This window comes from Schistocerca nitens, chromosome 10, assembly GCF_023898315.1.
Source record: "Schistocerca nitens isolate TAMUIC-IGC-003100 chromosome 10, iqSchNite1.1, whole genome shotgun sequence".
Taxonomy (NCBI): Eukaryota; Metazoa; Arthropoda; class Insecta; order Orthoptera; family Acrididae; genus Schistocerca; species Schistocerca nitens.
Window position 1 is genome coordinate 152014492 of NC_064623.1, and position 72089 is coordinate 152086580.

Genomic DNA, 72089 nt, shown 5'->3' on the forward strand with positions numbered 1-72089 from the left:
TAAGTTTATCAGCTGTATCGGCTGCTACGGGCCTACTCGGCCCCGCTGGCGTCTCGCTGCAGAATCTCCAAACTGCCCGCACTGGCTCTGAATCTGCATCTGAATCTCTGACTCTAGCTATTCCGCTGCCTGGCCTTTTATTTCGTTTCTCATGTACTTGGGTGCACACGAGTTAATTTGTTTCACACGACCCTTTCATTTCTAAGTGATCGGATTGTACAAGCATGCCTACGTTTCCACACGATACTCTCGTTTCTAATTGGTCGGCTTGGGCAAGAATGCCTTTGGTTCCACACGACACTTTCGTTTCTAGCTGCACACAGCTTAATTTGGTTCCACACGTGTCTTTTCCGCACGTGACTGACACTCTCTCTTGCTGTATTATCGCCCTGGTGTTTGCGTCTTCCATTGCGCAAGCTTGATTCATGCTGCTTCCTCTGGCAGGAAGTCAAACACTATTTGATCAACAAGTACTTGGCAGCGTCCGCCGATTATCCTGTCCCTATGTCCTGGTGGACTATTTCTTAATGTCGGCAGGCTGTTTGCCTATGGAGCCTGGGCTCTTATTATGGTCACAAAAGCAATAATAAAAATTAAAATTTTCTGCAGTCACAACAAGGTAACATAATATTATACGACAAATTACGGTCGTAAAACACATATGGCCATTCTTTCTTGAACAGCCCTCGCATTCGTGTCTCATCAAACATAATTGTATGTCCCTTGGTTGTACAGGGCTCCGTCACGGCAGATTTCTCAGGCTACATTAATCGTATGTACCGGTGGTGCTCAGTACAACCACCAGGAATGGTGCGAATTGTTTGGACAATATACGACTTCCCACTTTGTCAAGACATTTTGTAAACGCTGGAGTTCCTCAATCCCATATCATCTTTTACCAATCCAATGAGTGCTCCAATCTCTGCCGCGGACGAAATACACTTTCGGTATTACAAGTTTGCAAATTCCTTACTTTCTATGAATATCTCCTCCAGCATGTGATAGGAAAGCAATCGATCTACGAGCATGTTCTGCCCGTTCCGACAAAGGTTCAGACACGAAGACAGAACTGACAGAGATTCAGATCTTCCAGTATCCGAGATGGTGTGAACCCTCCTCAACAACGTCCGCTGGACCCTGCGCCTTGTTTTGGTAGCACTCACTCGTAAATACCGATCCATGTGCGTTGATTTTCTATAAATACTTTTCCCAGAGTCTCATCGTCCTTTCTGTACATCAGTACAAACAGAAACGGAAGCTTTCCACCTCTACTGTGAACTCCATACTGCTATGAAGGCAATCAAAACGATTTAGGGAGCGGTTGAGAGCGTCTATTCCATGTGGCCACACCGTAAAGAAACCACCGACGTAGTTGCAAAAACAAGTGGGTTTTTAATTCGATTCATGACAAAGCTTCATCATTTCCATGTCCAGTTTTTCACTAATTAACATCGAGGGGTGTTCAAGAGCGACACCAGTCAAAAGAGCTCACAAGTAAATCTGATGGAGCAAGACACAAAAACTTCAAACGTAGTATAAATACCATAGAATTGCATATATAGTGTGCTCGTTTCCCGACGTGATGGCTAAGAGCAGACGCTAAATACATACGTAAGTTGTAATTGGAAGCATCCATATTGTTTACAGACAGTCATAGTCGAACCTTCCGTTACGCAATTTTTTTTTTCGCAACCGACCTGATCTCGCGGAAACGGTGGCATCAGGACGAAGTAAAGCAAAACGTCTTTTTCAGAAACGAAAGCGTCTTCCATTTTATTCGTCCAGCAGGGTCTTCCTTCAGTCTTCAGTCCTTAAGTAAAAGATCTATTTTCTTTGCATAATAGTCCCATGCAAGAAGGATTAATAAATTCGAATGTTCACTAATGGATCTGATTGCTGCTTTTTCGACAGACGAGATATATCCCACGTGATAGGACTCGGACGCAATTTACGCGAAACTTCTTGCCTGGTTCCTTCCGCTCGGTTCCACGGAAAAACTGAACATCACTTGCTCCAACGATCGAATGACTTCTATGATGGTAAAGCTGCGCAGCGTTGGAGAAAGTTTTGCGTCTTTTTCCAGTGGACGGTGTCCTCCACTCCTTTACTCCCGGGGTTAGTCACGATTCGGCGACCAGCCTCGTCATCCGACGTCATGAGTCGAGAACGAAGCATCCTAAGGAGCTGCAACATCGCAAAATATTAGTTTACACACCAGGAAGCAGACCGTAGTGATTTTTACTTGAAGAATTGCCCTGTATGGCTCTGAGACACTGACAGCAGGAGAGCCAGAATCGAAAAGATTACAAGCTTTTAAGTCATACTGCTTGAAAATGATCAGTGACAGGCAGAATGACAAATGAAGAAGTCTTGATCCACGTAGGGGAGAGAACATATTTGTGCAGGGCTATCAAGGAAGGGAGCGTCAGTAGGTCACCAGTAGAGACGTTCCAGGCTGATTGTGAAATTAATAGAAGCAGAAGTGCCTGGAAATGTAGGACGAGGAAGACCAAGACTTCAGTAAATCAGGCAGAAAAATAAAGGTTTGAAATGACGGTGTACTCTGAACTGAGGAGACTTACTGAAAATACGGTGAAATGGAGAATGATAATTTGGCTACTGCCCACCAATCTATCTATTGTAAAGGGAAGAAGCAAAAGATTAAAGTCGATACCATCCTCTACATGTGCAGTGTCGCCACACATGTTCCAGTGCTGTGTTGTGTTATTGTGTACACGTTGAAGAGCCAAAGAAACTGGTACAGGGACATGTATTCAAAAACAGATATATGTAAACTGGCAGAATATGGCGCCGCGGTCGAGAACGCCTAAATACGACAATAAGTGTCTGGTGGCGTTGTTGGATCGGTTACTGCTGCTAAAATCGCAGGTTATCAAGATTTAAGTGAGTTTGAACACAGTGTTATAGGCGGCGCTCGAGCGATGAGACAAAACATGTCCGAAGTAGCAATGAAGTGGGGATTTTCCCGTAGGACCATTTCACCGGCGTACCGTGGATATCAGGAATCCGGTAAAACGTCAGATCCCCAACATTGCTTCAGCCGAAAAAGGTCCTGCAAGAGCGGGACTAACGACGACTGAAGAGAATCGTTCAACGTGACGGAAGTGCAACCCTTCCGCAAACTGCTGCAGATTTCGGTGCTGGGCCATCAGTCAGTGTCAGCGTACGAACCATTCAACGAAACATCATCGATATGGCCTTTTGGAGCCGAAGGCCCACTGGTGTACCCTTGATGGCTGCGGGACACAAAAGTCTGAAGCCTCGCCTGGGCCAGTCAACACCGACATTGGACTGTTGATGACTGGAAACATGTTGCCCGGTTGGACGAGTCTCGTTTCAAATTGTATCGAGCCGATGGACGTGTACGGGTAGGAAGACAACCTCATGACTCCATGGAGCGTGCATGTCAGCAGGGGACTGTTCAAGGTGTTGGAGGCTCTGTAATGGTGTGGGTTTTATGCAGTCGGAGTTATATGGGACCCCTTATACGTCTAGATACGACTCTAACAGTTGACACATACGTAAGCATCCTGTCTGATCACCAGAATCCGTTCATGTCCGTTGTGCATTTCGATGGACTTGTTTAATTCCAGCAGGGCAATGCGACACACTACACGTCCAGAATTGCTACAAAGTGGCTCCAGGAACACACTTCAGAGATTAAACACTTTCACTGGCCATCAGACTCCCCAGACATGAAAGTTATTGAGCATATCTTGGATGCCTTGGAACGTGCTGTTCAGAAGAATCTCCGCCCCCTCGTACTCTCACGGATTTATGGACAGCACTGCAGGAATCATGGTGTCAATCCCTTCCAGCACTACTTCAGACATTAGTCGAGTCCATGCCACGTCGTGTTGCGGCGCTTTTGCGTACTCGCATGGGCGCTACGCGATATTAGAGAGGTGTACCAGTTTCTTTGGGTCTTTAGTGTCACTCGCGTGCTTTGTATTGCCAACAACGAGAACACGTTCCCTGCACAGCGGGTAGGTTTAAATTTGGTTTATTCAGGAGTGTATACAGTAAAGACCAATACACAATACACACACTTCCCCGGCAATACTGTTGCATTAAAATTGAGCGGCAACAGTCTTGGTGTTGGCCCGAGCGGTGCATAATGCATAGAGTGAAGCAGAACCGCAGTTTGCTGCCGACACACTGCGCTTTTGAGGACTTCCCGCGCACGACCGCAACACGGCGCGCCAACGCGGGTGCGGCCGGGCCGCCGACACAAAGGGAATTCAGCGCCACCGGCCCTTTGTTTTCTTTCCTTCGCAGGGCAAGCGCACGCACGCACACAGGATTAAAATATTTTTCCTTGTTCCGCGGCGCGCAGTTTCTGACAAATACACCGCCACCCACACCCCACAACGCTCGCTTGTTGAATCTGCGTGTCCTCTGTGGATGGGGCAAAACAAAGCCATGTCGGAGCCAAGTGCTCGTAATGCGAGGCACTGTCCAAATGTGTGCTACTGCAGGCTGAATAGCAGCGAGTGTGCCACAGTGCCACAGGGATGCGTTCTGGGGCCATTTCCTTTTTTTTTTTTTTTTTTTCTTTTGCGATCCATTTCTCCTCGTCTTCCACATGGAAATTAACCTCATTCCATATCTCGTGCCGTTTAGACAACTGGCTGGTATAAGTTTTCCTCTCCTACCAAAGGGATGAGACAAAAAATCAATCCCGCTCTTCAGTTACAGTGTAGAATACAGATGAGGTAACATCATGGAAAGTGGTTAACTGAATGGGACAGTGTTACGACAGGTAGAAACACAGCTTTCTTCTGGGTGTTGGAGGTTGTAATCCATATGCTGACAGCTCATGAACTGCACCACCCTTTTCGAATTTGTGTGTTTTCATTGGGTGGGAGAAACAAAACCATGTGGAGCCAAGTCCTCATAATGCGGTGACTGTCCAAATGTGTGGCACTCCACGCTGATTGATGGCGCATGTACCACGGGGATGCTTTCTGGGGCCTATTTCTTTTCTTTCATAATCTATCACGTCTTCCACACGGAGATTAACCCTCCGTCGGTCGCACTTGTGCGAAAAAAGCGCAGCTACAGTTTTTTGGTTCGCTCTCCTGCTTAAAGGCGAACAATGGCTCCCCTTCCCCAGTACCCATCCGGCTCGGGAGGTCTTACCAACCTCCCATTATTGTTGTTGTTACTTCGACACTGGAGCCGGAGCCAGAGAAAGTGGCCAAAAAAGCACATTGCGGCCGAAGACGTCACACTTTCCGAGGTTCGTATTTTGAATTTTTGTCTTGCATTCATCTTTATTCGTTATATATCATTAGTTTATAAGGTTATTTTGTCGTATTTCTAGATAACAATTGTGTTCCATGAGGTGTGCGAAATTTGCACATTGCGGCTGAACTCGTTGTGGTGAAACTAATTTATTTCGTTTGTCCTCTGTTCCAGATTTTTAGACACTATGGCGAAGAGAACGTTCAATCTGACAAGGGAACCTCCCCATCGCACCCCCCTCAGATTTAGTTATAAGTTGGCACAGTGGATAGGCCTTGAAAAACTGAACACAGATCAATCGAGAAAACAGGAAGAAGTTGTGTGGAACTATGAAAAAATATGCAAAATATACAACCTGAGTAGACCATGCGCAAGATAGGCAAAACATGGAAAGAGCAAGAGCAGGAGTGCCGTGGTCCCGTGGTTAGCGTGAGCAGCTTCGGATCAAGAGGTCCTTCGTTCAAGCCTTCCCTCAGTTAAAAAGTTTAACTTTTTATTTTCAGTTTATGTGACAAACGCTTGTTTGGGAGTGATTATCACATCCACAAGAAAACCTAAATCGGGCAAGGTAGAAGAATTTTTTTACCCATTCGCCAAGTGTACAAGTTAGGTGGGTCAACAACATATTCCTGTCATGTGACACACATGCCGTCACCAGTGTCGTATAGAATATATCAGACGTGTTTTCCTGTGGAGGAATCGGTTGACCTATGACCTTGCGATCAAATGTTTTCGGTTCCCATTGGAGAGGCACGTCCTTTCTTCTACTAATCGCACGGACAATTATCAAAGTTCAGACACTCTCACATAACCAACTTCGCTTTCCAAAATTCCAGGTCATGTTCAGATTTGCTTGGACATATGCAGGATTTGACGGTCTACACAAGGAAAAGTTTGAAAACGTTAAAAACATATGTACATATGTTTTGACAGAGCACAGGGGTAACTGTGCGATTGTGAAACTGTTGCATTCATTTGTTGCAGTTTATGTGACAAATTCTTATGTTTTCATCACTTTTTTGGGAGTGATTATCACATCCACAAGAAAACCTAAATCGGGCAAGGTAGAAGAATCTTTTTACCTATTCGCCAAGTTTACAAGTTAGGTGGATCGACAACATATTCCTGTCATGTGACGCACATGCCGTCACCAGCGTCGTATAGAATATATCAGACGTGTTTTCCTGTGGAGGAATCGGTTGACCTATGACCTTGCGATCAAATGTTTTCGGTTCCCATTGGAGAGGCACGTCCTTTCTTCTAATCATCGCACGGTTTTGCGGTGCGGTCACAAAACACAGACACTAAACTTATTACAGTGAACAGAGACGTCAATGAACGAACGGACAGATCATAACTTTGCGAAAATAAAGAAAGTAAACTTCTCACTCGAGGGAAGACTTGAACCAAGGACCTCTCGTTCCACAGCTGCTCACGCTAACCGCGGGACCATGGTGCTCTTGAGTTCACACTCTCCTTGATGTTGCCTATTTGCGCATGGACTACTCAGTTTGTATATTTTGCTTATTTTTTCATAGTTCCACACAACTTCTTCCTGTTTTCTCGATTGATCTGTGCTTAGTTTTTCACGGCCTATCCACTGTGCCAACTTATAACTAAATCTGAGGGGGGTGCGATGGGGAGGTTCCCTTGTGAGTAACGAGAGCCGGCCAGAGTGGTCGAGCGGTTCTAGGTGCTCCAGTCTGGAACCGAGCGACCGTTACGGTCGCAGGTTCGAATCCTGCCTCGGGCATGGATGTGTGTGTTGTCCTTGGGTTAGGTTTAAGTAGTTCTAAGTTCTAGGGGACTGATGACCTCAGAAGTTAAGTCCTATACTGCTCAAAGCCATTTTTTGAGTAACGAGAAAGATGTCGAGAAGGTAATAAGACTTTTGTCAGCTGATAATGACGAAGATACAATGCTAACAGAAGATTTAGCTGAAGAAAGCGATATTGCGTCAGAAGATGGGGTTGAAGAAAGAAAAGATGATACGGCTTCTGAGCAAGAGTTTACTGACAATCCTGGCGATGAAGAGGCTTGTGATACTGAAGAAGGAGAGGCACTATTAGAGAAAGATAAGAAGACCTAATGGACCAAGAAGCCACCGAATCGGGGAAGGCGCAGACGACCACAAATTATTATCACTCGCCTTTCAGGAGTCGTAGGAGCAGCCAGAATGGTGAAAACCAGCTTAGTGTTGGAATCACTTTTTCATTGATGCCTTGCTTGAAATGATGGTGAAATACACCAATCAGTATATCGAGAGCATCAAGGGGAATTTTGCTCGAGCGAGAGACATTACGTCAACAGATACGACTGAAGTTCGGCCGTTTATTGGTTTACTGTACCTTGCAGGAGCCTATAAGGCCAGTCGTCATAGTTCAGAAGAGCTTTGGGGTCGTGAAAACGATGGAACTGAAAAATTTGGCCTGGTTATGAGCCTAAGACGCTTTAAAACCTTGATCAGGTGCCTTCGCTTGGATGATGGCAATTCTCGAGAGCAAAGATTGACAGGCATTCATGAAATATGTGGAGAATTGTCAAAACTCTGTTGGAGAGAATGTCACCATAGACGAACTGCTTCGAGGTTTCAGAGGAAAATGCGCCTTTCGTCAGTACGTTCCTTCGAAACCCAACAAGTGTGGGATCAAACTGTTCGCCCTCGTGGATGCAAAGATGACCTACTCGTGCAACTTGGAAATGTACACTGGTACGCAGCCTGAAGGTCCTTTCAGGGTGAGCAACAAACCACCTGACGTCGTCAAACGAATGGTTCAGCGCTGACTGGGAAGTGGACGAAATATCACGTCAGACAACTGGCTTACCGACTTTGCGCTTGTTGATGAGCTCAAAAGCCATAAGCTCACCTATGTTGGTACGGTAAGGAAAGACAAGAGAGAGTTGCCTCCAGCCTTTGTGAATGTGAAAGGAAAGAAAGGGTATGACAGTATGTTCGGGTTCAACGATGGGAAAACTCTGGTCTCGTACATTCCAAGAGAGAAAAAAAAATGTTCTCCTCGTTTCTTCCGTTCATAACGACGATGGTATTGATCCTTCATCTGGGCAGGTCAAGAAGCCAGAGATCATAACATTTTACAACTCCACAAAAGGTGGAAAGGATACTGCAGACCAGATGTGTTCAACTTATGATGTATGTAGAAACAACAAGCGTTGGCCAATGGTAATATTTTATTTAGTGATGAATTTGGCTGGGATCAACTCTCTACTCGTGTATTTTGGCAACGATCTTGAACCATTGCGCAGGTGTGTGTTTCTCGAAAAGTTGGCCCACGAGCTTACTCTCCCAGAGCTGTAGAGAAGGAGCCAGAAGAGGCATGGAACCCCCTTTAGACTCCAAATCCGCCTGAGGAAGTTCAACCCCAAAATGAATTTTGATAATGATGACCGTAAAGACGAAGCACCCTTCGAGAGGCGTAGATGTGTGCCTCGCACGACTGAAACTGGTCTGAGGAGGCTTACAGTGTCTAGGTATCTGTGTTGCGCCAAACCGATATGCAATAAAGATGTAAAGACGTCTGCGATGAGTGCAAAGTTGCCATTCTTCCAACTTTTTCTGACGAGCCTAAAGCCAGCGAATCTGAGGAGGACTGAGCTCACTGGGAACAGACTGAGGTGCCTATGTGGTTTTTTGTGTTTTCTTTTAATGTTTATGTCGCCATTCAATCAAAATTGTGACTGAAGTACAGTGGAGGGCTAAAAAAATGGTTTTTTAGGTAATAAAAATCTTCATTCCTTCAATTCTTTTTTTGATCTCTTAATCTAGATCCTAAAGAAGGTTAATACAAAGGCATATTCACCTAATCCAAAACGAGATGGGAATTATGGCAATTTAAAATGTGTACTTTTTTGGTGCATTGCGACTGAACGAAGTTACGAAAAGGTTGCGACTGACGGAGGGTTACACTTGCATCAGATGACGTGCTTTTTAGACTTCTCAGATTTTCAGTTTACCTTTCCTACTTACAGCATGGCACACAAATTAACCCTTCCTACTCAGTTACAGTGTAGAAAGCTGACTCCATAATAACTTGGAAGTAAAAAGGTGAGTTCATACCGAGTGGTAAACTGAACGGGGTAGTGTTGCGACAGGCAGAAGTGGTTACAACTTTCTTCTGAGCGTTGGAGAGTGGTGTAAAAGAAATCACATACAGACATCATGACCATATGCTGATTGTTCACGGACCACGACTCCATTGTTGAACTTGTGTGTCCCCTGTGGATGGGGGAGTGCGGGGGGGGGGGGAGCCATTGCTAGTAATGCAGGTCACTGTCCAAATGGGTGCAACTACATATTTATACCAGCGTATGTGCCGCAAGGATGAGTTAGACAATAACTAATTCCCGCTTTCCACCTTGCTGTGATCGCTCTCTGCAGGGAAAACGATATACACTCCTGGAAATTGAAATAAGAACACCGTGAATTCATTGTCCCAGGAAGGGGAAACTTTATTGACACATTCCTGGGGTCAGATACATCACATGATCACACTGACAGAACCACAGGCACATAGACACAGGCAACAGAGCATGCACAATGTCGGCACTAGTACAGTGTATATCCACCTTTCGCAGCAATGCAGGCTGCTATTCTCCCATGGAGACGATCGTAGAGATGATGGATGTAGTCCTGTGGAACGGCTTGCCATGCCATTTCCACCTGGCGCCTCAGTTGGACCAGCGTTCGTGCTGGACGTGCAGACCGCGTGAGACGACGCTTCATCCAGTCCCAAACATGCTCAGTGGGGGACAGATCCGGAGATCTTGCTGGCCAGGGTAGTTGACTTACACCTTCTAGAGCACGTTGGGTGGCACGGGATACATGCGGACGTGCATTGTCCTGTTGGAACAGCAAGTTCCCTTGCCGGTCTAGGAATGGTAGAACGATGGGTTCGATGACGGTTTGGATGTACCGTGCACTATTCAGTGTCCCCTCGACGATCACCAGTGGTGTACGGCCAGTGTAGGAGATCGCTCCCCACACCATGATGCCAGGTGTTGGCCCTGTGTGCCTCGGTCGTATGCAGTCCTGATTGTGGCGCTCACCTGCACGGCGCCAAACACGCATACGACCATCATTGGCACCAAGGCAGAAGCGACTCTCATCGCTGAAGACGACACGTCTCCATTCGTCCCTCCATTCACGCCTGTCGCGACACCACTGGAGGCGGGCTGCACGATGTTGGGGCGTGAGCGGAAGACGGCCTAACGGTGTGCGGGACCGTAGCCCAGCTTCATGGAGACGGTTGCGAATGGTCCTCGCCGATACCCCAGGAGCAACAGTGTCCCTAATTTGCTGGGAAGTGGCGGTGCGGTCCCCTACGGCACTGCGTAGGATCCTACGGTCTTGGCGTGCATCCGTGCGTCGCTGCGGTCCGGTCCCAGGTCGACGGGCACGTGCACCTTCCGCCGACCACTGGCGACAACATCGGTGTACTGTGGAGACCTCACGCCCCACGTGTTGAGCAATTCGGCGGTACGTCCACCCGGCCTCCCGCATGCCCACTATACGCCCTCGCTCAAAGTCCGTCAACTGCACATACGGTTCACGTCCACGCTGTCGCGGCATGCTACCAGTGTTAAAGACTGCGATGGAGCTCCGTATGCCACGGCAAACTGGCTGACACTGACGGCGGCGGTGCACAAATGCTGCGCAGCTAGCGCCATTCGACGGCCAACACCGCGGTTCCTGGTGTGTCCGCTGTGCCGTGCGTGTGATCATTGCTTGTACAGCCCTCTCGCAGTGTCCGGAGCAAGTATGGTGGGTCTGACACACGGGTGTGTATAAAGGAAGATTAGGTTTTAACAATACATCGATGGTAAGTTCATTGGCCACAGAGCACTAGCATTGATAGGTAAAATAACAGGAAACCTCAATTTTAATGGGGACTGCATTCGGAAACCTCCCCAAAGAGAGAGCCCAGTGTCTTACCACTATGCTACCTGCCTCCGTGGGTCGCAGTGCAGGAGATGACTCGGCAGTTGAGTTTGAAACCTGGTTGGTAGGTACTCAGAGAGCGCACAGGATAAGGTTACGATTGTGGGAGTGTGGATGGGGCCGTAAACAGTTACTGTCAGTTGCACAATCAAACACACAACTTTATTTTTCTAAGAACCACTTATTTACACATTGCTTTAAAAGATCACAGTTAGACAATATGACTGAAGCCCTGGTTAAAGAAAACTTGAGATGCTTTCTGGGCTTAAGGCCCAAAACCACACCAAAAACAAGAATGTCTGAAGACCTGACACAAAAATCAAAAGAAATCAAAACAGAAGGTAATTTTTTTAAAAAAATGACATGCAATTGAAAGCAAATTGCGGCTGAAGGCCTACACTACACGGCTGAAGGACAACTATAATTAAAACCCATCATTAAAACATTTTTTTCTAACCAAAAAATTTCGTTTTAAACTTACAACAGAAATCCTAATTAAAGAAATATTAACTTACTGCATGGCTGAAGGCCACAAACAAATTTGAAACAACGGCTGAACGCCTGAACAACAAGTCAGACAAACAATTAAAATAAACGCCATCCTTCTTATAAAAAAAAATCCTTTAAAGAATACACACGGCTGAAAGCCTTATTAAAAGGGGTTCACGTAAATCCTCAGCTGAAGGCCATACATAACACATCAAACAACTAACGGCTGCCTGGATTACAAGCAATTTCAGAAAGAACAAATTCTAAGGAAAAAAAAATTTAGTAAAATCAATCTTCAAAATTTTAATTTAACATGGCTGAAGGAACTGAATTAATACATGGCCGAAGGCCTCGCACAATATTTCAAACTAAAAAGAAAATCACAAACAAATAGAACAAGTGACGCTCAGAAGTGTTCCGAGGGTCGGCCTGAGAAGGTAGCTCAAACGTAACGTTCCAAGATGCTACTCCAGGCGAGTGTAAAATGAATGTGCCCAACGGAGTATAATAAAGGCTAATATGAAGATTTGGCCCTGTCTGACAACCCCCTGAAGCAGATCTTAGGATCTCTTAATTCTATAAATTACAATCTAAACGTAAATGAATGATGAAGGCAACTAATTCTACTAAATGATAAATGTTGTTCCTGCTTAAATATTTATTGTAGATTTAAAAAAAAACTTATATTGCAAAGTTTATATTCCCTAAGTAAAATTACTAATCAATTGCCCAACGTTTCCCCATATTATGACTGCGCGATCTAACACCAATAACGCGAAATGACTGACATCACCTACGTACCAAACACTAGAAGACACCACTTTCAAAGGTGATCTACGGTAGCCGGCCGAAGTGGCCGTGCGGTTAAAGGCGCTGCAGTCCGGAACCGCAAGACCGCTACGGTTGCAGGTTCGAATCCTGCCTCGGGCATGGATGTTTGTGATGTCCTTAGGTTAGTTAGGTTTAACTAGTTCTAAGTTCTAGGGGACTAATGACCTCAGCAGTTGAGTCCCATAGTGCTCAGAGCCATTTGAACCATTTTGATCTACGGTGGCGTGGAACCTCAGTGGAAAAAAATGGTTCAAATGGCTCTGAGCACTATGGGACTTAACTTCTGAGGTCATTAGTCCCCTAGAACTTAGAACTACTTAAACCTAACTAACCTAAGGACATCACAAATATCCATGCCCGAGGCAGGATTCGAACCTGCGACCGTAGCGGTCGCGCGGTTCCAGACTGTAGCGCCTAGAACCGCTCGGCTACTGCGGCCGGCCAAACCTCAGTGGAAATAAACTAACGTGACCACAGCTGTTTAGCTTTATAGCCCTAATAAGCCGAAGCAATTTGCGATATCACCGTATGTACTGCGTCCGGTGTGTTGAAGTGATGGTTCTCGTACTCGTCTGCGACGATGGAAGAACCCCAGCCGCAAATAAACTCTTTCAAACACTAGGACTGCAGAAGGCGTTCCTCTGACTAATATAATACTGTCTTCTCCTCTCTGTGTGCTACAGACGAGAAACGTGAAATCCCGACCACAAGGGCGGAGTTAAGATAACGTCTCGACATAAGTACAGGCAGCGGAAGTGCTCCCAATTACTGAACGCTGCGTACTCAACGACGACTTCCAACCCGGAGGTGAAGTCCAGAATCGTATAGCTTCGCAACAGTACAGTGCCTAACTGTTCTAACTCTACTGAGAGCAAAGACAGCAAGTCCGTCTGGACCAACAAAAGCTGATGACGAGCGACTGTCACACACGGGCGCTCACAAAGGAAGACCGCGTCTCTCCAGTGCTGGCTTCCCAGCAAGGCTTGGCTCCCCACCTTCGTAATTCCGAAAGCGAATCATAGTCCGGAAACCACGGAATGTATTTTCCCTCTCTATAGATTCTTCCGAACGCCGACCAACCATATTTTAGTCTTTTATCGTCCAGCGCGAAAAGTTTTCAAGGAAAAACCTATACTCGCGCAATGGTACGCTTTTGAGTAAAAATCCTTGGAAATAACCCAGCCTGCGTGGTTTTTGAGCTGCCCTTCTTCGTTCCTCTCACCTGCGTCCAAGATTTTCAGCGTTTCCGAAGTATAATACTTCCGGTTCGGCTCCAAACAGGCCCGCAGTGACTCTATTGTGCTCCAGCGCTTAGGTGCTACGACGTCCGTATTGCTATTTCCTGTGTTTAAGCAGGACCAAAACACCTGTGTGGGCCTTCCACTCAGGGCTTCAGTTCCGCCATCCTGTTCCAACCTCTACTAGTATAGGCAATCATTCATTACGCCATTTTTATAATGAAGACACTCCGTCACCTTGCATGTAATAAGCGCTAACAATTATTTACAAGACGTACGTGACAATGTCATTCTCCTTTATATATTCATATATACGATGTACAACCTACCTCATGATACCTAATTGTGTTGGAGATCACGGTAAAGTATGTGGAGAGTGCTTGTAAGGTGCGAAATTATAGCCACCTTACAAGGTGAGGTGAGACAGGCAGCCAAGAGTTGAAGTTAAATAATTGGATGGCAACCCAAACTAGGGAAGGCCCAAGGACCGACCAACAATTTAACCAATTCTCTTCCGTCCGACCAACTGCACAACGATGGAAAATATAGGCCAAGGATGAGGATACGAAACAGCACTACGTCTTCAGAAATTGGCATCTAAAAACAGCCAAGGGAACAATAACCACTCTAAGTAATATACACTCCTGGAAATGGAAAAAAGAACACATTGACACCGGTGTGTCAGACCCACCATACTTGCTCCGGACACTGCGAGAGGGCTGTACAAGCAATGATCACACGCACGGCACAGCGGACACACCAGGAACCGCGGTGTTGGCCGTCGAATGGCGCTAGCTGCGCAGCATTTGTGCACCGCCGCCGTCAGTGTCAGCCAGTTTGCCGTGGCATACGGAGCTCCATCGCAGTCTTTAACACTGGTAGCATGCCGCGACAGCGTGGACGTGAACCGTATGTGCAGCTGACGGACTTTGAGCGAGGGCGTATAGTGGGCATGCGGGAGGCCGGGTGGACGTACCGCCGAATTGCTCAACACGTGGGGCGTGAGGTCTCCACTGTACATCGATGTTGTCGCCAGTGGTCGGCGGAAGGTGCACGTGCCCGTCGACCTGGGACCGGACCGCAGCGACGCACGGATGCACGCCAAGACCGTAGGATCCTACGCAGTGCCGTAGGGGACCGCACCGCCACTTCCCAGCAAATTAGGGACACTGTTGCTCCTGGGGTATCGGCGAGGACCATTCGCAACCGTCTCCATGAAGCTGGGCTACGGTCCCGCACACCGTTAGGCCGTCTTCCGCTCACGCCCCAACATCGTGCAGCCCGCCTCCAGTGGTGTCGCGACAGGCGTGAATGGAGGGACGAATGGAGACGTGTCGTCTTCAGCGATGAGAGTCGCTTCTGCCTTGGTGCCAATGATGGTCGTATGCGTGTTTGGCGCCGTGCAGGTGAAGGCCACAATCAGGACTGCGTACGACCGAGGCACACAGGGCCAACACCCGGCATCATGGTGCGGGGAGCGATCTCCTACACTGGCCGTATACCACTGGTGATCGTCGAGGGGACACTGAATAGTGCACGGTACATCCAAACCGTCATCGAACCCATCGTTCTACCATTCCTAGACCGGCAAGGGAACTTGCTGTTGCAACAGGACAATGCACGTCCGCATGTATCCCGTGCCACCCAACGTGCTCTAGAAGGTGTAAGTCAACTACCCTGGCCAGCAAGATCTCCGGATCTGTCCCCCATTGAGCATGTTTGGGACTGGATGAAGCGTCGTCTCACGCGGTCTGCACGTCCAGCACGAACGCTGGTCCAACTGAGGCGCCAGGTGGAAATGGCATGGCAAGCCGTTCCACAGGACTACATCCAGCATCTCTACGATCGTCTCCATGGGAGAATAGCAGCCTGCATTGCTGCGAAAGGTGGATATACACTGTACTAGTGCCGACATTGTGCATGCTCTGTTGCCTGTGTCTATGTGCCTGTGGTTCTGTCAGTGTGATCATGTGATGTATCTGACCCCAGGAATGTGTCAATAAAGTTTCCCCTTCCTGGGACAATGAATTCACGGTGTTCTTATTTCAATTTCCAGGAGTATATGAACTAAACAACTTAAAAGGCTGTCGAACTACACACCGTGCCGGACAGCATCAGCACATCGAGGTAAGGCACACTGCCAGAAAACTACACTGAGGACCAGGGCAGGTAACTGGGGAGTGTTAATGGACACAGGGCAGAAAATACCGCTGGTGCACTTCACTGGCAAGTAACAGTCAGTTTAATAATTAATCATAATATAGGAAGATGGCTGCAAGATTTCGCTGACTCCAACACATCATAAGTTGCTGCTGGCCCAAACGGCCCAGGGAGCAACAACCCACTTCAGAGTCCAGGTTCGGTGGGCAACGAACTTGGTCGTTCTCACAGCTAGCGCCTCACGATCCGACAGCGCGTGCAAGCCGCCAGCAGTCCCGGCCTGGCCTCACTCCGCGGAGACTTCCTCACTGCTCCGTCCCAACCGACTGACCACATGCAGCACGCAGACAGCATTAAAACACCTGCTCAGTCAAAATCCCACAAGCTACACACGGTTCCACGAAAACACCTCCACCAGCAACTCGAACAATACTAAAATCAATGACTGTGGAACAACAAGGACAAATCACAAGTCGACACACACAGAGAACCCAGAAGGGGTCGGCGACCAAATACACGTTGTCCGATGAGACTACCGATCTACGGTCGCAGGTTCGAATCCTGCCTCTTGCATGGATGTGTGTGATGTCCTTAGGTTAGTTAGGTTTAAGTAGTTCTAAGTTCTAGGGGACTGATGACCTCAGACGTTAAGCCATTTGAACCATTTTAGACTACCGACCAAACCACCAACCAAGGTCGTGCCCACTCAAGAGAAAGAGGTTCACAGACTGAGCAAGCCACTAGGGCGTTGGTCAACCTTTGCTCCTTAAGCTTTTCAGCTTGAGCTGTTACATGTCCTCCTGAGGGTTGATGCTAAATTCTGGCGCGTTAGATCGTCAGAATCCCAAACCAGCTGCAAGGCCCTACCCATAATGCTTCAAACGTTGTCAATTGGGGAGAGATCCGACGAACCTTGCTAGTCAAGGTAGAGTTTTGGATACATGAAGACAAGCAGCACAAATTCTCACGGTATGCGGGCGGGTATTATCTTGCTGAAGTGTAAGCGCAGGACGGCTTGTCACGAGTGGCAACAAAACGGAGGGCAGAATATCGTCGACGTAGCGCTGTGCTGTGAGGGTGCTGCAGATGATAACTAAAAGGATCCTGCTATGGAAAGAAATGTTACCCCACACCAACTCCTGGTTGTCGGGCCGTATGACAGGCGACAGTCAGGTTGGTACCCCACCGCAGTTCAGAGCGTTTCCAGACACATCTTCACTGGTCACTGGTGCTCAGTTCGATGTATGATTCATCAGTGAAGACAATTCTAATACGGTCAATGACATTCCATGCCGAAGACGCGCCTGGAGAGGGTAGGAAACAAGGAATTGCTCCACCACTACCTACCAATCTGACATGGTGTCCACTATTTACAATCCTACGAATATTAAAACTGGGAGAAGTTCCATCGTTCATGACATACATGTTATGTGGCTCTCGTGAAGTCACGTATTCTAGCAGAACAGATGTTCTCTAAGAAAACATTGTAAGTTTCTCTGTTGAGCCTGCGTCGAAGAACATGATGCCTAATCGAACAGTCACTAACAATGCAGGCCCAGACCCTGACAGAAAATCTTTGTTCATAACGTCAATGGCAAACTTTCGTAAAGATTCTCGACAGTCCATAATGATGATCATTTTCATCCATTGTCAGCGAAGTTTTTCTCCATCCAACTTTGTTTAAATTCTTCAGTACAACTTATTGCATACTGTTTATTCAGTATTATTCAATCCAGCTGTGTTTCTCATGATTAATGTGATCATGAATAGGATTAGAATATGAGCTCTAACATGGAAATAAAGTTTTTCGCGACACGCGTCGCAATCCTGCAAATAGTGGTATAGGAAGGTCTGGAGAGTCTGATAAAGAAAAGAAAAAAATGTTTGTCTCGTAAACAACTCGCCTTACTTCTCGACATACTTAGTCTCCTTCGAGGGATGTACACTTCGTCCAGTGGTCTTGAGCTACCATCGGTAAAATACGTTCTGTAAGACTATGCAAAATACTCATTAACTGCAACTATCTTTTCCTCATTTGATGAAAATTTCTTGCTAGCAAGCCAATGTTTCAAGTTAGGGAACAGGTAGAAGTCACTTGGGGCTAATTCTGGTGAACAGGATGGATGAGGAACCAGTTCAAAGCCTAATTCCTACACGTTTACCATTGTTATCCCTGATGTGTGGGATGGGGCATTATCCTGGTGAAGGAGGATTCTTTGCGTGTCAACCCTACTCTTTCTTCACGCAACGCAAGTTTTAAACTATCCAACAATGAATCATAATAGGGTCCAGTTATGGTTCTGTCTTTTTCCAAGTAAGATATGAGTAATATTCCTTGAGAACCGCAAAAAAGGAGTGGTCATCACTTTACCAGCTGACAAAATAGTCTTTGCATTATCCGGTTAATTGTCACCAGTCTTTGTCCATTATCTTGACCGTCGTTATGACTCTGGTGCGTGGTGATAGACGCAAGTTTCATCTGCAGTCACAAATTGATGCAAAACCACATGTGGGTTGAGATTAAAGATCGCTAGGCATTGTGCTGAAATGTTGTGCCGAGTGCCCTTTTGGTCGACTGTGAGCAATCGCGCCACCCCACCCACCCCGCACACAGCTTCTTCATAGCCGATCCTCCACGCAGGACACTAAACACTCGCTCAGTTGTGAGGCGTACAATCTCAGCAATCTCATGAAATTTTATTCGGCTGTCTTACATTCGGCCTGGGCGCGTTCGTCTTTGGCGACTCTCCGACGACGTTTCATTAATTAAAAAGCAAATAATCTTCAGTGATGATGCACAGGCCGCGTGAATTTAATTCAATTCTTTCTTGATTTGTGAGGCAGTCCAGTCCTTCAAACGAAAATGGAAATATTTAACATCAGTAAGAAACTCTATTTTCTCCATTTTCATGCGCGGTCGACACACAGACAAATTCAGAGTGCTGTCAACAATGAACTGTACCGTACACTGTTGAAATTCTTTGTACGAACCTTGGAATAATCAAGCTTACCAACCATGAAGGGAAAACAAAAATATTTCATTCTTTCGTGGAAATTTACCAAACTTATCAAACCAGCCTCATACGAACTAAAACACGAAATATTTCCATAAACTTAGACTAGTACGTATCTTAAGCTCAGGGATCTATAATGGTGGTAATGCTCATGCACCCATTGGTGTAATTTAGGAAACCAGATTCCTTATTTGTACAACTTGCAGAGGATTAGAAAAAATAAAGTGCAGTGCTTTTTTTTTCAACAAAGATAAAAAGTCAGTCGTGAACTGCACAAGAAAATATTTACTTGACTCACTTTACCAGTTTCGACAGCTTATACTGGCATCTTCAGTAGAAATAGGCTCAAATCACTGGAGAGCCAAAGTCCAAATAAGAATTGGACGGTAGTGTCCTTTGCTATATAATCAATAAAACAGAGTGACATTGCTACACTCCTGGAAATTGAAATAAGAACACCGTGAATTCATTGTCCCAGGAAGGGAAAACTTTATTGACACATTCCTGGGGTCAGATACATCACATGATCACACTGACAGAACCACAGGCACATAGACACAGGCAACAGAGCATGCACAATGTCGGCACTAGTACAGCGTATATCCACCTTTCGCAGCAATGCAGGCTGCTATTCTCCCATGGAGACGATCGTAGAGATGCTGGATGTAGTCCTGTGGAACGGCTTGCCATGCCATTTCCACCTGGCGCCTCAGTTGGACCAGCGTTCGTGCTGGACGTGCAGACCGCGTGAGACGACGCTTCATCCAGTCCCAAACATGCTCAATGGGGGACAGATCCGGAGATCTTGCTGGCCAGGGTAGTTGACTTACACCTTCTAGAGCACGTTGGGTGGCACGGGATACATGCGGACGTGCATTGTCCTGTTGGAACAGCAAGTTCCCTTGCCGGTCTAGGAATGGTAGAACGATGGGTTCGATGACGGTTTGGATGTACCGTGCACTATTCAGTGTCCCCTCGACGATCACCAGTGGTGTACGGCCAGTGTAGGAGATCGCTCCCCACACCATGATGCCGGGTGTTGGCCCTGTGTGCCTCGGTCGTATGCAGTCCTGATTGTGGCGCTCACCTGCACGGCGCCAAACACGCATACGACCATCATTGGCACCAAGGCAGAAGCGACTCTCATCGCTGAAGACGACACGTCTCCATTCGTCCCTCCATTCACGCCTGTCGCGACACCACTGGAGGCGGGCTGCACGATGTTGGGGCGTGAGCGGAAGACGGCCTAACGGTGTGCGGGACCGTAGCCCAGCTTCATGGAGACGGTTGCGAATGGTCCTCGCCGATACCCCAGGAGCAAAAGTGTCCCTAATTTGCTGGGAAGTGGCGGTGCGGTCCCCTACGGCACTGTGTAGGATCCTACGGTCTTGGCGTGCATCCGTGCGTCGCTGCGGTCCGGTCCCAGGTCGACGGGCACGTGCACCTTCCGCCGACCACTGGCGACAACATGGATGTACTGTGGAGACCCCACGCCCCACGTGTTGAGCAATTCGGCGGTACGTCCACCCGGCCTCCCGCATGCCCACTATACGCCCTCGCTCAAAGTCCGTCAACTGCACATACGGTTCACGTCCACGCTGTCGCGGCATGCTACCAGTGTTAAAGACTGCGATGGAGCTCCGTATGCCACGGCAAACTGGCTGACACTGACGGCGGCGGTGCACAAATGCTGCGCAGCTAGCGCCATTCGACGGCCAACACCGCGGTTCCTGGTGTGTCCGCTGTGCCGTGCGTGTGATCATTGCTTGTACAGCCCTCTCGCAGTGTCCGGAGCAAGTATGGTGGGTCTGACACCCCGGTGTCAATGTGTTCTTTTTTCCATTTCCAGGAGTGTATAAATATATCATATGGACGATGAGTAGCGAACAGTTAACTGTCAAATCGTAAATCATATATCGTACGAAAGCCAGCCAACACGCTAGTTACCAGTAGAAAACAGTTAACTGTCAGACCGCTAATCGTACAAAGGTCAAGCTGGTAGCCAGTGTGCTGGTTAACTTCGGTACGATTTGCGATTTGACAATCAACCCTTTCCTATTCCTAACACATTTTTACCAATTTCACTCTATTTTATTGATTCTGTACTAACTGATTCACCCGTGGTTAAGGGTAGCGTCTTTGATTATTAATCAGAACGTTATTCGTCTCGGGTTCGAACCCTGCCACCGCTTAAACTTTGAATAAAAAATTATCAGCAGTGCCTGCCCGAAGTTTCCGGCATAAGAAGTAACCCTCATTGTGCCAACGGCCTTCTCAAGAGAGCGGAGGAGCGGACCTACCTTCAGAGCCCTCTCTTGCCCTTGGGATGGAAAACTGCCGCTAAAGGCGGAGGAATCTGCAATGATCAACTGCTTGAGGATCCTGAAGGCAATAGGAACCACTGCATTAAAGACACACAGTGTGTATCCACAGCACATGCGGCCTGGAATTGAGAGTCTCATGATGATCCCTCCTTTGGGAAAAGATTCCGGGAATAGTCCCCTCTTCAGATCTCCAGAAGGGGACTGCAGAGAGAGATTCAGTAACCAACGAAAGGATAACTTTCTACGAGTCGGGACGTGGAATGCCGGAAAACTGAACGTCGTCGGGAAGCTAGAAAATCTGAAAAGGGAAAAGCTAAGACTCAATCTAAATATAGTGGGGGTCAGTGAAATGAACATAAGGATTTCTGTTCGGGCGAGTACAGCGTAGTATCAAGAGCGGCAGAAAATGGTATAACAGGAGCAGGATTCGTAATGATTAGGAAGGTAGGGCAGAGATTGTGTTACTGTGAACAGTTCAGTGATAGTGTGGCTCTTATCAGAATCGACAACAAATCAACACCGACTACAATAGTTCAGATATACAAGGCGACATCGCAAGCTCAAGATGAAGAGACAGAGAAAGTATATGAAGAGATTGAAATGATACAGTACGTGAAGGGAGATGAAAATCCAATAGTAATGGGGGATTGGAACGCAGTTGTACGAGTGGTAATGGAAGGAAAGGTTACACAATAATATGGGTTTGGTGGCAGGCATGGGAAAGATTAATTGAGTTCTGCATTAAATTTCAGCTAGTAATAGCGAATACTCTATTCAAAAATCACAAGAGGAGCAGCTATACTTGGAAAAGGGCCGGTTGATACGGGAAGATTTCAGTTAGAAGAAAGCATAGTCAGACAGAGATACGAAATCAGATACTGGATTATAAGGCGTACCCAGGAGCAGATATACACTCAGATCACAATTTAGTAATGATGAGGAATAGACTAATGTTTAAGAGACTAGTCAGGAAGAACCACTGCGCAAAAAAGTAAGAAACGGATGTACTAAGTAATGAAGAGGTACGCGTGAAGTTCTCTGAGGCTATAAATACTGCGCCAGAGAATAGCTCAGTACGCAGTACAGTTGAAGAGAAACGGATATCACTAAAAAGTGTAATAACAGAAGAAGGTAACTGCGAAGAAACCGTGGGTAACAGAAGAAATTCTTCACTTGATCCATAAACGAAGGAAGTATAAAAATGTTCAGCGAAATTCAGGAATACAGAAATACAAGTCACTTTGGAATGTAATGAATAAAAGTGCTTAGGCGAAATAGCTGCATGGTAAATGTGAAGAAATCGAAAAAGAAATTATGGTTGGAAGGGCTGACTCAGATTATAGGAAAGTCAAAACAACCTTCGATGAAATTAAAAGCAAGGGAGGTAACATTAAGACTGCAATGGGAATTCAATTGCTAAATGCAAACTAGGGAGCAGATTGGTCGAAAGAATACATTGAAAGCATCTATTCGGCGAGGACTTGTCTTGTGACAGAAGAACAAACAGAAGTCGATACAAAAGAGTAGGGGATATAGTATTAGAGTCAGAATTTAAAAGAGCTCTGGAAGACAAAGTCAAATAAGGCAGAAGGAATACGTAACAAACAAATCCTAAAATCACTGGCGTAAGTGGAAACTGGAATAAGGGGCAACAAAATGACTGTTCACGTCGGTGTGTAGCATGTATGAGTCTGGCGATATACCATATGACTTTTGGAGAAACTTCATCTACACAATTCCGAAAACTGCAAGAGCCGACAAGCTTAACAGCTAATGCATCCAAGTTGCTGACAAGAATAATATACAAAAGAATGGAAAAGAGAACAGAGGATGTGTTAGATGATGTTTGGCTTTAGGAAAGGTAAAGCCACCAGAGAGGCAATTCTGACGTACGTTGCAGTTGATAATGGAAGCAAGATTAAAGAAAAATCAAGACACGTTCATGCGATTTGTCGACCTAGGAAAAGCGATCTACGAAATCAAATGATGCAAGTTGTTCGAAATTCTGAGAAAAATAGGGGTGAGCTATAGGGAGAGAAGGGTAAAGCGCAATATGCACAAGAACCAAGATGCTGGAAGGCAAGGGCGAAGTGTTCGGATTAAAAACGGTGTAAGGCAGGGAAGTTGTCTTTCGACCTTATTGTTGAATCTACACGTCGAAGAAGCAATGCTGGAAATAAAGGAAAGATTCACGAGTGGAATTAACATTCAAGGTGAAAGAATATTAATCATAAGATTCGCTGATGACAATTCAAAATGGCTCTCAGCACTATGCGACTTAACTTCTGAGGTCATCAGTCGCCTAGAACTTAGAACTAATTAAAGCTAACTAACCTAAGGACATCACACACATCCATGCCCGAGGCAGGATTCGAACCTGCGACCGTAGCGGTCGCGCGGTTCCAGACTGAAGCGCCTAGAAGCGCTCGGCCCCTGCCACCGGCGCTGATGACAATTGCTGTCCTCAATGAAAGTGTAGAAGAATTACAGTATCCGCTGAATGGAATGAACAGTCAAATGAGAGCAAAATGTGGATTGGGAGTAAATAGAAGAAAGACGAAAGTGACGAGCAGTAGCAGAAACGGGAATAGAGAGAAACTAAACATCAGGATTGTTGATCACGAAGTAGAAGTTAAGGAATTCCTCTACCCAGGTAGCAAAACAACCCACGACGAAATTAGTCAGGAGGACATAAAAAGCAGACTAACTCTAACAAAAAGGGCATTCCTGGATAAGAGAAGTCTACTATTATTAAACATGGCCTTCATCTGAGGAATAAATTTATGAGAATTTGCACAGCATTGTATGGTTAGGAAACATAGACAGTGGGAAAAGAAGGATTTGAGATCTGTTGTTACAGAAGAACATTGAAAGTTAAGTGGACTGATAAGGTAAGGAATATCATTAACTGCACGCTAGATGGATGCCAACACCGTTTTACGTTTTGACATTATGATTAACTTTTGTTCTTCCATAACATGATAAATATTTTTTTAATTTTTTTAACTTTTTTAAAAAAATTTTCTATGGTGTGCTTCTCATCTATGTTTGTTCCTTTTTACTACTTTGTACAATCGCTTTTTGGCGTATATAACTGTACTAGGTGGTTGGCAAAATCTTTGTCAATATATCCATTTTATGTAAATATTTTAGTATTATATCATTATATTTTACCTCACTTTGTATGTCATTTCTTCTTCTCATTTTCTTATTTTAGCTGTATCTTTTCGGATAGAGGGCGGGTTTGCTTTGCAGCGCCCCCTTATGGTTTCTCGTTGTCATAGTCAATTACCGATGTATCACTTTATGTTTGACCTATGCTTAATACAATATTACTACTCAGGGCACATATTCGTTGAAAGATAAATTTGTATGTGCATTTTAAATGGTTTAATGCGACTATATATATATATATATATATATATATATATATATATATATATATATATATATATATATATATAATTGGTTCTACATTTCTTTATGTACATTTATTCATTTGGTCACTGTTATTAATTATTTTTATTTTTATTCTTGTATTTGTAGCACCGATGATGGCTGTTAATCAGTTGAAATCGATTTGCAAAAGTGAATAAATAAAACATGATTTTGCGACTGGTTGCTGCTTATTTGATAATTTTAAGGAATGAAGAGGTTCTCCGCAGAATTGGCATGAAAAGAATATGTGGAGAACACTGACTAGAAGAAGACACAGGGTCGTAGAACATGTGTTAAGACATCACGTGATAACTTCAATGGTACTCGAGAGGTCTTTAGAAGACATATTGGAATACATTCAACAAATAACCGAGGACGTAGGTTGCAAGTGTTACTCCGAGATTGGCACAGGAGAGGAATTTGTGCTGGGCCGCATCAAACCAGTCAGAAGAAGAAGAAGAAGACTGATGACTCAAAAAAAAGGGAAAAAAAAGAAACAAAGGGCGCTACCGTCCGATTCTTATTTTGACGTTGGCTTACCATGATCTGAGTCCATTTCACTTATGAAGATGACAGTTTAAACTGTCGAAACAAGTAAAGTGAACCAAATAATGATTTTCTTGTGCTGCTGCCGACTGACTTTTGATCTTTGTTGAAATATTCTGGAGCTGCTGAACTACGCCTATGAACAACATCGTATGTCTCTTTATAAAGATTTGCATCCTTTAAATCAGACACTTAGAACAACATCCTACAGTTAAAGGGGGTATGGTTTAAATAATGTAATAAATAAAACTCAAAAGTGGCACAATTTAGGCAATTGTCCTTTAAATCCTCCGTAGTCGCGATACACTGACAGAACAGGCAGTCCCCAGTCCTGTGACAACGCGTTCCACGGGGTTATCTCATAAACGGTGGCTGTCGATTCTCCGGATCGCTTCTCGCTCCCACACCGCAATAATCTCGCCGTCGGCTAGGCGATGGAACCGTGAGGGCGGAAGCGGCCGACTGTCGCCGGGCGTAATACAATAAAAAGCAGCGGTACGGAGTCGGTCCGCGGTAGGGACCTTTTATTGGGGGAAAGTTGGCCGGCCTGGCGGCTAATAACGCGCAGCTGTCGGACCGGTTGGCGGCCCTGCGCCGCTGGTCTATGGCGGACAGACGGCGGCCGCACGTCAGCGCCACCTGATGGCGGACACGCCTCCTCCAGTGCTGGCGAGTCACTGCCAGCGGCGTACGAAGCGTGCAGTCTGGGGTGGCGTGCAAGTAATCGCAAAACGTGTCATGGAGAACGCTTCGAAACGGAACACCTGGAGCCGTCGTTTTGATGTTATACTGCAACCAGTTTCGGTGACACAATACACCATCTTCAGGCCTATTTGCATAATCAGTAATGATAACGTCATCAACTTACCAATCACGCAAACACAAAGATTAAGGATAACACTACATACGTGAATTCACAGTAGTCATTTGGTAAAAAGCAACGCTTAACCACTGCCACTGACCTAAAATAGAATGATATATAGTACACCACAACGAATTTCCACTCTGTAATGTTGTAAAATGTACTACATATTAACATAATCATTAATTACATATTCTATGATTAAAAATTTTTTAGTTAAATGACACAATAAACTGCAAAATCGTGAAGTGACGTACTAATCTACAAAAATAACTGTAGGAAATGATTGATGTACAAAAGAAACTACAACAACATCGGAACTAAGTAGACCAAAGGAATCTGTGTGCGTCCTCGCAAAAGGACAGCATCAGCAACGTGTGTCAATGTAGGCATAGCTATCATAATGACGGTATAAATATATCTAGATATCAGGTCAAAGCTATAGGATGTTGAAATGAAAACTGTATATGGGCATATTTATGTCGTATGCATAAAATTAATGTCCAAGAACATGTCAAAAGACAAAATATACAGCTTAAGTGGTTTTCTATATTTGATCTTTTGACACATTGTTGAACATTCATTTTATGCATATGACATAAATATGCCAGTGTACGGTTTTCACCTCAATGTTTTTCAACTTCCACCTGAGATCTAAATTTATTTATACTGTCATTTGATAGCTTTACCTATACTGACAGTTTGCTGATGCTGTCCTTTTGCAATGACTACTAGCACATAGGTGCATATTTCTTTGGTATACTTATTTCTGATGTTATTTATATTTATAACAGGGTTTTGCAGTTTAGTGTATCACCTAAGTGACCAGATTTTAATCATGGAATTTTTAATTAATGGTTTTATTAATAAACAGTACATTTGTACATGGTATAGAGTGGAAATTCGTTATGGTCTATTATATATAATTCTATTTTAGGTGTGTGACAATGTATGTATCTGTTGGTTGTTTCAGTAAATGATTATGTAAATTCACTTATATAGGTATGTTGTTGGTTCTTATTCTGCTTTCAATCTGTCTTTGTATTTGGATGCTTTGTAATGATGTTATCATTACTGTTTATGCATACACACCTGAAGATTGTGCATTGAGCCACCGAAACTTGTTTCAATATAATAAAATAATATCAAAAAGATAGCTGCAGGTTTTTCAGTTAATTACGTAAGTGAACGCCTGAAGTCACGCAGACCATCAGTCACAAGGATGGGTATAAAAAAACTTATTTTATTGTGCTCTTTAGTCCAAATACTAGTTTGATACAACTCACCATTTTATTCTATCAAGTGCAAGACTCCTCATATTAACATAACTGCGACATATATCTATTTGAACCTGCTTACTGTACTTAGCCCTTAGACTCCTTCCACATTTTCCCCCTTCACCCACTCACACAAACAAACACACACACACATACACTTCCCACCATTACCAAACATATGACACCTTGATACAAAAAATGTGTGCTGTTAACCGATTTCTTCCATTAACTACCTCATATCACAGATTTCTTTTCTCACCAATCCAATTCACTACCTCCTCATTAGTTATCTGATCTACCCATCTAAACTTTAGTAGTCTTCCCTTTTCCTCAAATATTTGCTTCTAGCACCTGCTAACAGCATCAGTATATTTGGAAAATGCATAATGTACATCATTGATTACCTTCATAGTGCTGTACACAGATACAAAAAGAAAATAGTGTACTTCGAAATAGTCTAATAAAAATCTATTTATATAAAACAAAGTCGGGTTTGTTACAACACTTATAACTCGAGATCTGCTGGACCAATTTTCATGGTTTTTGATTTGTTGGATTTGTCTCCGCCCCGAATAGCAGAATACATCTTAAAAATAATGAAAAATTGACGAATAAAAATTTTCATGGTTTTTGATTTGTTGGATTTGTCTCCGCCCCGAATAGCAGAATACATCTTAAAAATAATGAAAAATTGACGAATACTTGAAAAATGCGTTATTTTCCCTAAAAGTTCTTTAGTTTCGGAGTTGTCAAATTTTTTTGTCAAAATCTGTAAGTAATGATTGACATTTATGCATGCGTTCATAAACTATTTAAAATGGATGAATAAACTATTATGTGTATTTTTTTTAAAAAAAGATTGAAAAATATTATGCGTGCGTTCAGAAATGTGTAATGAATACTTAATCATTTCAATAAATGCTCATTTGTTTATTACGTGTCAAACATTTGTTGTCCAATCCTGTCAAATACTGTAACAACTATTTACGTGTGCGTTCAGAAATTTATTTTGTGTAAAATGTCTCGAAAGTTCAGGTAGGTACTGTTATATTTGTTTGTTTTAGACATTAATTTGTGTAAATTATTTATTAAATTAATTAAAGATTTATTCTACAGGTTAACAAAAGTGTAAATGTCTTTTCATAGGTTGTCTATGATTTTTCTTGAGCTATTGTCTATGTCTCGATTGTTTTATGTGGTTTTGTGCGAGTGCATATTCAGTATTACTATTAATAAAAATGCCGCGTCCTAGAAGATCTAATCTTTCCCAGCGGAGCCGTAATGCAATTAGGCAACGGAATATCGCGAGTCAATTATCTGACTAAGAACGAGAAATTGCCCGAGAAGAGCGCCGCGTTAGGATGGAGCAAAGAAGGGCCTTAATTCGTGCTTCTCAAACACAAGAGCAAAGAGAGGCAGCCCGTGAAACGGCTAGATTAGAAACGAGAAATCGTCGAGCTTATCGTACAGATGAACAGAGGAATAATTTTCGAAGTGCAAGAAGAAATGGTTCAAGTATTGATTTGAATCGAGCAGCGTTTCGATATGATTGCACCATCGACTACAGCTTGCATCGTTTAGTTTGCATTGGTCCAATGGACGTTGTTTGCCAGCATTGTGGCGCATTGAAGTTTGCTGGTGAAACGCCTGGTTTGTGCTGCCTTAGTGGTAAAGTGACATTGCCATTAGTGGTCCCGCCACCAGAGCCATTGCGTTCCCTGCTTTATGGCGAAACACTAGAATCACGACATTTTCTAGCGAACACTCAAAAATACAATGTCTGTTTCCAAATGACTTCATTTGGGGCGGAAATTATCGAAGAACACGGATATAATCCGACATTTAAGGTAATTTACGTTAAAAACTTTATTTTCTATGATTGTAAAAAAAATTGGAATGTAGTTTGTTAGATTTCTGTATTTGTCTCTAAAATAAAAATGGTATGTTATTATTTGAAAAAAAAGTGTTTGTAAATCTAACTATAACTATGGCTTTGAATTTACAGATTCAAGGCCACATTTGCCATCGCATTGGATCATTGCAACCTATTGAAGGTGCACAGCACAAATTCTTGCAAATATACTTCATGGGCAATATGGAAGAACAACTTGACCGGCGTCAAGGGATCAACACAGCTACGAAAAGAGCAATTCTCCAAGATTTGCAGCAAATGCTTCATGAACTTCATGCATTGGTCAGGCTGTTCAAGACTGCTTAAGAGCGCTTGCCAAGTGATGACTACAAAGTTGTAATCAGACCAGCTGGAACACATGAACGCACATTTAATGCTCCAACAATCGATGAAGTGGCAATCCTGGTTGGTGAAAACTTGGAAACACGTGATATTGTGCTTACACGACGCAATACTGGGCAACTACAAAGAATATATGAAACACACCGTTCATATGACGCGTTACAATACCCGCTGATGTTTTGGCAAGGAGACGATGGATATCACTTTAATATCAAAATGATTAATTCATTGAATGGTAAGATCAATATCATTGTTTTCATTTTAACTTGATATACATTTTATTCTGTTTGCTTTTGGTACACAAAAAAAGTTGTCACTCCTAATTTAGTAGAGAGTAGCTGTAAGAGTCGTTAACCTATTAGGGGTTCTGAAATACAATTTTTACTGTATTTGTTTCAGGTGAGGAAACTACCAAGAAGGTTAGTTCGATGAATTATTACGCATATCGTTTGATGATTCGTGAAAATTCTGACAATTATTTGTTGCGATTTCGTCGACTGCTTCAACAATACTGCGTTGACATGTACGTTAAAATCGAAACGGAGCGCCTGACTTTCATCCGGTTGAATCAAGCTAAATTGCGTTCGGAAGAGTATATTCATTTACGCGATGCAATAAGCACGGAAGGAGATTCAGAAAATGTTGGTCGATTGACTATTTTACCAGCGACATACACAGGTAGCCCGCGTCATATGCATGAATATGCGCAAGATGCAATGACATATGTTCGTCATTATGGTCGGCCAGATCTATTCATTACATTTACATGTAATCCGAAATGGAAATTATTCAATTGCTGCTTCCCGGACAAACATCAAGTGATCGACACGACATCACCGCACGGGTATTCAAGCAAAAAATTCGGTCACTAATAAATTACATTGTTAAGCAACACGTCTTTGGGATTACTCGATGCTGGATGTATTCAGTCGAATGGCAAAAACGAGGCCTACCGCATGCTCACATTCTAATTTGGTTAGTAGACAGAATTCGGCCAGATCAAATAGATGACTTCATATGTGCGGAGATTCCTGCTCCTGAAACCGATCCAGACCTACATGATGTTGTAATCACGAATATGATTCATGGACCATGTGGCACTATCAACCGCCAATCACCGTGCATGGTCGACGGCAAGTGTTCCAAACGGTATCCGCGAAAATTCACGGCAGAGACCATTACAGGCAACGATGGTTATCCATTGTATCGGCGTCGATCGCCCGATGATAATGGTAGAACTATCACAACTAAAGTGAAAGGAAACGATTTCATAGTTGACAACAGTTGGATTGTTCCATATTCGCCACTTCTTTCCAAAACATTCAAGGCACATTGTAATGTTGAGTATTGCAATTCGGTCAAATCTATTAAATACATTTGCAAATATGTCTCGAAAGGGAGCGACATGGCGGTTTTTGGTATCCAAACATCCAATATCAACGATGAAATCACGCGCTATCAAGTTGGTAGATATGTGAACTGCAATTAAGCAATTTGGCGTATATTCTCATTCCCTATTCACGAACGTTATCCCACTGTTGTACATTTGGGGGTGCATCTAGAGAACGGTCAGAGAGTATATTTCACAGCGTCGAATGCTGCTCAACGTGCCGAAACACCTCCAGCGACAACACTGACCAGTTTCTTTGCGATTTGTCAAAACGATCCGTTCGCACGAACGTTGCTTTACTCGGAAATGCCCCGTTATTACACTTGGAACGCTACATCGAAGAAATTTCAACGTCGGAAGCAAGGCGATGCAGTTCCTGGTCATCCAGATATGCGTTCTGCTGATGCTATTGGTCGTATTTACACAGTTCATCCGAAGAATGATGAATGTTTCTATTTGCGGTTGTTGCTGGTACATGTTCGAGGGCCAACATCATTTGAATCACTACGAACTGTTAATGGTATAGTGTGCCCCACATTTCGTGCAGCATGTCAAGAGCTGAATTTGCTTGAAAACGATACTCATTGGGGCACGACAATCGCTGAAGCAATTATTTCTGCATCTCCAAGTCAGATACGCACATTATTTGCTATCATCATTTCGACATGCTTCCCATCGAACCCACGTGACCTGTGGAACAAATACAAAGATAACATGTCAGAAGACATTTTATATCGAATTCGTGTCAGCTCAAGAAATCCCGATCTTGAGGCGAATGAGGAGATGCATAACCAGGCTTTGCTCTTGATCGAAGATATGTGTTACCTCATGTGCGGCAGTTTGTTAGTTAGGTTAGGAATGCCAGCGCCAGATCACGAAATGAATGACGCATTTAATAGAGAATTGGAACGTGAACGTGAATATGATCCACATGAACTAATCCAATCAGTTCAAACGAATGTACCACTGTTGAATCCTAAGCAGAAGGAAGTCTATGATACACTGATTAATGCAATTGATGATGGAAATGGTGGCTTATTTTTTTTTTTTTTTTTTTGGATGCCCCCGGTGGAACTGGGAAGACATTCCTCATGTCATTGATTTTGACCACTGTACGTGCGAGATCCGAAATTGCGGTAGCAATTGCTTCTTCTGGAATAGCGGCCACATTGTTAGACGGATGCCGTACGGCTCACTCAGCGTTAAAATTGCCATTAAACCTTCAAACTACTGAACAACCGACATGTAACATTTCGAAACACTCCGCAATGGCAAAGTTTTAGTAGCATCAAAAATCATCATATGGTACGAATGCACAATGGCGCACAAACGCGCCTTGGAAGCACTAGACCGAACATTAAAAGATCTGCGTAATGACTCGAGATGTTTTGGTGGTTCAATGATTTTATTATCTGGCGATTTCCGACAAACACTACCATTAATTCCAAGATCTACTGCTGCCGACTAAATAAACGCTTGCCTCAAAGCATCAAATCTGTGGCGATATGTAAACAAACTTCAACTGTCTGTAAATATGAGAGTTGCATTGTTGAACGATCTATCTGCTGATGATTTCTCGAAGCAATTGCTGACTATCGGTAATGGCCGTGTTCCTGTTGACGAATCGAGCGGTTTGATTTCATTTCCTCCAAATTTTTGCAATTTCGTCTCATCAAAAGACGAGCTTATCAACAAAGTATTTCCGGATATCATTGCTAACCACAAAAATACTAAATGGTTAAGTGAGCGAGCAATTTTGTCGGCTAAAAATAAAGATGTAGATGACCTCAATTTTATAATTCAAAATCAAATCGTAGGTACTCTGTATTCATTCAAATCTATCGACTGTGTAACAAACGAAGAAGCCACTAATTATCCAACTGAATTTTTGAACTCCTTGGATGTGCCTGGTTTACCACCGCACAATTTACAACTGAAGGTTGGCTCGGTAGTCATCATGCTTAGAAATTTAAACCAACCAAAACTGTGTAATGGAACGCGTTTGGTGATAAGAAAACTGATGAGCAATGTGATTCACGCGTCGATACTTAAAGGAAAATTTAAAGATGAGGAAGTTCTTATTCCAAGGATTCCGATGATCCCAACAGATATGCCCTTTGAGTTTAAACGAATTCAATTCCCGATTCGTCTTGCCTTCGCCTTGACGATCAACAAATCACAGGGCCAATCCTTGACTATTTGTGGCCTCAATCTAGAAAATGCGTGTTTTTCTCATGGTCAATTGTACGTGGCATGCTCACGTGTCGGCAAACCATCCGCATTATTTGTTCTTGCGCCTGACCAAAAAACAAAGAATGTCGTTTACCACAAGGTGCTTGAATGAAAATCCGATTAATGAATAGTTTTCAATGATTTTTTTCTGACATGTGTTTGAAATACTTAATTATTATTATTTTTTAATTTTTATTCTCATTCTGTATGTATTCATCATCATTCATCAAAATAAAATACTTTTATATTTCTATCTATATTAATATTATTTTGTATCATTGTATTACGTTCATCAAAGCCTAAATTAGTTCAGCTAAAAGGTAACACGACATTCATTGGCTGTTAGGCGGTACAAAGTTCGCCGGTCAGCTAGTAGTGTTATAAAAATAAAAATTATCTCTTACTGGAAACATGTCCTAATCAAGTAAAACATCTAGAAAATATTCAGTAGCAACCGTCATCTTCTAGAATTTGATTCTGATTCCATACATGTGCACATGTCTATTAAAAGGAAAAATACTTTAGCATATAAGCCAGCTTCATATCACGTTGTATTTTTCCCGTTAATAGACCTATGTATGTGTATGGAATCAGAACCAAATTTTAGAATATGGTGGCTGCAACTGTGTATATTCTATTTAATTTACTTGCTTAACAAATATTGTCGGTATACATGATTGTTATTTTTATTATATTTATTTTGAGATGTATTTAAAAATAGTTTATAAAAACTGAGTGTTATTATAATCCTTGTTTGATTATTTGCTTACTTTTAAACTGGTTGTATACATCTCTGTCATGATATTATGTTGTACTTCACTTCATACGTAAGTTGTCTAGAGGCCGCATGATCTTTGGCTTAACTTGATCGCACTTGCAAGCTGGATTATCAGTAGTCTACTTCTAGCTGTTTGAGTCAGTGCTAAAATGCTGAGTACTTGTTTTATTTACGTTTTTCGAGTCTTCAATGACCTTCGCCTCGTGTTTAAAAGCACGTATGTCATGTGGTGTTGCCTTTGTGAAAGGCAGTTTCAGTAAGTATTTATAATCTCAAATTATATTTGATTTCGAAGCCCACTATTTTCGTTTTGTATCTGTGTACAGCACTGTGAAGATAGTCTATCACCAAAACCGGCTGTGAATAACTGATTTACAAGACATATTCTCTTTTCATCTTTATCTATTTCAAAAACCCTTTTCTTCCAATTAGCATTCTGCAGTTTATATCCTGTGTACTTCTGTTATCTTCTTTCTTTCTCCAACTTTTCTACACCATGCGACGTCTCTCGGATCTGTTTTTCCATTCGCTTCTATCTTACCAGTCGTCTTCTTGCATGGCCTCATCCTGCATCGCAATCTCACTTCCTTGTTTTAATGAAGCTGGGCGTTTGTTTCCTATTGTGTCTACATTATCCTTGGTAACTCCTATCAGTTCTCGTAGCTCTTAATTTCTTATTTTTTCTCCTTCCTGTTACTTCAAAACTTCGTCTACAAAACTCCATTTCCATTAATTTCTTCTCGTTGATCCTGGAGATTTCCCATAGTTCAGCACCATGCAGAGCAATGCTCTCAGCTATAGTTTTGTTTATCCTCCATTTCAAATTTATGGCGTAGTGTTATTCCAAATAATGGACTGCAGCTACGTAATTGCCTCCTTTCCTGTTCTGTGCTTTATTTCCTCGTTGCTTCCACCCTTGTCCGAACGGATTGTCTCACACGCTATACTCAACAACCACCAGTAAGAATAACCAAGAATTAAAACTGTCTAACGTTTATTTTCATACTCCACTCCCCATATTTTTCCTTAAGTTTTCTAAACACATAATATACGTACAATCCAGGTCTTCCTCGTCGAAACTGACCGAAACGTCGACTTCATTCATAATCATTAATTTTGCTAACAAATAGCAAAACTCATCAATTACTTTCAGTGTCACATTTCATAACCTAATTCTCTTAGACCCCCTTGATCCAATGCCGCTACATTCCTTGATGTACACCTTGTAATATTTTTTTAAACACATCAGTTCCGTTCACCTCCTGTTCAAATCCTTCCCGTCTCTGACACTTACAATACCATCAGCAACCTCAAAAGTTTTCATTCTTCTCCCTGAACTTTAATTCAGTCTCCACATTTCTCCTTGGTTTCCTTCACTGTTTGTTCACTGTAAAGATTTAAAATGTCAAGGATAAGCTACAAACATGTCTCACTCCCTTCTTAATCAAGCTTCCTTCCAAATGCTTTTACCCTCACAACTCCTGACTGGTTTCTGCAGCAGATATAACTACATCTACATCATACTCCGCAAACCACCTAATAGTGTGTGGCGGAGGGTTCTTTCTGTACCACTATCTGATCCCACCAACCCTGTTCCACTCGTGAATAGTGCGTGGGAAGAATGATTGTCGGTAAGCCTCTGTACTGGCTCTACTTTCTCCAATTTTCTCCTCGCGAGATGTATGTGGGGGGAAGTAATATGTTGTTTGACTCCTCCTGAAAAGTGTGTAAGGTGTCAGGCAAATCCAACACCTTCCATGAAAACCCTGACATGATAAGCAAATCCGGCAGTATGTCACATAGCTCCAAATAAATCGTGACATTAAATTAACCAAAGTAATACGAGTAACGAGTGAGCAAATGGAATACCACAGACTAAAACAAGAATGCCTAAATGCATGTCATATCTTCCCACCGTGAGACAGATGCAGTTCCGAGGGGAGAAACGAGAACAGAAGCCGAGAGCAGAACCGTGTTAAGCTAGAAGGCCCTATGATAAGGGACAGACACCCACGTCGCCAGCTAACCACCAGGACCACCCCCCAGCCCATGTTAAAAGCTAGAGCCCTCCAGGAGAACAGTATAGATCTTACGATAACACTGAAAGGGCCACACCAGCTGCAAGTTTTAGCGTGAGACTTTTGCGTGACTCTGTTACGTTGTAAACTTTAAAAACATTGCCCCACCACGAAAAGTATAACGTTTCTCATTGGTTAGACAGAATTTTTTTAGGCGGAGCTTAAGGTTAACATTGAGACCCTGATTGGTCAGATGAAAACACAGCCAGATATAATCACCTTGTGGTGCAGTTCTTCTTGTTGTCTCCGTGCTTTCTAAGAAAATGGGATGAGAAGTTCCGCCTTATGCAAGACACCTTTTTTCTTTTGTTTCACCCATACATGTTTCAGCACTTTTGTGCCATCATCAGTGGGTTCTATTTTTATTTTTAACTGTAAATTTGTTGTTAACATATTAACATTTTCGTCGTTTACAACATTATGTAAAAGTTGCATTTATAACTTAATTGGCGAAAAGTAGCATACCTTACATTATACTATTGTCCTCTTGTTTTGGTAGCTGTTATGCTACACAATATACAACATGTCATCTGCAAACAGCAAAACGTAATTTATTTTCTATTTGTTATGTATTTACGAACGGAAATGAGACTGTATCACGTTTTCTTACAGTTTTGAAGTTGTGGTGCGTTTTCCTGTTTTGTTGGCGAAGTAAATGGGCTTACTTCTTTGCCTGTGTTCGTGTGGTAATGCAGTTTTTCGATTACTCAAAACATAGGCGGAGTTTTCGCTGCCATTACGTGTTGTTGTGGCTGTGTGGCGTTCATTTGTTTCGTAGCGTGTTCTGCTGGCTGAGGCGCGCGAGTTTGCATTGTATTTGGTGTTAGTTGTGTGTGGTTTATGTGGGTTTGCCTGTGTGTGATGAGTACTGGGGCAGAGAGAGAGTGTATGTGTGTGAGTGTGTATGTGTGTGTGTGTGTGTGTGTGTGTGTGTGAGAGAGAGAGAGAGAGAGAGAGAGAGAGAGAGAGACTGAAAGAAAGAAATAAAGAAAGAAATAAAAGAGAGAGGATTTGTGTGTGTGTGTTTTACTTGTATAGTTCTTCTATTGTGGCGAAGAGAGTTTTGTTGCACAGTGATGTGTATTCATTGAGTACTTTCTTTCCTTTCACAAAAGAGTGATTAATCTAACAGACATAAAATTATCTGAACAAGAAAGTAGCCTACTTGAAAAGGGTCCCAAACATAACATTAACACAATGGTGTCACATAGGACAGTAGAAAATATCATAACAGAAACTGAAAACATCATAAAGCAACAAAAAACACTAAACACACCTGAATTTAATGCAAACCTAACAAGAGAACTAGTTGCTGAGGAAATAAGAAATATAATCAAAGAGAACAAAACCACCATAAAAGAAAACACTAGGACTCCTGAAGAAAAAACCTACATAAATCTACAAAATAAATTAACACAAGAAAATGCCATCTTCACAAAATCTGACAAAGGTAATTCAATAGTAGTCATAAACAAACAGGAATACATTCACAAAACATTAGAATTCATCCAAAGCAACAACATCACGGAATTAACAAGTGACCCAACAAACCGATACCAAAGTAAGTTACAGAAAACCCAGAGAAACATAGAAACAAGTTTCACGGAAACACAGATTAGAAAAAATGATACAGAAAAATCCCTAGCCGCCACCCTAAAATCATTGCCTAAAGTTCACAAACCCAGAATACCCATACGTCCATTAATTAACTTCACCAAAGCACCAACATACCACTTAGCCAAACACACACACACTCTGCTACAGACAATATACAAATACACTGACAACAGAAGTCTAAAGAACTCAAGTGACTTAATAGAAAAAATAAAAAATTAAAACATACCAAACACAGCAATATTGGTTTCATTTGATATAATTTCAATGTGCACACACATCCCAACAGAAGAAACCATCAACATAATAGAAAGAAACCTCCAACTGCAAGGAAACATACCCACAACAAACATACAAGAAATATTAGCCATACTCAGGCTCATCACAGAACAGAACTACTTCACATTCAAGAACAGATTTTACTCTCAACAAGGTGCACTACCCATGGGATCCCCAATCAGTGGCCTCCTAGCTGACATTTTCCTCAACCAGATAGAAAAACAAATCTTTGACAAAATAGTAATACCAAAACAGTACAAAATAATATATTGGTACAGATACATAGATGACATAATTTGCTTAATAGATGAACCACTGTCCCGCATAAAAGAACTTCATGATAACATAAACTCCATCCACCCACAAATACAATTCACCATAGAAACACAAACAGATGAAAAACTTAATTTCTTAGATCTCACTATACACAAGAGAAACAACAAACATGAATTCACAATCTACAGAAAACCCATACTCACCAGCACCATTATTCATAACCAATCCAATCACTCCATAACCCACAAAGAAGCCAGCTTCAGATATTTACTTCACAGGCTGAACAAAATACCCATGAATAAGCATGACTACACACAAGAACTGAACACAATAAAACAAATTGTACAGGAGAATGGATATGATGCAAAGAGAGTAGACAAAATAAACCACAAAATACAAAAACAAACAGCACATAACCATGAAACACACACACATACAAACACAACTCATCACACAACAAATCGGCAGACTGTAAACAACACATGGCACATAATGACTTACAACAACAAAGTCACACACAGGGTGGGTAATATACTAAAGAAACAAGGACTCAACATAGTATACAGAACCAACAACACAATACAGAGCAGACTTGGAAGAATTACCACCAACACTGACAAATACAGCCAGTCTGGCATCTACCAACTTACTTGCAATTGCTGTCAATCTGTATATGTGGGCCAAACATGCAGGACCTTCAGAACCAGATATAATGAACTCAGAGCACTGAAAAGCAACAGCACACACTCAACATTTGCAGACCACCTGGTAGCACACAACCACCACCCAACAAACATTGAAACTGACCTTCACATCCTAAAAACTAGCAGCAGCCTATACCAAAAATTAACTATAGAAGAAAACTACCACATCCAAAAATCAATAGCCCAAGAAAAGAAAGTACTCAATGAATACACATCACTGTGCAACAAAACTCTCTTCGCCACAATAGAAGAACTATACAAGTAAAACACACACACACAAATCCTCTCTCTTTTATTTCTTTCTTTATTTCTTTCTTTCAGTCTCTCTCTCTCTCTCTCTCTCTCTCTCTCTCTCACACACACACACACACACACACACACACACACTCTCTCTCTCTCTGCCCCAGTACTCACCACACACAGGCAAACCCACATAAACCACACAAAACTAACACCAAATACAATGCAAACTCGTGCGCCTCAGCCAGCAGAACACGCTACGAAACAAATGAACGCCACACAGCCACAACAACACGTAATGGCAGCGAAAACTCCGCCTATGTTTTGAGTAATCGAAAAACTGCATTACCACACGAACACAAAACAGGAAAACGTACCACAACTTCAAAACTGTAAGTTACAGAAAGAAAACGTGATACAGTCTCATTTCCGTTCGTAAATACATAACAAATAGAAAATAAATTACGTTTTGCTGTTTGCAGATGACATGGTGTATATTGTGTAGCATAACAGCTACCAAAACAAGAGGACAATAATATAATGTAAGGTATGTTACTTTTCGCCAATTAAGTTATAAATGCAACTTTTACATAATGTTGTAAACGACGAAAATATTAATATGTTAAAAACAAATTTACAGTTAAAAATAAAAATAGAACCCACTGATGATAGCACAAAAGTGCTGAAACATGTATGGGTGAAACAAAAGAAAAAAGGTGTCTTGCATAAGGCGGAACTTCTCACCCCACAGCCAGATAGTTTTTTTTTTTTTAAACCAACTTCGGTAAATTGTGGTAAGGAGAAGTTAGGAAAGAGTTGCTTCCGAGATGGCGAGTTGGATGGAGCTGCGCCGGCCGCCGCCCCCTGACGAACACCGACAAGGTAATTAACGCACGCGATGCCGCATTTTTGAGCGCATAGGGCTTCAGTTAGAACTCATCTGTTACATCCCCTTTTTACGTAATACTAGTGTCGATCGTCAATTGAAGCTCATGGTATTCACATTTGCTACGTAAGTTAAAATCTGAAAAGCGATGATTTCTCTGTTATATAATTATTGAGAAGCCACATCAGCCACTGTAATTTACGACACGTTAGATAAGTAATAAAAGATATTTGAGGGTCACTGTAGACTATTTTGATAGTTTTCTCTTTTGTGAAACTTAATTTAAATCTAGATTATAGATGTAATATGGCATAGGTCATCCTTCGATCCATTGTAGAACTTGGAAACCCATTCAGGGAATATTCATTCACATTTTTGTTGAACGCTGTTGGTTTTTATCATCCTGTATTAAAACATTTCCTTTTATCAATAGTGCAATTTATAAACAATGTTTTGTGAGTAGAATAAAATTTCCAATGGTAAACTTAACTGCTTTTTCGACGTTATTTTATCAGCTAACTAAAAATAGGAAAGCCTTGAACCCCTTCCACTAAAATTAGTTAGTATTAAGATTCTTTTACAGGGAGCGCAGTGGAGCTGACGCTGAAATCATAAAGTATTTTATTATATCATCGCTAGTCTCACTGAACTCTTCTGAACTCTACATGTCATGTGTGGTCTGGCGTCTCCTTACCAGCAACAGGTCCCAGGTTCAAACTAGTCAATTCCCTAAAAAACACGCTCAGAGCGTCGTTGCGCGAAAGTGGTAGGGAGACACGACTTAGAACAAACAGACACCACGCAGAATGTTAGAAGTGCTGTCCCGAAATTTCAATAGTGAATCTCGCCGTGATGCACAGCGTCTGTCTTGTAACGTCTGCCAGTCGAGTTTGTTTAGCATCTCGGTAACGTAACAGATTGGCGTCAACGATTTAGGTCTATAATTGTATAGATCTGTCTTACGGCCTTTCTTAAAAACGGGGAATGACCTGCGCTTTTCTTCAGTCGTTAGGTACTTTTCGTTGCTCAAGTCATCTACGATAAATTACTGCTAGAAAGGGAGCAAGTTCTTTCGCATAATCTTTATAAAATCTTATAGATATCTCATCTGGTCCGAAAGCCTTTCCATTACTAAGCGATTCTAGCTGCTTTTCATTTCCGTGATCGGTTATCTCAATATCTGCTATTTGGATGTGCGTACAACGATTGAAGGAGGGACCGTGCTACGATCTTCCCCGGTGAAACAACTTCGGAAGACCGAGTTCAGTATTTCGGCCTTCTCTCTGTTATCTTCCGTTTCGCTGCCGGTGTGGTCGCTGAGAGATTGAATAGATAATTTTTATCCACTTCCTGATTTTACATACGGTCAAAATCTCTTACAGTTTTCACTCGCGTCGGTTGACAACGTCTTACTTTCAAAATCACTGAACACATCTCTCATTGCTCTCCTTACGCTCATTTTCGCTTCGTTAAGCTTTTGTTTGTCAGCTAGGTTTTTATTTCTCTTGAATCTGAGATGAAGTGCTCTTTGTTTACGTAGCGCTTTTCTAACCGTGGTGGATCTTTCCCATCCCTTAATACCTTACTCGGGATATACTTGTCTAGGCCATACTGAACGATTCTTCTGAATTTTTTTCCATTTATTCTGCACATCTTCGTCTTCATCACCGAATATTTGATGCTGACTGCTGAGATATTCTGAAATACAGGGTGTTTCAAAAATGACCAGTATATTTGAAACGGCAATAAAAACTAAACGAGCAGCGATATAAAAACACCGTTTGTTGCAATATGCTTGGGACAACAGTACATTTTCAGGCGGACAAACTTTCGAAATTACAGTAGTTACAAGTTTCAACAACAGATGGCGCTGCAAGTGATGTGAAAGATATAGAAGACAACGCAGTCTGTGGGTGCGCCTTTCTGTACGTCGTCTTTCTGCTGTAAGCGTGTGCTGTTCACAACGTGCAAGTGTGCTGTAGACAACATGGTTTATTCCTTAGAACAGAGGATTTTTCTGGTGTTGGAATTCCACCGCCTAGAACACAGTGTTGTTGCAACACGACGAAGTTTTCAACGGAGGTTTAATGTAACCAAAGGACCGAAAAGCGATACAATAAAGGATCTGTTTGAAAAATTTCAACGGACTGGGAACGTGACGGATGAACGTGCTGGAAAGGTAGGGCGACCGCGTACGGCAACCACAGAGGGCAACGCGCAGCTAGTGCAGCAGGTGATCCAACAGCGGCCTCGGGTTTCCGTTCGCCGTGTTGCATCTGCGGTCCAAATGACGCCAACGTCCACGTATCGTCTCATGCGCCAGAGTTTACACCTCTATCCATACAAAATTCAAACGCGGCAACCCCTCAGCGCCGCTACCATTGCTGCACGAGAGACATTCGCTAACGATATAGTGCACAGGATTGATGACGGCGATATGCATGTGGGCAGCATTTGGTTTACTGACGAAGCTTATTTTTACCTGGACGGCTTCGTCAATAAACAGAACTGGCGCATATGGGGAACCGAAAAGCCCCATGTTGCAGTCCCATCGTCCCTGCATCCTCAAAAAGTACTGGTCTGGGCCGCCATTTCTTCCAAAGGAATCATTGGCCCATTTTTCAGATCCGAAACGATTACTGCATCACGCTATCTGGACATTCTTCGTGAATTTGTGGCGGTACAAACTGCCTTAGACGACACTGCGAACACCTCGTGGTTTATGCAAGATGGTGCCCGGCCACATCGCACGGCCGACGTCTTTAATTTCCTGAATGAATATTTCGATGATCGTGTGATTGCTTTGGGCTATCCGAAACATACAGGAGGCGGCGTGGATTGGCCTCCCTATTCGCCAGACATGAACCCCTGTGACTTCTTTCTGTGGGGACACTTGAAAGACCAGGTGTACCGCCAGAATCCAGAAACAATTGAACAGCTGAAGCAGTACATCTCATCTGCGTGTGAAGCCATTCCGCCAGACACGTTGTCAAAGGTTTCGGGTACTTTCATTCAGAGACTACGCTATATTATTGCTACGCATGGTGGATATGTGGAAAATATCGTACTATAGAGTTTCCCAGACCGCAGCGCCATCTGTTGTTGAAAATTGTAACTACTGTAATTTCGAAAGTTTGTCTGCCTGAAAATGTACTGTTGTCCCAAGCATATTGCAACAAACGGTGTATTTCTATCGCTGCTCGTTTAGTTTTTATTGCCGTTTCAAATATACCGGTCATTTTTGAAACACCCTGTATGTATCATGTCACCCTTGCTGAGCAAATATATCTCCCTACCTTTCTTAACATTCCTTGTAGGGCCAGTCGTCATAGATGATGTCACAGCCTTATGATCATTGATACCTTCCTCTACGTTAACTGATTCGATAAGTTCGTGTCTGTTTGTTGGCATGAGGTCTAAGACGCTATCCTCACGAGTTGATTCTCTATCTGCTCAGGTAATTTCGGGCAAGACATCCAAAACAATGCCACACGATTCCCTATCTCTGGCACCAGTTTTCATGGCACAACGCTCCCAATTATACCTGGGCAGTTGAAGTCACTCCCTATTACAACGGGATTAGCAGGAAAATTATTAATGATATTCTACAAGTTCTGTCTGAAGCGCTCTACAACTACAGGTCCTGACTCAGGTGGTCTATAAAAGCATCCGATCACCATTTTTGAGGGATACTCAATTTCACGCAGATTAATTTACATTCGGAATCCGTGAAAACCTCGCTAGATTTTATCGAATTTTTTACTACAATACCCAACACGCCGCCACCATTCGCGAATACGATAAACATTTCAGTCTGAACTTGGAATTTCGTTGTCATTTACGTCTGGCTTCAACCAACTTTCTATTTCCAATACTCTCTGTGCGTTGTAACCTTCAGTAAGCGATACTAATTCTGGAACCTCCCCTTGGATGCTCCCTCAGTTTACTAAACTCAAATTAATCTTTTCTATCTCTGATCTGCGAGGACCAAGATTCTCTGATCTTCGTTGATCCATTATGGATCGTGGTACGACGGCTGGCATGAGCTTCTTGATGCAATAATTTACCAACAGCCGTATGTATTGTAGAAATTTATTTTATTTTATGAACTTGTATGTGCTAGCAGTTTCGGCATTACATTGATGCCATCTTCAGGCCCCACTCGTCAATATAATGCCGAAACTGGTAGCACATAGAAGTTCATAAAATAAAATAAATTTCTACAATACATACGGCTGTTGGTAAATTATTGCATCAAGAAGATTCTCTGAGGTCGCTGTGGCTGATTTAACAGGCAAATCGTATTTGTTCCTAAGGGAGGGGTCCTCTAAGCTAAAACAGTCCCATGTGCACGCCACACGTACTCCGCTATCCTAGTAGCCGCTTACTGCGTGTAGTGCGTGCCTGACCTACTAAGGGGAAAACCTACAATTCTGCACCCGATAGCGGAGGTCGAGAAATTCGCATCCTATACCGTCGCAGAGCCGTCTGAGCCTCAGGGTTAGACCTTCCACTCTGCTCCAAACCAGAGGACCACGATCAACCCTGCGTACGATGCTACAAATAGCGTAGCCTGCACCCCGCGTGCGTTGCTAGTTGCCTTCACCAATCAGCCAGCCGCCGAAAGGAGCCGAGGATGGCCTCAGAACACAAGCGGCAGGCGTCATTCGTGCCGACTTGTGCCACTACATGCAGCCGGTCGCGCCCATTGCACCCGATAGTCACCGGCAGGGCCTACTCCACACCAGGGATAAGACCTCCCGCCAAACTACCGAATGCGCACTGGAATTCTTTGCGGCCTTGCCTGCTGTCTCCCTGAGGGGCTACATCATCCGCGTGACATTGGAGCTCCCAATGACCAGCATACCTATCCTGTGTGCTTGTCCGGACTGGGCAGGAAAATCGACCACTGGCCCAGCAGGAGAGGCGTCCCGTGCTGGCTCAGAGATACCAACACTGGGAAGCACCTCGTACCTGCTGCTAGGACGTAGGGAGCCAGCCGCGCGGCCTCTGCTCCCTCTTTCGCCTTCCGCCCAGTGACACGCGAACCCTCCACTGTCTGTTATCCACTCTGGAGTGAGGACGGACCGGTCAGATGTTGCGTATCGGAAGCCGCAGCGACGTCCGGGCCACCAGGGGATTCCAGTGACACCAAAGGTGTCGCAGGTCTCGTCACTGGTGCCCCGACGTCACCGCAACTTCCAGCATTAGCTAGAAACTAGTCGACGGTAGCCAACTCAGCTTCCAACTGTTTACGGACAGCAGCCAACTCTCCTTGTGTCCGCTCTCTATAAGCACAATCCCTAACCATATCGTACTTGGTATAAAAGAGATATAAGGTCTCAAATGGCGCTACTGAGTTTGAAAATATACCAAACGAGAATAAAGTAACACTAAAAGTTGGTGTGCAGATTTCTCGCTGTGCTCTGAGACCGCAAGGTATTAAACAGAAATAATTTTCTCTACACACAAGGATTCTCAGAAGACTTATGCAGCAACAAAAGGTACGATTAATTTTCTAACCACTAGTCTACACAGTAAAATACACACGTACAGTTCACTTCTTTGCAGCTGCACGTGAACAAAAATGAAGACTAAATTAATTTGTAATTTATAACTGGCTACAACTCCTTGTATTTTATCCCTACTATCTTCACAATTTCAGACAGTGTTTTCCGGTTAACTTTGTCAGAAACTATCTTTAAACTTACGTATATTGTAAACGTAAATTTGTCTATCTTATAAGCCATAGGTTCAGTATTATTTCGGATGCTTCTACATTCCCCTGGTACACAAACCTGTCCCTTCTGAAAATTATTGTCTTATTATGAGAAATTAAGATCACCTACAGTAGGCGCTCCACCAGATGAACAAAATCTCAACAGCAATGTGTCAGATGAATATCAACAGAAGTAAAAGAAATGTATCGAGTTGTACAAGAGACTGAAAACAGAAACGTTGAAAGTACCTCAGAAACTGTATCACTGCAGGTTACAGATATACAGTGGATGTCAAAGCTAGAATAGCCCAAGAAAAATATTCACTCTGAGGTCACATACGCAATATATTTCTTTCCAATCTCGCTTTTGATAGATTACTTTTTGAGTTAATGGTCGTACCCCCTGTTCTTTCCCTATTTTGTCTTCTCTTTACTGATCTAAGGAACCTCATTTCTGACGTTTCAAGTTGTCTTAGATGGTTCAAATGGCTCTGAGCACTATGGGACTCAACTGCTGTGGTCATCAGTCCCCTAGAACTTAGAACTACGTAAACCTAACTAACCTAAGGACATCACACACATCCATGCCCGAGGCAGGATTCGAACCTGCGACCGTAGCAGTCGCACGGTTCCGGACTGCACGCCTAGAACCGCGAGACCACCGCGGCCGGCAAGTTGTCTTAGATCTTTCGATCCTTATGTCCAGCTTTCTGCTCCATATACACTCCTGGAAATGGAAAAAAGAACACATTGACACCGGTGTGTCAGACCCACCATACTTGCTCCGGACACTGCGAGAGGGCTGTACAAGCAATGATCACACGCACGGCACAGCGGACACACCAGGAACCGCGGTGTTGGCCGTCGAATGGCGCTAGCTGCGCAGCATTTGTGCACCGCCGCCGTCAGTGTCAGCCAGTTTGCCGTGGCATACGGAGCTCCAGCGCAGTCTTTAACACTGGTAGCATGCCGCGACAGCGTGGACGTGAACCGTATGTGCAGTTGACGGACTTTGAGCGAGGGCGTATAGTGGGCATGCGGGAGGCCGGGTGGACGTACCGCCGAATTGCTCAACACGTGGGGCGTGAGGTCTCCACAGTACATCGATGTTGTCGCCAGTGGTCGGCGGAAGGTGCACGTGCCCGTCGACCTGGGACCGAACCGCAGCGACGCACGGTTGCACGCCAAGACCGTAGGATCCTACGCAGTGCCGTAGGGGACCGCACCGCCACTTCCCAGCAAATTAGGGACACTGTTACTCCTGGGGTATCGGCGAGGACCATTCGCAACGGTCTCCATGAAGCTGGGCTACGGTCCCGCACACCGTTAGGCCGTCTTCCGCTCACGCCCCAACATCGTGCAGCCCGCCTCCAGTGGTGTCGCGACAGGCGTGAATGGAGGGACGAATGGAGACGTGTCGTCTTCAGCGATGAGAGTCGCTTCTGCCTTGGTGCCAATGATGGTCGTATGCGTGTTTGGCGCCGTGCAGGTGAGCGCCACAATCAGGACTGCATACGACCGAGGCACACAGGGCCAACACCCGGCATCATGGTGTGGGGAGCGATCTCCTACACTGGCCGTACACCACTGGTGATCGTCGAGGGGACACTGAATAGTGCACGGTACATCCAAACCGTCTTCGAACCCATCGTTCTACCATTCCTAGACCGGCAAGGGAACTTGCTGTTCCAACAGGACAATGCACGTCCGCATGTATCCCGTGCCACCCAACATGCTCTAGAAGGTGTAAGTCAACTACCCTGGCCAGCAAGATCTCCGGATCTGTCCGCCATTGAGCATGTTTGGGACTGGATGAAGCGTCGTCTCACGCGGTCTGCACGTCCAGCACGAACGCTGGTCCAACTGAGGCGCCAGGTGGAAATGGCATGGCAAGCCGTTCCACAGGACTACATCCAGCATCTCTACGATCGTCTCCATGGGAGAATAGCAGCCTGCATTGCTGCGAAAGGTGGATATACACTGTACTAGTGCCGACATTGTGCATGCTCTGTTGCCTGTGTCTATGTGCCTGTGGTTCTGTCAGTGTGGTCATGTGATCTATCTGACCCCAGGAATGTGTCAATAAAGTTTCCCCTTCCTGGGACAATGAATTCACGGTGTTCTTATTTCAATTTCCAGGAGTGTAGTACTGTGGGTAGTGATAGAAGCATTAAAGGAGGCCGCGCTAGGCCGTGAAGGCTTCATGGGTGTGCGCCGGCCGCCATGTAATCCTCTACCTTGAGGCGCCATGCAGATGCGGTATGGAGGGGCATGTGGCAAGCACACCGCTCTCCCGGCCGTTTTGCAGGCTTTCCAGACCTTCGAGCCGCTATTTCTCGATCAAGTAGTTCCTAAACTGTCATCATGAGTTTGGTGCAACCCGTACGAGTCCTCCCATCGAGGAGAGAAATCATTGGCAGTACTGGGAATCGAACTCTCGACCCCACGTAGTAGCCATCTGTGCTGGGCACTCAGCTATGGAGGCGGATGTGCATAGTGCCATGACTTTGTAAAATTTCATTTGCGTTTCTCCTGTCGTCTTACCTTCTAATGTTCTTATCCTGCCCCATACACGTTGATAGATGTTTCCTTATTTACGTCTTTATCTCCATCGAATACTATTTCACGTCCTAGATACTGGGAGTAGGACAACTCGTCTGCTACTGTTTTACTGAAGACTGTCTTATTGCTGAGAGGCACCCACATGCCTTGCTCATACTGTGGCATCAAGCAGTCAGGCCTGCAAGATGAGTGGTCTGCCAAGCGAGTGGATTCTTTCTTAATTTATCGAGTAACATGAACTCTCGTATCTTACTATTTAGTTACAAATTATCCTCCTGTATGAATAATACGCAACGGAAACGCATATCTGACTATCAGTGATTTACAGAACTCTGACTGTACACTACGCATTGGCAATACCACATTTTCTTTTTGTCTTTTATTTAACGGCTTTTATTAACACGTGGCCATCCCACTGAATATGAATGGCGCACACATTATAAATTCGGGACATTATGGCAACATACAATTTGAAGGAAAAGTCTACCAATCTTTTTCTTTTCACTATCTTATTTATTCCTAAACACACAAATTCTATAACCTACAACAATATCACATGAGAAATTCCGCCCAGTGGGCATGGCTTTACACTAGTGAACCTCTATATTATGGTCTCGTAATTTATTTAACGCTACAGTGCACTTTCTGGATAGGATGGTGGATCTTTTATTATACCTCACACTTCGACTCTCAGAATCATCATCACGAAACTTTCCTCCAGACCGAGCGGTACCGAAAGAACATGCATAACCCGCCAATCTTTTGAAACTACCTTGCTACTCTCCCATGCAAACCACACATACCCAAATTACATGACATACACCACACAACAATATGAAATACTACACAAAGAATGGTTACAACATTATCACTTTCAGCTTTCCCACTTCAATCAATATTTATCCCAGTTTCACACGACACTGCCCCACTTTGTAATTCTACTTTCCTACTGTGAACTCCGGAGATAAATGCACGTCTTCCTGTGCAATGCATGCCAAGTGGCGTGACTCACCTTGATTCTCTCTCAGAGTTTAAATCTAGCGTCACACGGAGTCATATCATGCAGTTTAATATTAAGCACACACGCGAGTCCTCAACTGATACCATGGACGAGTACTTCTCTTTATCCTTTGTCTCATACACAGATTGGGGCTCATACAGTACTCACCACGTGGAAGTACTCGTCTCTAATTTCAAGTCCTGCACACGCCATTTCTTAAATATTTCAACTTATGATACACACGCTATTTCTTAAATATTTCAACTTATTGTACACGCGCTAGTAATTCAGCTTAACTTAAGCACACGGAACTATTTCAACTTATAGCTACACGTGGTTTCATTGTGACCGTTGGTCACTTCCTAAGATTACTACAATCCCCTTAATATTACCTGCCTGACATTTAATTCTCCCCACAAAAGTTCCTGAGATAGAGAAATTATTATTTCAAACTACTCTTAAATATTCCACATGCATACCATGCCTCCACTCTTTCGTCATTACAGAGCACAACAAAAACAGCTCTTAACAGCAGAAGATCCAGCGGCAGAGTGCTGAAACATGGCCGTTCTCCAGGTCGTCGAGGTGGGGGAAGCACCTTGCTACCGTATTGGTCAACCACATTTCAGGCGCTCAAAGCTCTGGTACCTTTCATCTCTTTGGTCCCACCAAAGGCGGCCAAAGGATCGACTCAAAGATGATCATATATCCACATTCACTATCTGCGGTTAGCAGACGACCATACATTCATTCATTTCACAGATCTCACCAAACTGGATGTAGGGATTTACTTTGTGGGAGTGCACATGTGATCAATTAAATAAATAAATCGTCATTCTTTCCCACACTGGTATCCGGCTTCGCTGTATTAATTGAAATTGAGTTATTTTTACACAAAAAATGTGTTGTTCTGACAAAAATGATGAAGTATTTCGTACCTATTTTCAATGTTGGGCGGTACTGTACCCTTTCATTGCTTATGGGGTATTTTCTTAAAAAGACTACGTTTTTGTTTTAGTGGTCGATATCTTCAAATTAAAACTTAGGCTTATATTGAAACTTCCTGGCAGATTAAAACTGTGTGTGTGCCCGACCGAGACTCGAACTCGGGACCTTCGCCTTTCGCGGGCAAGTGCTCTACCATCTGAGCTACCGAAGCACGATTCACCCCCGGTTCTCACAGCTTTACTTCTGCCAGTACCTCGTCTCCTACCTTCCAAACTGTAAAGTTTGGAAGGTAGGAGACGAGGTACTGGCAGAAGTAAAGCTGTGAGTACCGGCCGTGAGTCGTGCTTCGGTAGCTCAGATGGTAGAGCACTTGCCCGCGAAAGGCAAAGGTCCCGAGTTCGAGTCTCGGTCGGGCACACACAGTTTTAATCTGCCAGGAAGTTTCATAATAGCGCACACTCCGCTGCAGAGTGAAAATCTCATTCTAGGCTTATATTATTTAATCTGTGGATCGCTATTTGTAATTTGTCTTCACTATCCTGTATGATTAGGCAGTCTTCGACAAAAAGCATCGTATTTTGAAACTCACCTGTCCCAGTTCTTACACCCTGACGTATTGTGTCGTTCACCTATTTCCTGACCAGGTAGTCGATGTGGATGTTGAACTGTGTTGGCCTCACACCCTGGTTTCCGCGCTCAGTACGTTTCTTTGACCGGTTTCGCTCTATAATATTACAAGAGCATCATCAGAATCTCTGGAATTTAAGGTGTAAAATATACAACAAAGTGTGACAATGTGGACTATTACATTTATATTGATTAACATGTTCCGTTTACAGTATGGTAACTTACGTTGAAACTAGTGTAGCTGACTGATCAGACAACCGGCGTCAGAGATGAAGTCGGCTGTTCTACAGTGTTTGTAACGTCCGTGGCAATGCGCATCCAAAGATAATGTAGTATTCTTGTTGGGAGATGCCTGCTCTCGCTAATAAAGCTCTATTTCTGGTGTCAGTTCTTTGCTAGTATCTATTCTCATTTGGTGGTTTTTATACAAACCTTGGCATACATTTGAACAGGTGTCGGCGGAAACTTCTATTCTCCGTTATTTACCAGAGTTTTTCTTCTGTGGGTGAAGTCGAATGCTCTTTCATAGTCGGTAAGTTCTAGGCGCGTTTTCAGATTGAAACCTCATTACTCTACACGATCTGCTTCAGAGTAAAAACATTGTAGGCATAGGGTCTTCCGTTAGCGACGCTTGCTTGCTGTCCTGACAAAATTGAACGAAAGACGTTTCGAGACCTTTCAGTATTTATTTTCCCGTTTTATAAGACGCATTTAGAACGGGGAGCACTTTGAGTTTTAAAAATGTTCCATCGTATCTTAGCAGTTCTGAATTAATTCCATATAACCCATGTGCTTTTCTATTCTTTGTTTTCTTGAATGCCTGTTTTAATTGTGTCAAATCCATTCACTTCTATGTTTTTTCATCTGTCGGCTCTTCTGCAACCGGATTATACTTACACTGATTTATCCACTCTCCTGAAGGAATGATATTTATCTTTGCAGTATTTTTGTCTTTTTAACTATCTGTACAGTTTGCGTGCTAATGCCAGTCTGCCGTGAATGTCGAATTCGACGCTGCTTACAAATGAACCCCATGAACATCTAAGTGCATATCTTACTATTTATTTTTTGTTTCATTCCAGATTTCATTACATTTTTCTCTAGCTTCCTCAGACTTTTTCTGCAAGTACTCAAGATATACTTTAATTCTCTTGTCTGTGGCTTCTTCTATCTCTTCGTTACAAATTTTGTCTCTTTTCTCAATTTGTTTTGGGTTTTTCACCTGGTACTCATTTAGTGACCTGTACTATGATATTTTTAATGTTCGTCCAGTCTGCAGTTAGATTTTCACTTGCCGGCATTTGTCCGAGTAGCTTAGTTAACATGCACTGATATAGATTCCTTACAGAAGCACCTTAAAATTTTCTTGTTAGGGTTTCTTTCATTTTTCCTGTTACTCTGCTTTTTGCATATTTAACAAAATAGTGGTCTTCACTCACGTTGCACCTCATATGTGCCAGTGTACGTATAACCCTTGAAAATAGATCTTTATTTACTATTATGTAAACAACAAGCGCTCTACTGCCTCGTGCAGACAGTGTGCATTTATATGTATCTTTCTTTTTAAAACACGTATTCGTTACTTTGAGTTCATTAAAGGCGAAAAACTCTCTTTTTTTATACATTTGTTATTAATGGTATGTTCCCCATTGTTGTCGATCAACTGGTAGATTCATTAGTTATGTATTCTTGCGTTTAAATCTACTGTAAAGATAACATGTCCAGTATTGTTCATTCTGTAATTCTTCGGAGTTCAGATTCTTTCATTTACTAGTGCATACTGCCAAACACTGCCTTTCCTTTTTGTAAAACTGCCACTCCACTACATGCTGTTTACTCAAATGCTACTGTACTGTACCACATAAGATAATCTTATAGATATTTAGCACCTTTAAACTTCTTTTTATTTTCTGTAATCACTGCTGTATTGATATTATAATCTTTGAGTCCCATTTGTCCCACACCCCATCCAGTCAGTATACCTTTTATCCGTTTTTATCCATAATCTTAACCTTTTCCCTTTCTGCTCATCGTCCATGATTTCCAGTTTTTATTCGAGATTTACGTTGAGGCTTGTGAGTATGAAATTTTTTACATGCGTCGGTTACCGGCCTTGTTGCATAACCACTAACATGGAGGGCCAGGCTTTGTCTTACGAGTCTGCTCCCCTAGGAATACTGACTTCACCGCATCTACGGAGGCCTTCGCCCCTATGGAAGACACGAATAGAGAATTACAGATGCTCTCGAGACTTACAATCCAATACCAATGAATATTTATATATCTATCTTTGTAGAAGATGGTGGTTGGGACGTCGGCTGGTCCATTTGAAGTAAAGAGCAGTACCCATTCAGCCGTAAATTTTGAACTCTTTATCAAACTTTACTTTACAGTATCACCAGGGTTCAGTATAAACAACAATATAATCAAGTGTAACAAACAATAATGAAGAAGAGAATTATCTGGTTGAACGAGCGATCGTATGGGACAAGGAAATACTGCCATGAGCACATATAATAGATATATAACAGCCAATTAATATAATAGCGATGTTAAAAGATAATAACCGCCAAAATTCAATTTAAGAAATGTGTGTCAACAATGTCGATGTAATAATTGCTAATATTAATGTGGAATCTACAAAAAATAATTAACAGTAGGGAACAAGTGTACAGTGTACTCAAGTCTCTTAACTTCCAACTGGTATGTGTTCATTCTTGTTATTGTATAGTTTTTATATGGCATGGTTACAATGCACACAAATGATAGAATTTACATAAAATGGTTAAGGTTCAGTTACAACTAGAGTGGTTAAAACTAGCGTGGGTTACAACTAGAGTGAGCTAGCGTATACTATCATAACTAAGTGTCCACTATGGTACTATTCCCAGTACCAGTAGTCTTGGTCAGTTAAGATCGTAAACGCACTACTGGTACGTTAGGTGTGTTGCAGACCTACTGGGCGTTACCTCATTTCGATCACTTTGTTTGCGTATGCAGTCAGTCACTAATTAGACTCCCCTAGAAACTGGGAACGTCTAGAAACTAGCGTCTAGAAACTGAGTGAGGATATATAAAGGGCTGCATAAGTTACGGATCATTTTTGTTATGCAAAGTTATCCTTCCGTCTATTACTTCAAATTAAAAAGTATTTACAGTAAAATTGAAATTGTCAATGCTTAGTTCAGATTTTATGCGAAAATTGTTGATTTGTAACGATAAACAGAGGGGTGTTGTAGTAAAAATAATCACACAATACAGATTCAGCATATACATCTACATAGATACTTCGCAGGCCACCGTACAGCGAGTGGTGGAGGGTACCCTGTACTACTACTAGTTATTTCCTTTCCAGTTCCACTCGCAAATGACTTTCTATGTGCCTCCGTATGAGTCCTAATTTTTCGTATCTTATATTCGAGGTGCTTACACGTAGTGTATGTTGGTAGCAGTAGAATCATTCGGCAGTCAGCTTCAAATGCCAGTTCTCTAAATTTCCCCTATAGTGCTCCTCGAAAAGAAAGTCACCTTCCCTCCCAGGATTCCCATTTGAGTTCCCAAAGCATCTCTGTAACACGTATGTGATGTTCGAACCTGTCGGTAACAAATTTAGCAACCCGCCTCTGAATTGTTTCGATGCCATCCTTTAACCCGACTTGGTAGAGATCCCAAAGACTGGAGCAGTACTGAAAAATAGGTCGCACCAGTGTCGTTCATGTTGTTTCCTTTACGGATGAACGAAACTTTCTTAAAATTCTCACAATAAACCAAAATCGTCAAGTCGTCATAACTACCACAGTCCTCAGATGCTCGTTCCATTTCATATCACTTTGCAACGCTGTGCCGAGACATTTAAATGAGGTGAATGTGTCAAGCGGGACACTACTGATGCTGTATCCGAACATTATGGGCTTGTTTTTGCTACTCAGCTGTTGTTGTTGTTGTGGTCTTCAGTCCTGAGACTGGTTTGATGCAGCTCTCCATGCTACTCTATCCTGTGCAAGCTTCTTCATCTTCCAGTACTTACTGCAACCTACATCCTTCTGAATCTGCTTAGTGTATCCATCTCTTGGTCTCCCTCTACGATTTTTACCCTCCACGGTGCCCTCCAATGCTAAATTTGTGATCCCTTGATGCCTCAAAACATGTCATACTAATAGAACCCTTCTTCTAGTCAAGTTGTGCCACAAACTCCTCTTCTCCCCAATCCTATTCAATACCTCCTCATTAGTTACGTGATCTACCCACCTTATCTTCAGCATTTTTCTGTAGCACCACATTTCGAAAGCTTCTATTCTCTTCTTGTCCAAACTGGTTATCGTCCATGTTTCACTTCCATACATGGCTACACTCCATACAAATACTTTCAGAAACGACTTCCTGACACTTAAATCTATACTCGATGTTAACAAATTTCTCTTCTTCAGAAACGATTTCCTTGCCATTCCCAGTCTACATTTTATATCCTCTCTACTTCGACCATCATCAGTTATTTTACTCCCTAAATAGCAAAACTCCTTTACTACTTTAAGTGTCTCATTTCCTAATCTAATCCCCTCAGCACCACCCGATTTAATTTGACTACATTCCATTATCCTCGTTTTGCTTTTGTTGATGCTCATCTTATATCCTCCTTTCAAGACACTGTCCATTCCGTTCAACTTCTCTTCCAAGTCCTTTGCTGTCTCTGACAGAATTACAATGTCATCGGCGAACCTCAAAGTTTTTACTTCTTCTCCATGAATTTTAATACCTACTCCGAATTTTTCTTTTGCTTCCTTTACTGCTTGCTCAATATACAGATTGAATAACATCGGGGAGAGGCTACAACCCTGTCTCACTCCCTTCCCAACCACTGCTTCCCTTTCATGCCCCTCGACTCTTATAACTGCCATCTGGTTTCTGCACAAATTGTAAATAGCCTTTCGCTCCTTGTATTTTACCCCTGCCACCTTCAGAATTTGAATAACTTATATTTTACCACATTTAGAGCTAGTTGCCATTCATCACACCAACTAGAAATTTTTTCTAGACCATCTTGTACCCTCCTACAGTCATCCAGCTTCGACAGCTTATGGTAGACCACAGCATCATCTGCAAACAACTACACACGGCTGGCCATTCTCCCCACCAAACTATTTATCTATATAGAGAACAACAGTGGTCCTATTACACTTCGCTGGGGCACTCCTGATGATACCCTCCTGTGTGACAATCACCCGCCGTCCAGGACTACATACTGGGTTCTTCAGCTTAAGAAATCTTCGAACCATTCACATATCCATGAATCTACTCCATACGCTTGCACATTTGTTAACAGCCTGCAGTGAATCACCGTGTATGATGCTTTCGGGGAATCTACAAATATGGTATCTGCCTCTTCCCCATCATCCATACTTCGCGGTATAACATGTGAGAAAAGGGCAAGAAGAGTTTCGCATGAGCGATACTTTCTAAGACCATGCTGATTCGTGGACACAAGATTTTCTGTTACAAGAAAATTTATTGTATTCGAACAGAAATGTTGAAGGATTCTGCAGCAAATTTCCGCCGGGCGGGATTAGCCGAGCGGTCTCGGCGCTGCAGTCGTGGACTGTGCGGCTGGTCCCGGCGGAGGTTCAAGTCCTCCCTCGGGCATGGCTGTGTGTGTTTGTCCTTAGGATACCTTGTGTTAAGTAGTGTATAAGCTTAGGGACTGATGACCTTAGCAGTTAAGTCCCATACGATTTCACACACATTTGAACATTCTGCAGCAGACTGATGTTAGGGCTATTGGTCTGCAATTTAGCCTTCGTTTATACACGAGTCACCTGGGCTTTCTTCCAGTTGCTTGGGAATCTGCGCTTGGGCGAGAAATTGGTGATAAATTCAAGCTAGGTAAGAGGCCAATGCTGTAACGAACTCTTTGTAAATTCGAATTGGGATTCCATCCGGATCTACTGACTTATTTTCATCCAAATCTTTCAATTGTTTCTGTACACCAGGGATGCTTATTACAATGTCGTCCACACGGGAGGCTGCCTGATTGTCAAACGACGTGTCTTCGTGTGATTATCCTGCGTGAACGATTTCTTGAACGCGAAATTCAAAACTCCTGCTTTCATTTTGCTATCTCCCACTGCCACAACAGGCTGGTCCTCAAGGATTGCTTTAGACCCGCTTAGCGATTTCACATAGGACCAGAACTTTCTCGGGTTCTCTGCCAGATATTTCCTAAGGTATGACAGTGGTAGTTGTTGTAAGCTTCGCGCATGGCTCTCTTCACATACGCACGAATCTCTACTAATCTTTGCTTGTCATTATTTGCGCGTTCTCTTTTGAACCTCTAGAAAATGCAGTTCCCTCAAAAAGATAACATTAAAAAAAACACGCAAACAATAAAGATATAAAACATCGCTTCAATAGTTCGTCGAGCTTCCATAACTCATGTTTCTTTTATTCATAAACCACTTTCGCATTTATCAGTAATAAGAGGAAATTCTTGCCTTTGATCATAATGAAGAACGTTCTACTGAGTACTAAACAACAACAATAATTATACATAATTTTTTAGTTTGTGCATTTAAGCTGTACTTGCATCAAAAGTAATTGTTTGGTTATATAAAGCTCAGAAGTTACGCGATCAACAATTTTTTTTACTTATAAAATGCAATTTATAGCTTTCACGATACAAAATAAACAGTGAACTGGCACTGAACGATGTGCGCCTCAAGTTATGTGCAAAATGAACAAACAAACAAAGCTAATTTTTCGGTTCCCCTGTATCTCTCACACACATTCATTTATGTTTCTTTCCCCATCAATGCCACCAACACCACCGGTAATCCTACCATTTACTATATCATTTATGTAGTTTACCAAAACTACTGAACCGTAGGTTTGGTACAGCGCAGCTCTAGATCGCTAATGACTGTTCCTAAAGCTCACACCGTTATACAGGGTGTTACAAAAAGGTACGGCCAAACTTTCAGGAAACATTCCTCACACACAAATAAAGAAAAGATGTTATGTGGACATGTGTCCGGAAACGCTTAATTTCCATGTCAGAGCTCATTTTAGTTTCATCCACCTACACTCAATGAAGCACGTTATCATGATTTCATACGGGATACTCTACCTATGCTGCTAGAACATGTGCCTTTACACGTAAGACACAACATGTGGTTCATGCACGATGGAGCTCCTGCACATTTCAGTCGAAGTGTTCGTACGCTTCTCAATAACACATTCGGTGACCGACGGATTGGTAGAGGCGGACCAATTCCATGGCCTCCACGCTCTCCTGACCTCAACCCTCTTGACTTGTCTACGCAACCCCGGTACCAAATGTAGAGACTCTTCGTGCTCGTATTGTGGACGGCTGTGATACAATACGCCATTCTCCAGGGCTGCATCAGCGCATCAGGGATTCCATGCGGCGGAGGGTGGACGCATGTATCCTCGCTAACGGACATTTTGAACATTTCCTGCAACAAAGTGTTTGAATTATAGCTGGTACGATCTGCTGCTGTGTGTTTCCATTCCACGATTAATGTGAATTGAAGAGAAGTAATAAAATGAGCTCTAACATGGAAAGTAAGCGTTTCCGGACCCATGTCCACATAACATATTTTCTTTCTTTGTGTGTGAGGAATGTTTCCTGAAAGTTTGGCCGTACCTTTTTGTAACACCCTGTATAGGAAGGGAGACCCGTATCCAGTCCTCCCGCATCCAGTCCTCAGATCTGCGAGCGACTTCAGCTGTGGAGACTGGGTGGCGAACTTCTGGCATTTTTATCAGGCGGCCCGAGTGCGTACATTTCGCGCTCTGTTAATTCAGCTCCTTACATCCTCCGGTCGCCGAGATAGTCCACAGTGGTGGCCCCGTCTCATTTCCATAAGCAAAGTTGGCACCCAGGCGCTCCTTACCCCTCTCCTCCCCCCCCCCCCTCCTTCACCCACACACAGAGAGCGAGGCGCGAATTACTTGCGCTGATAGGGGTGCTGCTTGCTCAGGACCCGCCGCCCCCACCGCCCCCGCCGCCCCCCGTCTTATCGAATGTGCAAACACCGCGTGCCTAGCAGCCTAGCCGGGGCTACGGCTGCCCGGACGGCCACGTGCTGTTTGCGCTGCCGTAGCGCGCCTTTGCTCGGCAAACACTGCCGTGGGAGAAACGCAGTGGCCACACACGCCCGCCACCGCCAAAGACTACGGTAGCTAGGGTAAGTGAACAGCAGCGGCCCGATTTCCAAGGGAATCCCAGCTCGAATCACGAGTTACACTTACACATGACAATACATATTAGCATTAACTGCCAGACATTTAGTTTTTACATACTCGCCAGAAATACCGGTGATCAAAAACTCAGTATATATTTGAAAACTTAATAAACCACGGAATAATGTAGATAAAGAGGTAAAAATTGACACACATGTTTGGAATGACATGGGGTTTTATTACAACAACAAAAAAAAGTTCACAAAATGTCCGACAGATGGCGCTGGACAGCAAAACGTCACTACCCTCCGATGCTATCCGTACAAAATCCATCGGCATCATGAACTGTTACCTGGCAATTTAGTGAAGCGAAGGGCAATTGCGGTGTGGGCGTTTCAAAAGATGGCGGAAGATGACGATTGGTTGCGTAATGTGTTGTGGACCAACGAAGCTCATTTCACGCTCCGGGGGTCTGTCAACGCCAAAAACTGCAGAATTTCGGCTACCGAAAATCCTAGAACTCCACTGCACGACGAGAAAGTCACGGTATGGGTTGGATTTACCACATCTACCGTTATCGGGCCTTTTTCTTCGAGGAAATGCGTGATTCTGGTTTTGTAACTGCTACCGTGACGGGTGAGAGGTACGCTGATATGTTACAGAATCGCATCATCCCCAGCCTGGCTGATAAACACCTGCTGGAACGTACGATGTCTACGCAGGATGGCGCTCCACCCCATATTGCTAGACACGTGAAACATCTCTTGTACGCGTCGTTTGGTGATGATCGTGTGCCCAGCCGCCACTTTCGTCATGCTTGGCCTCCCAGGTCCCCAGACCTCAGTCCGTGTGATTATTGGCTTTGGGGTTACCTGAAGTCGCAAGTGTATCGTGATCGACCGACGTCTCTAGGGATGCTGAAAGACAACATCCGACGCCAATGCCTCACCATAACTCCGGACATGCTTTACAGTGCTGTTCACAACATTATTCCTCGACTACAGCTATTGTTGAGGAATGATGGTGGACATATTGAGCATTTCCTGTAAAGAACATCATCTTTGCTTTGTCTTACTTTGTTATGCTAATTATTGCTATTCTGATGAGATGAAGCGCCATCTGTCGGACATGTTTTAAACTTTTGTATTTTTTTTTTGTTCTAATGAAACCCCATGTCATTTCAAGCATGTGTGTCAATTTGTACGTCTCTACCTACATTATTCCGTGATTTATTCAGTTTTCAAATTTATACTGACTTTTTGATCACCCGGTACACAGAGAACTTCCAAACTTCCAAACGTTGACAGAAAACTTGTACCAATTCACACACACACACACGCACACACACACACACACACACACATAGCACAGTGATATTATTTCTGACCACCACGTTCGACGACAACGCGCTATAATCACTGACAGACGCCAGGTGGCAGCAGTAGCACTGGAAGATACATAAAGCACGTCGAGGGGACGCGGAGTGAGTATACGCCCCTCGATGCCTACCAACTTGGGACTGCATGGGCGGGATAGCCAATAGGGAGCAACGGTGACTTCCCTGGGGTTCGCTTTGGACAAACACTTCTTTCTCCATAAACATATTGCCTCACTCTCAGCAACAAAGCTTTTGGTATTGCCAAGAACCTCCTCCCTTTTTTGAAGAGAACTGACATCAGTACCACAGCAAAGCTTCGGTAACGCACTGAAGAGCGAAAGAAACTGATACACTTGCCTAATATCGTGTAGGGCCCTCGCTACAACACAGAAGAGCCGCAACACGACGTTGCATAGGGTCGACTGCTGTCTGAAGCAGTGCTGGAAGGAAATGACAACATGAATCCTAAGACTATGAGGGGGCACAGATCTCTTCTGAACAGCACATTGCAAGGTATCCCAGTTATGCTCAATAATTTTCTTGTCTGGGGAGTTTGGTGGTCAGCGGAAGTGTTAAAACTCAGAAGAGTTTTCCTGGATCCACTCTGCAGCAATTCTGGACGTGTGGAGTGTCGCATTGTCGTGCTGGAATTGTCCAAGTCCGTCGGAATGCACAATGGACAGGAATGGATGCAGGTGATCAGACAGGAATGCTTACGTACGTGTCACCTATCATAGTCTATCTAGACCAGGGCTTCACAACATACGTGCTCGCGGAGCAAGCTGTGAGCAGCAAGGCGCGAGCACGGAGCAGCGCGAGCACGCTACCCCCACTACCGGACCAGAGCGGAGAGTGGGGAGAGTCACGTGGGGCACACTACAGCTGCCGCCAGTCAATGTAAATCCGCGGCCACCTGCAGGGACATCACTCACGAATTATTACTGCGACAAATGAAACAAATAAAGGAGAATGTGCACATGCCACATAATTTTATTAGCTTAGTGTATGCCTCTAAATTCGCATTAATTGGTGAACTGTTACACAATAAAAGGTGTCACTGAAGTGTGGGATTCTCGGTTATCTTGTACTTTTTGCCCTTTACAATTGTGTCTATGTTCGGAGTAATTGTTCTTGTGCATTTTAGGCGCAGCGTGCAGTTTAAATTTCGATCAGACAATGCGTTTCTCAGGCGCGTCTTGTTACATTTCATTGGAGAGAACAGTTGTTCACTAACATATGTGGAACCAAACATTGATATTATTGTAGCCGCCAGTTTGTGCAAACGAGGAAATCTATCCTGAGGGAAGTGTCTGTAGAATTCCAAAATGTTTTTCGTGTTCTGAAATTTTGTCTCTGTATTCTCTGTCACACTGCATGTCAATAATTTCTTGCTGCAGCTCAGGACGAATCTCTTAAATATTCGCTGAATATGAAGAGAACAGATCAAAATCACTGTCTAGTGCTGTCAGATCTTGAAAGCGCTGATCAACTAAACTATGTGAATAACGTTCACAGTCTTTTTGAACATCTTGCATGGATGATAATTTAGGAAAATGAGCTAGGTTTCCTTTTTCCAGCTGACTCACCCAAAGTGTCAATTTCATTTTAAAAGCTCGTATTCGATCTATGAAATGAGTAATTAGCAGATCTTTACCTTGTAGTAAAATGTTCCAAGCATTCAGATGGCTAGTTAAATCTGCTAAGAACGCGAGATCACATTCAAACGTGCGCGCGCATTTCCCCTCCCACCCCTCCCTACCCTACTCCGCGACCTTGCACCTGCTCGTGAGCACGTGCCTGAGCAGACGCGAGTACTCGCGCTCAAAACTGGCCAGTTGTTAAGCCCTGATCTAGACGTATTAGGGTCCCATACCACTCCAGCTGCACAATCCCCACACCATTACAGAACCTACACTAGCTTGAACAGTCCCCTGCTGACACGCAGGGTCCATGGATTCATGAGGTTGTCTCCATCCACTCGATACGATTTGAGACGAGACGCGTCCAATTGGGCAACACGTTTCCAATCATCAGCAGTCTTGTTGAAGGGTCCAGGCGAAGTGCAAAGCTTTGTGTCGTGCGGTCATCAAGGGAACACAAGTGCGCTCCAAAAGCCCATATCGATGTTGTTTCGTTGAATGGTTCACGTGCTGACACTTCCTGATGGTCCGGCACTGAAATCTAGAGCAATTTACGGAAAGGTTGCACTTTTGTCACGTAGAAAGATTCTCCTCAGTCGTCGTTGAGCCCGTTTTTGTAGGATCTTTTTCCAGACGCGGCGATGTCGGAGACTTGATGTTTTACCGGATTCCTGATATCCACAGTACACTCGTGAAATGATCGTAGGAGAAAATCTCCGCTTCATCGCTCGTGCGTCGACTATAACACCACGTTCAAATTCACTTAAATCTTGATAGCCTGCCATTGCAGCAACTGTTCAAATGGCTCTGAGCACTATGGGACTCAACTGCTGAGGTCATTAGTCCCCCAGAACTTAGAACTAGTTAAACCTAACTAACCTAAGGACATCACAAACATCCATGCCCGAGGCAGGATTCGAACCTGCGACCGTAGCGGTCTTGCGGTTCCAGACTGCAGCGCCTTTAACCGCACGGCCACTTCGGCCGGCTGCAGCAACTGTTGAACGACTGACCGCTCAGATGAACCAATGGGCTACCAACAGAGTCCCCTCAATGACGCTTCAGCGAATTACTAAATATGCAGCATCCAATCGCAAAATCATGTTTTATTTATTCACTTTTGCAAATAGATTTCAACTGATTAACAGCCATCATCGGTGCTTTCAACCAATATGTGCCCTGAGTAGTAATACTGTCTTAAGCAGAGGTCAAACCGCACTAGCGGTGAAAATGAGAAGGTACTTGCTTATCTTCTGGTTCTTGCAGTCTATGAGTCTGAGGATGTTCGTATAAAAGCGAACAGATAAGGAAGGAGAGACAGTAATGCGTTTGTGCTGAGGAGGGGACGATACCGAATTTGTAAAAAAGAGTTCTGAGGGTGACTTAGGTCCGCTGATGTAAGAGGGAAGATTAGCTCTGAGTGTCGGGTCTGTAGAGAGAACAGGTTGACGGTGCTTTCCTAGGATTGGGGAACATTGCTGTATATAGACACTGTAGGGATATGATATGTTTTTCGCATGCTGTAGAGATATACTGGATAAGTGCACTGTTTTGTGTCAAATGTGTATATACTGTATTGTGAAGTTAATGTGGTTTACATTGTGTAGCGTTTGTATATACTGCACTGTAAAGTTAATATTGATTATGTTATGTCACGAGTAGAGAGGAAATAGTAAGGACGGTAGAGATATTTCCAGAGTAACAGCGGTCAAGAGAGTGTATTTCCGCTACTTAGCTCATTGTGGAATGTCAATCGAATGATACCGCGATCGTAAGATTTAACTGTATAAGTATAATGAGATCAATGACTTCGGTATTCGAGAGCGTGAATATAATGTTTTGGTCTGATTGTTTCTAGTTATTCAGTGTTTTAAAGGATGCTGTACTTAGAAGAAAAAAATTGGTGTGTTCTTGTAGTCTATGAGTCTGGATAAGTTTGTAGAAAAAAGCGAGCAGGCAAGGAAGAAGAAGAGAGAGTAACGCATTTGTGTTGAGGGGAAGCGATCGCCGAATTTGTGGAACAGTTCTGAGAGGGACTTCCGTCCGTTGATGCAGAAGGGCTGATTACCGCTGAGTGTGGCGTGTGTAGAAAGAAAGAGCAGGTTCACAGTGCTTCCTTAGGAATTGAGAGAACTGGGGCATGTAGTGGGTATTGTAAAGTTAATTTGGCTTACATTGTGTAGGGTTTGTATATAATGGATTGTAAAGTTACTATTGTTTATGTTATGGGGTGAGTAGAGGGATGACCGTATGTGTGTGTGTGTGTGTGTGTGTGTGTGTGTGTGTGTGTGTGTGTGTGTGTGTGTGTAGATTGAGAGGGGCTGTGGAGGTAATTTAGCACAGGAAGCATCAGAAAGAAAAGGATGGTACTTCGATAACGGGTCCTTAGGAAATTAGGCCAGTAAATTCGATAAGAAGGAATAAAAATGATTAATCGGTTGTGCTGGGATATAGGAGGGTTGAGAACATTTGCGTATGTTGAGAGCTGGAAAGGCAGGAGGTGGGGAGCGCATTCAGTATTATTTTGGTGAACAAGTTCTTTCAGGGTAAGAATTTTAATTTACAAATAAGCTTAGAAAACACGAAAGCGAGCGTTAACTATTTTTGGGGGTGCTATACCATTTCGGAGAGGTTGACTGGGCTGTTATTTTTTTTTCTTTTTAAATTTTCAAATGATCGTTTTAGATTGAGAGGGGAGAGAAGCGCTGGGATGTGTGCGGACGGAGTGTGTGTGAACTCGCTCTCGGCTGTTCTGACAACAGACGTGAAGGTGGAGATGTGTCGCATATAGGCCGGCAAGCAATGGCATGCGGCCTTAACATGTGTGTTGGACCGCACTGAGTTAGGACGGTGACAGACGACTAGCGTGGCCTGGCTTGGATAGTCATGTTCGGCGTGTAGGTGATATGAATTTCTCAGGGGTTGGGTGTGAATGAGGCTGTCATCAAGTCATGTTTGAAGGGTCGAACAGAGGCCTTTGAGCGAACTGAGAGCTGTCGGACGTTTGACTTAATGTGGGACAGGTTGATTGCGCGCGTCTGTTGAGTTAGTTTGCTGTGCGTTATTTGGACAGATTACGAGTACTGATGGTGTTTACAGTTATGCATTATTTAGGAGCAGTTTGATATTGTGCACTGAAATTAGGAGCTGTCTGCGTGTCCGCCGACTATGCAACATGACACGAGGTATATCAGGACGAGTGTTTTTTGTATGAGAGTGATAGGTATACTCGATGCGTAAATAAAATGTACGTTAAGTATTTGTGGGACGATATAGAATATGAGAGAGTTCGAGTTGGTTGTTATTTTTTCTACTTGGAGGGTTTGTTAGATCGAACTGCTGAGGTATCTACGAGAGCGCGAGGGATATGACTGCAGCATATCTCCGTCTCTCAGCGGTTAACTAAAGATGGGGCGAGCAATGTTCTCGGCTTAGGTACTGGGGGTGTGCGGTGGCCATGTGCTAGACCGTGTGGATTGAACAACAGTATTAGGGTCATAGTTTAGCTAGAATATTTATACAGGAGTATGTCCGACGCTAGTATAAAGGTCACTGTGATGTGGGCGGTCTCGCGCTCGTGGTGTGTGGGAGAGGCAAAGCAGACGATTTTGAATAATCACAGGTGACTTAGGTTAGTGACTTCGTTTGCCACAATTTTCTTGTGTTTGGTAGCGAAACACGAACTGACAATCAGAATTGAAGCTTGGGTTATTTCTATAGACAGAATGTGATATAAGTCAATGTGGGTTAGTACACGTTAGTAAACGGAAGCAAGCATTAGTACATGTTAGCCAACGAACATGGGTCGGTAAAAGGACTTAGTGGTCGGTAGGGACTAACTATTTCATTTCAAGTCCAGTTGGATGTGGCAGTGGCGAAAATTGATTCCAAGTCTAGGTGGACGTGACAGTTTTCCGCATCGTTGTTGTGGTCTTCAGTCCTGAGACTGGTTTAATGCAGCTCTCCATGCTACTCTATCCTGTGCAAGCTTCTTCATCTCCCAGTACCTACTGCAACCTACATCCTTCTGAATCTGCTTAGTGTATTCATCTCTTGGTCTCCCTCTACGATTTTTACCCTCCACGCTGCCCTCCAATGCTAAATTTGTGATCCCTTGATGCCTCAAAACATGTCCTACCCACCGATCCCTTCTTCTAGTCAAGTTGTGCCACAAACTTCTCTTCTCCCCAATCCTATTCAATACCTCCTCATTAGTTACGTGATCTACCCACGTTATCTTCAGCATTCTTCTGTAGCACCACATTTCGAAAGCTTCTATTCTCTTCTTGTCCAAAATAGTTATCGTCCATGTTTCACTTCCATACATGGTACACTCCATACAAATACTTTCAGAAACGACTTCCTGACACTTACATCTATACTCGATGTTAACAAATTTCTCTTCTTGAGAAACGCTTTCCTTGCCATTGCCAGTCTACATTTTATATCCTCTCTACTTCGACCATCATCAGTTATTTTACTCCCTACATAGCAAAACTCCTTTACTACTTTAAGTGTCTCATTTCCTAATCTAATTCCCTCAGCATCACCCGACTTAATTTGACTACATTCCATTATCCTCGTTTTGCTTTTGTTGATGTTCATCTTATATCCTCCCTTCAAGACACCATCCATTCCGTTCAACTGCTCTTCCAAGTCCTTTGCTGTCTCTGACAGAATTACAATGTCATCGGCGAACCTCAAAGTTTTTACTTCTTGTCCATGAATTTTAATACCTACTCCGAATTTTTCTTTTGTTTCCTTCACTGCTTGCTCAATGTACAGATTGAATAACATCGGGGAGAGGCTACAACTCTGTCTCACTCCCTTCCCAACCACTGCTTCCCTTTCATGCCCCTCGACTCTTATAACTGCCATCTGGTTTCTGTACAAATTGTAAATAGCCTTTCGCTCCCTGTAGTTTACCCCTGCCAGCTTCAGAATTTGAAAGAGAGTATTCCAGTTAACATTGTCAAAAGCTTTCTCTAAGTCTACAAATGCTAGAAACGTAGGTTTGCCTTTCCTTAATCTTTCTTCTAAGATAAGTCGTAAGGTCAGTATTGCCTCACGTGTTCCAACATTTCTACGGAATCCAAACTGATCTTCCCCGAGGTCGGCTTCTACCAGTTTTTCCATTCGTCTGTAAAGAATTCGCGTTAGTATTTTGCAGCTGTGACTTATTAAACTGATAGTTCGGTAATTTTCACATCTGTCAACACCTGCTTTCTTTGGGATTGGAATTATTATATTCTTCTTGAAGTCTGAGGGTATTTCGCCTGTCTCATACATCGTGCTCACCAGATGGTAGAGTTTTGTCATGACTGGCTCTCCCGAGGCCATCAGTAGTTCTAATGGAATGTTGTCTACTCCCGGGGCCTTGTTTGGACTCAGGTCTTTCAGTGCTCTGTCAAACTCTTCACGCAGTATCTTCCATTTCGTCTTCATCTACATCCTCTTCCATTTCCATAATATTGTCCTCAAGTACATCGCCCTTGTATAAACCCTCTATATACTCCTTCCACCTTTCTGCCTTCCCTTCTTTCCGCATCAGAGAGGTTAATTAATTGATCAGATTAATTAAATAGTCATGCGGACTTTGTTACATTCACTTGCGGAGGTACTAAGCTAGTTGCGCACGATGGCTCATGTGTACGGACATGTGTTTTCGCCAAGATCCTGGATTAGATAATCGAAGCATGTGGGCTGAATAATGACAATCAGGTGATTAGTTAACTTAGTGAGAGCGTTCTAAGTCTGACAGAGCCACGTGGTCTATCGCGCGTTGTGACGTCAAGGAAGTTTCCAACTCGGTAGAAAAAACATTCCGTTCACCAGAGACGTGTATGAAGAGGTTGAGCGCTGGTGGCTTAGTTTCAAACAACTTTCTTAGGTTGGTGGCGGAAGCGCAAGTGAGCTTTGTTTACTGGCAGATTTCAGACTTGGCGCTGGTTCCTCGGAGGAGGCGGGGGTAGTGGTCTGGTCCTCGAAAAGTAGTTGAAATTAATGGAGTTGAACACGTTTGGATATGTATATGAAATTGTAAATGGAATTATTTAATATAGCGGGGTGGTGAGAGTGAATTAGCTAGCGTTCTCGCAACGAGCAAATGCGCTGTTATACGGTCATGGTGGATTCCACTGTCGGTCAAACTCTGGCGTCAAACGTATCCTTTGTACGGCACGCGGTCGACAGGAAACATCGTATCCGGTGTTAAGTGCTCGCGAGCACGGTCGACCGTTTGTGGCGGGCCCCTCAGGTGCCGAAGTCTACCTGGCACGCTGGCCGTGTCGGTGTGCTTGACGTCAGCGCAACATCTCACCGCGAGTAATAGTCGCTGGAGATCTGAACGCAAAACACCCAGAATGGAATTCACGTATACGAAATCCCAACGGCAAAAAACTGTACGAACATTCACTTGGCAGAAACTACATTATACTAGCGCCGACTGAACCGACGCACATTCCCTATCAGAGGGGACTCAGGCCAGACGTGATAGACATGGCCCTCATCAAGGGCATTACAACGACACTCAACGTTGCCGTTGAAAACGATCTGCCCTCAAACCACCAACCTGTAATACTATACATTGAGGAAACACTGCAGCACATGGAACAACGCAAGATGTTGGACTACGGGCGTGCGAATTGGACAAGGTTCAAGCAAACGCTCGATAGCCACATCCCACCTATACACGAAATTAATGAAACAGCACAAATTGACGAGGCAGTAGAAACCCTCACTAACGCCGTCCAGGACGCAATGGCAGGCACCATACCTGATCGCACCCCACAACAACGCAGTGCGGCCCTGCCCCAGGAAATCCTGGGCCTAATCTCAGTGAGGAATCGCCTCAGGAGACAATGGCAGCGCACCAGGCGTCCGTACTTCAAACGGCACATTAACAGACTACAGGGCATCATACATGATAAAATACAAACACATAGAACACAACAGTGGAACCAAAAACTCGAAGGGCTGGACACCACACGACCTGGCGTGTGGCAACTAGCCCGACACTTCACCAGGGAGAAAATATACACCCCAACGCTTCAAGGGCCCGACGGACCTGCATACTCAGCGGAAGAGAAAGCAGAACTAATGGCCCGAACACTCGCAGCGTCATTCACACCGAACCTGGTACCATCAGATCCAGTGTTCACACTTGCTACTGACCAAGAGGTTACACGCATTCTAGCCCAATCATCGCGCGACGACATTCGACATGCTAGCACAGCCGAAGTCTCCTGGGCTATAATGCATTCCGCCGCTAGGAAAGCCCCTGGTCATGATGGCATTCAAAACCGTGTCATCCAGGAGTTCACGGATAAAGCAACTGAGTACCTAACACACATAACGAATGCCATACTAAAACACCAACACTTCCCCGCCTTTTGGAAGACGGCCAAGGTCCTGATGTTCAGGAAGCCGGGGAAAGACCACAGCCTCCCACAAAATTACCGACCCATCAGCCTTCTGAGCTCGCTCAGTAAGATTGTTGAGAAGGTGATTCTCAAACGCATCACTAGGCACTGCATAACAAATGACATCCTGAGACCGGAGCAATTCCGCTTCAGGAATCACCACTCCACAACACAACAACTCCTACGGGTCGTTGAACATATAACACATGGTTTCAACATAAACAAAGCTACAGGGGCAGTGTTCCTGGACATCGAAAAGGCTTTCGACCGTCTATGGCACAACGGCCTCATCCGCAAACTCAGCGACGCGGGATTCCCCGACGGGCTGCTGCGTCTAATACACTCATACCTCACAGACAGGAGTTTCAACACTGATGTGCAGGGAAAACAATCAACACGATACGGTATACACGCGGGAGTACCCCAGGGAAGCATCCTAGGGCCCCTACTGTTTAACCTCTACATAAACGATCTCCCAACCACACACAACACAATGATGGCAATCTACGCGGATGACACAGCCATCCTTCCGCAAGATTGGAAACCATCAAACATTACGTCACGCCTACAGACTGCACTCAGAGTGGCCGAGCCTTGGTTGGAGAAATGGCGTGTTAGAGTAAACGTCGACAAGTGCGAAGCCGTTCTGTTCACTAGAAGACCGAAGCAACTGCGCAAACACCGTTACTGCAGACCAATAACCCTACATGCACGTCCAATACGTTTCCGCGAGAAAGTCAAATACCTCGGTGTCTGGCTGGACCGGAAATTACTCTGGGGGAACCACATACAACACATGACCAACCGAGCTAGCGCGAGGCTCAAACAGCTCTATCCTATGCTCAACAGGCGTAGCACACTGAACAGAAGGGTGTCGAGGTCCATGTACATGACACTTATCCGACCCCTGATGACGTACGCAGCTCCTGTCTGGGGATACGCTGCGCCTACACGCCTGCGCCGTCTGCAGCTCATACAAAACAAAGTACTCAAAATCATAAGCAATGCTCCACGATACACACGCATCGCGGACCTTCACCGGGAATACCGACTTGAGACTCTCACGGAGGTAATCCACAAACTCACCACAAGACTATACAGAAACTCCAGACATTCGCAGAACCCGTTTATTCTGAATCTGGGGAACTACGACCATAACCATAGATGGAAACATAAAAGACCAAAAGACATACTTGTAAGGGCATAACATCTATGGCCAAGCATACGCAAACATAACGGCACAGGCGAGCCCCTGTTAATCAGACGCTATTACTGGATATCCAGCTGAAATACACTGCCGAATAACTGGCACCACACAGGGAAGCCGTACCGTACACCGCATGCAAACAAGCTCCACACATCCCCCACACAGTGAGACGATCTATGGCCGATCTCCCACTACTGTATAACGATCTTGAATGTTCCAGGAATGTAGCAGCTGCAGCCACTGGGATACATCGCCATCGCTTGTCACGGTAATGATGCATGATACCCATACTAACAAATCCAACCTTGCATGAGCTATCGCAGCTAGTAAGCCACTACTGCTCTTACTACCCATCCCACTGTCGCAGAGGTTTTTTTCCCACGGCACGAGCCATGGCACTTTTTTCCCTCTGCTCTTCAAATCGCTACCCTCACTCGCGTTTCGTCCACTATCTATCACCTGATGGACCGTGTTAATGCGTAGCCTTACCCAGACGCACGGACAACATCACAGCCCAGCATCCTGTGATCCACTTACTAGATAACTAACATGTTTTACGGAGGTGACAGTAGAACTTTTGGTTTGGTCACCACGTTGGTGCGGGCGTGGAGGGGCCCCATCTCTTATTTAAAAAAGCGGGCGAGGGGCTGGGCTCAGCCGGCCGCGCGTACATCAGCTGCGCTGTGGAGTTTCGCTTTGTGAGCATGGAGAAGTCAGTTGGGCCACACCTGCATGACTGTTGTGTCTGAAATGAAGAGTCATTTTCCAGGTATTTACAGGAGGCTATGTCCGTCGCGTGTATGGAGGGTGTGTGACGTAAGCGGGGCGGAGACAATTAGCGGGCGTTCTAGTGTGGTCCAAAGGTGCTGTTATATAGTCATGGCGGATTCCACTGTCGAGCAAACTTTGCCGCCAAAAGTGTAGCACTGCGTTCTCGCTCGCACAGGGACACGTGGCGAACGGCTGTGTGAGGTCGGCATCGACAGGTTTGAACGTGGTGCCGGAAGTGTTGCAGTGAAACGGCCGACCGTTGTGTGATTCAGCTCCGAAGGAGACAATTTTGGCGGGAAACGTGTGGAGGGGACGAATGCACGTGGTGAGTGGACAAGGGGCCGCTGTGACGTCAATCTCGACAAGTTCCAGCGTGTCCAGCGAAAACATGTTTACGACGTCGGAGCGATCGCTGGGCTCGCCCCCCGCGCTAGTGGTCGGCCGCCTCACGTGACAGGCGTAGGCAGTGTCTCTGCGCGCTGGCCA

The 72089-nt window shown here is 43.8% G+C and overlaps 1 protein-coding gene across 1 annotated transcript; it reads left to right on the top strand.

Annotated features, from left to right (window-relative positions):
- The first annotated feature begins 7186 nt into the window (after positions 1-7186).
- LOC126209949 (uncharacterized) lies at positions 7187-59058 on the top strand. The gene is made up of 3 exons (XM_049939064.1): positions 7187-7327; positions 7464-7668; positions 58985-59058. Exons 1-3 carry the CDS (start codon positions 7187-7189, stop codon positions 59056-59058), a joined length of 420 nt encoding a protein of 139 aa, XP_049795021.1.
- Positions 59059-72089: the final 13031 nt, after the last annotated feature.

What these genes read in the sequence shown, in the direction of transcription:
- LOC126209949 (XM_049939064.1), top strand. Translation starts at nt 7,187, where the DNA reads ATGCTAACAGAAGATTTAGCTGAAGAAAGCGATATTGCGTCAGAAGAT. An exon ending in GTGATACTGAAGAAGGAGAG is followed by an intron (nt 7,328 to 7,463) that starts GCACTATTAGAG and finishes AAACCAGCTTAG; the next exon opens with TGTTGGAATCACTTTTTCAT. An exon ending in TTCAGAAGAGCTTTGGGGTC is followed by an intron (nt 7,669 to 58,984) that starts GTGAAAACGATG and finishes CTGCTTGCTCAG; the next exon opens with GACCCGCCGCCCCCACCGCC.